Consider the following 72,089-nt stretch of genomic DNA (forward strand, 5'->3'; position numbering starts at 1 on the left):
TGTGTGTCTCACTTATGAGGTAGAAAATACCTTGCAGATAACCAATTGATAAAAATAAATAAGAAAAATGTATATACAACATGTTTATAAAACAAATTTTCTCCATTGATGTCTTTTGTTGTCTCTAACAGATTCCCTCCCAAAATCAACTTTTGAATACAGGAGACAAACTTAACTTTGTAAAATTGGATCATATTTCGACCAGTCTCTTTTTATATAAATACCCTAAGTTGTTGAATCTGTTCTATCTTTATTATCTATATCTTGCATACAAATTGAATATCTAGAGCCTGCTTGATGGAGAAAAACCAAAGTGATAATGGTGGGCAACTAAGAATAACAAGAGAAAGATAAATATAGGATTGGGAGGAGTGGTGCAGCCATGCTCATCACCAGCCTCAAGCAAAGAAATCAGCTTTAGTATATAGGGAAAGTTAAAATTGTTTGTGCAGAGACAGTGTAACCAAGGAAAAATATCTTCAACTTTATGGGCTTCTGTAGGTGCTAAGGAAAAGGTTACAAAGAAGGTAATGAAAAACAATCTAGTCCACTACAATTGTTTCATCACAAGACTTCCGTAGAGTGAAGTAAAAGGTAAAAGTTTCCTGGGAGAGGATGAAAAACAAGGTGAAGAAAAACATGTTGTTCTTGAAGGATGAGGGCAGCTGGGTGTCATTCTTAGAATGTTTCCAAGTCGTGGGGGCATCCACCACCTCATGACTGTTCTCCACCACAGACCAGTAAATACACCATTGAAATGAGATCTTCCAGGTCTTTGAAAAACACCAGGCATACTTTCACATTGAGAAGAAATAATAAATATCATGTAATAAAATTCATTGTACAATAAAACTGGAGTTCTCTTTTCTATAGTAGATAAATACAGAGAGCATTCTCATTACTGAGGTTCCTTCATGATCACTAATATCATCTTTTTCAGTGCCTAAACATTTACTCATTTTTAGTACTTAAGTTTATAAATGGAAGCTTCTAAAGTGACAATATTGCCACTGTCAAGAGCAATATTTTCCTAAGAAAGTTATCACTTATTTGAATATCTCTTCTATGCGTACATGAAGCACCACTTATAAAGTAGTATGTAATGTATGTATGCATGTATAACATATTTCTAGAAAAAAATGTTCCTGGCCAGTCTCTGCAAACATAGCTCAGTGTTTAGGGTACTGGCCACATGCACCTGGGCAAGTGGGTTTAAACATGGCCCGAGCCTACTAAAACAAAAATGGCAACAGCAGCGGGAAAAAAAAGAAAAGAAAAAGGCAGGTACCTGTAGTCCCAGCTACTTGGGAGGCTGAAGCAAGAGAATTGCTTAAGCCCAAGAGTTTGAGGTTGCTGTGAGCTGCAAACACCACAGAACTCTACCAAGGGTGACATAGTGAGAGTCTATCTCAAAAACAAAAAAAGAAAGAAAAATAAAAAAGGAAAAAATATTCCTAGCCAATTTGTAGAATCTACAAAAAGCACAAAATTATAAGTCATCTGGCAACCTATCTTTGAATATTACCAGGTAAACAATGAAGACATACCTAAAATAATACAGAAAAATCATCATATGAATTAAAAATTAGTAAGATGACTTTATAAAATAGTTTATCTTTCAACTAGAGTATAGGAGTCATTTTTACTAACTGAGCACAATCACTCCATAAAAACAATTTCAATTGACTGATCTGCAAATTAAAATTACACTATTTATTTCAGTGATAGAAAGTAGTAGGGACTCATGCAGATCAGGTACTCACCTAATGACTCTATCTGTGACCTCACCAGTGCTTGCTGGAGCAGTATGAAATCAGGTTAGGATCAGGACCTCACAGGGTAGGGGTAGTAGCTTTCAGAAGTGTGCGAGGCCAAGTGAGCTCCCAACTCAACTCTGCCTGTTATGGAGAAGAATGAGCTTGACTCCTTGACAGTCTCTAATTTATAGGACCTCTGAGGACCACACCCATAATGTCAAAGTGATTATCAAAGTGATTACTATTCATCAGATAGGTGGGTGTTAGTATGGGCGATTAGGTTTCCCGGAGACAAAAGGAAAGATTGATTTATCACCTTGGATATCTCCGGAAACAAATTTCTACCAACGTCATCTCATCAAGAATCACATATTTTTGCAACAAATAAACTCCCTACTGGTGATTTAGTATCTAAAAAATGATTTCTGGATTGGTAGCTTTAATTATTAACTTATAACAAAAAACGGAAAGAAAAAAAAATTTTTCAACAGTTAGTAATTTTGTCAAATGTCTAAGAAACATTGATGATGATGTGCCTGAGGGTGACTTTACATGTATTTGTCACTGTAGGAAGTGTTTTATTTTTTATATTGATTTATTTTTGTATTGTAATGTAAAATTGTAATGTGAGAACAATTTTGGCCCTTACTTCAGAACACAGATTTCTCCTGCTCCTGAAACTCCAGATAATGTTGCCTAAGGGTTTCTCCCAGAGCGTAATACAGAATTCTTTGCCAGGCACCCCCCCAACCCCATGTCAGAGGGAAGGAATGCCAGGAAATTGCTGGGAAGCCAGAAGCAGGGTGCCCCTGGGTCTGAGCAGGGAAGAGAAGTTATGTGGAGGTTAATCAGAATTTATTTCTACCCCAGAATATAATATGATGGGAGCCTTTTCCCCAACTCATTTAGTTCACTGTTTATGGGGTGGGAAGAGATGACACATTGGAGCCTTAAGGAAAACCCTTCTCCTGACAATTCCCTCCAAACATCTTCCATGTTGTCTGAGAGAGCCAAACTGAATTCTGAAGCAGCATCTCAGATCTGTGCACAAGAGTTTTTAGGCAACTGCCTTGGCTTCACAGAGAAAATTGGGACAGTGGGATGATACACCAAGGCTCTGAGGACCTAGAGGAAGGAAGGCCTGGCTCTGCCTCGCTGACCAGAGGCCTCGCTGTGGAGCTCCGCCGGGCGCCTGGGCCTCCACCTCCCACACGCACCCGTGCCAAGCCGCGGCGGGCCCTCACAACGGCCAATATCTGCGGCAGCGGTGGCGCTCTCGGGCGTGGGTCCCCCACTGGCGGGCAGCCCGGCCGGGGCAGCAGGTCCCCACAGGCGGCTGGGTCGTGGCACGACTGGAGGGCCGCGAGTTCGAGTATCTGATGAAGGAGCGCTCCGTGACCCTCCGGTGCAACTCGTGGCAGGGCTCGGTGGACGTGAGTATGGGGCGCTGGAGCTTCATCTCCCTGTGCCACGTAGAGATCTTCACGCCCAGAGTTGCTGGCCGCACAGCCCAGGCTGGACACTGGCGGCTACTTCTACCTGCACTGCCTCTGCAAGAACAGCGTGTGTGTGGACTGCTGTTCCAGAGGCACATGGTGCCTGGCAGCTGCTGCCTCCCATGTGCAGGTTCAGGTTGCCGAGCACTAATGTCAAGATCACATTCACCGCCCTGTGCAGCGACAAGAGGGAGAAGCAGGAAGTGCTGAGACCCCAGTGAAGGCTGGTCAGCCGCCCATCTTGCCCTGACCATCAACATTCCAGACACCGTGGCCCCTCCCCTCCCCCAAGGGGGCCATCGTTGCTGCCAACTCCTGCCCATCCAGCCCACGGAGCAGGGTGTTCAGGGTACAAAGTGGGCCGAGTGATCCTACCTGACCTCAATTTAATGGCCGAAAACTCGCAGCCAGAACATGAGAAGGCAGCTTCCGGAGGAGAAAGCCCAAAGGGTGGCTCAAAGCCACCTTATTCCTGTGCACAGTTGATAGTACAAGCAATTAGGATGGCTCCTGATAAACAACTTACCCTAAATGGAATTACACGCACATCACAAAAATTTAGTACAGGACTGCGGACAAGGGCTGCCAGAATTCAATTCGCTACAATCTCTCTCTGAATCGTTACTTCATCAAAGTAGCACGTTCCCAGGAAGAACCAGGCAAAAGCTGGTTCTGGAGGATAGATCCTGTCTCTGAAAGCAAATCAATAGAGCAGGCTTTTAGGAAAAGACGTCCTAGGGGCGTGCCTTGCTTTAGAACCCCCCTGGCACCTCTTTCTTCTAGGAGCGCCCGGCTTGTCCCCACTGGGGCCCCTGTGCTCACTCCAGCAGCACCCAGACCCCTGCAGCCTGTCCAGGGAAGGTTCACCCACACCATGGAGCCTGAGCCTGGTGCCTCACAGCCCAAACTCGCTGACATCCAGGAAGCTCGGTGTGCCCAGAGCCACCAGGGTAACCTCTGTCCAGCCAGCCAGTCCTCATTGCTGTTCAGCGACAGCTGCCACAGACCATTTAAGGCCGTCCCTTACACGGTTGCAGCCCCAGTGACCACTCCGACCTCCCAGCCGTCCGTTGTGTGGACAGTTCACGTGGTCCACCAGTTACCAGCAGTGTTGGTCACCAGTGTGGCTGGACTGGCCCCAGCAAACACTTACACTGTTGCGGGACAAGCTGTGGTCACTCAGGTGGCTGTGCTGCCCCCCACAACATCGGAGCCGGGGGGAGAACGGCCATGACAGGGAAGTGAAAGTAGAAACTATTCCTGCAACTAGCCATGCCACACTAGGCGCTGCCAGCCAGATCATCCAGCCCTCACAGACCACCCGTGTCCAGCCAGATCATTCAGCCCTCACAGACCACCCGTGTCCAGCCAGATCATTCAGCCCTCACAGACCACCCGTGTCCAGCCAGATCATTCAGCCCTCACAGACCACCCGTGTCCAGCCAGATCATTCAGCCCTCACAGACCACCCATGTCCAGACGGTCAACATAGTACAACAGGAGCCTCTAGGTCAACACCAGCAACCAATAAAATCTGTAACACAAAATGGTACTCACGTGGTACCAATCCCCAGTGCAGTCCACGGTCAGGTGGACCATGGGGCAGCGAGGCTTCCGCATGCTGGCAGCCCATGCTCAGCATCAGCCTCCCCGCCCCGTCCACAAAGCGCCAGAATGGCAACCAGCCAGAGCAGCCAGAGCAGCAGCGGCTGAAAATGGAGGACAGCGAGAGTATGGTCATGGCCCTGAGCATGGCCACGCCACCGGCAGCTGTGAGGGAGAAGGGCATCCAAAACTAGCGTCTGGGAGAGTTTTCTGACTTCAAAGATACCAACGTTGTGGTGCCAAAAGGAGACATTGCCTCTCACCTACGCTCAGAGCACATCCCCTAGCCTAGCCCAGCCCATGGAATGATTTACTTTTGCCTGTCTTGTTAAAGTTCAGAGGGAGCTACTCTGTGACAGCTGCAGATGTCCCCTGGTGGAGCGGTTGCCTGAAGGATTCCAGCACCTCGGTCTCCGTGGGTGGGACAGACCAGTGGTGCCATAGCCATACACGCAGGCCCAAGTGCGTGAGGCACATGTGAGGGCCCAGGGATGAACCTGTTGTGCAAAAGAGCTGCCGGGACTCGTGAGCTGCACTTAACTGTTCTCTTTCTTGGTATTTTTTATTGTTTGTTTCTTTGTGTTAACTTTGTCCCTGGCAAAATATTTTCACTCTAAGTAAAACCAGTCTCCTAAAAAAAGAAAATAATAATGATAGCAAGGAAGGAAAATGAAGTTGAGGAAGCCCCTGTCTTCCAGGATGCCTCATTTTGAGCATGGGCAACATGGATGATTTCACCTTGAGGTCTTTCCTGGTCTCCTCTGAGATCTGGGTTTTCTTCTGGATGAGGCCATCCAGGGTTGTGACAAGAGGTTTGATTCTAGGGGCCTAAAGCAGGGACTTGGGATGGAGAACCCCTAAGGGAAGGGGACCCTGCTGAGCAGATTCCTGGATGCTTGGGGTACAGTGGAGGTAGAGTAGGGATAATTTTGCAGAACCTGGAAGTTCCAGAACCCCCCACCCGACCCTATCACCAGTGGATGGATCCCGTGATAGTGGAAGCCTGGGGAAACACGGGAGAATGTGTGATAAAGAGCAGCCCCCTAAAAGACCCAGGTTTGTCTCAGCCTGTTTCAGCCTTAGTCCCCAGCATGTTCCCCCGTTTAATCTGAAAGGCAAGTTTCAGAATAAAACTGAATTTCTCCCAGTTCCTCCAACCCCCTAGCAACAGCTAAACAATGGTGGAAAAATCACCTACACGAAGTTCCCGAGCTACTGTCTCTCCCACGCTGTCTCCGTGCCAGCCATCACGATGTAGGCCATGCATCACCAGGCTATAGCCCCCTGACTGTAACTCTGCCTCTAGCTAACTGCCACGTTCTGCTTTTGTTTCTGCTTGCTTCTATGGCGCAAATGGTATAAAAGTCCACCTGCCCCTCACTTCGGGCCTTTGCTATCCCAGCAACAGCCCCCTGCACAGGTGTAATAAATCACCATCTGATTTATACCTGAAGTGGGGTCCAAGTCTTTCTAACAGGTGGCTGTGGGTCCTACACTGCTTACAACAAAGGGAAGTGAAATACTACTGTAGTTTTTACTGTTCACTGGACTGAGCATCCTCTTAGTTTCAGAAACAAGGACTGCAGGTGCTCTGGGGCCTACAGAGCAGAGCACTTTTCTCTGGTTCCTCCAAGACCACCCAGCGTCACCCAACTGACAGAGACGTCTGTGAGGACTTCTGGTTCCTAGAGTCTCTCTAGGATTTCTAAATCCAAAACTGACTGTGTGAACCAGGAGCTGCTCTGATCGTTCTCCTGGTTTGTTTTTCCAGAGCAGACAGCACAACATTGGCTCCATACATAGGTCTGACCATTCTAAATTCCAATCCAGCCTTCTATGTTATGAAAGTATAAAATATTTCTCAGAAGGATAGAAGATGTGTATTGACAGTTTGATAGCTATAGTTACACATTTTGAACATTTGGGCATTTGGTACGTGTGCCTCAATTTGTTTTCTTGCTCCAGTTTCACAAATATGAGAAGATATCTGTGAAAAAGTCTCACTGAGAGGTTCTTTCAACACCCACCTCTTCCCAGCCTGGGGCTTGTTCCGAAGACAGTTTCCTTGAAAATTGCTTTCTATGTCTTCTTTTACTACTTAGTTCATAAATCATTGTAACAGAAAATCTACTATAGTGGAAAAGTGATAGAGCTCATTTTTTTATTAATATTAAATCATAGCTGTATACTTCAGTGTGATCATGGGGTACCATAAACTGGTTTTTTAGACCGTTTGACACATTTTCATCACACTGGTTAACATAGCCTTCCTGGCATTGTCTTAGTTATTGTGTTAAGACAATTATATTCTACATTTACTAAGTTTCACATGTACCCTTGTAAGATGCACCGCAGGTGTAATCCCACCAATCACCCTCCCTCTGCCCATCCTCCCTCCTCCCTCCCCTCCCTCTCCCTCTTTCCCATATTCTTAGGTTATAACTGGGTTATAGCTTTCATATGAAAGCCATACATTAGTTTCATAGTAGGGCTGAGTACATTGGATACTTTTTATTCCTTTCTTGAGATACTTTACTAAGAACAAGGATAGACCTTATTTTTAATGAATTATTTCTGTCCAAACTCCAGTAAAAGTTAATAATTGAATCTGCATGTCTCCCTTTCCTGAAGCATTCCCCACCTAAGGATTCAGGTGATCATAAAGAGTTGATGATAGGTTTGGGATGTTTTGCTTAAAGAAAAAAATTGTCTTTAAAGGAACAAGAATTATTACCTGGTCTTAGACCTCCCATAGCACACTCATATAGGTAGGTTGAAACTTTTGAGAGACACAAAAATCACAACACATACAATCCATGCAGACAAAAACAGATGAAGCCCTCCCCGCAACACCAATGAAACCTAGCAAGTTGAAACTGGCAGGGTGAATGTGAAAAGACACTGTTGACTGTGTTACGTAGACATGAAATAATGGACCACAACACAGTCTGTCTCAAAACTTCTATAGTGATCCATGTATAGTTTATGTTCAGAAGGTGATTAAGCTTCAGCCATCGTGTTCTGAGAAATGATCTTGAATTTAAAAGCGTGACTATTCTCTCCTGAGACCAATGATTTTACAAAGACTCCCAAAGCCTTTTGTTCATTCCTTGGTTTACAATAATTTTAGGAGCATCTCTTCCTAAATGAGGTACAGAAATATATACTTGTGAATAAAGCAATATGTATTATTCAGAACTAATCAGAAGTATCCTCCAGGAGGATGGGTAGAATACACAGAAAAGATTTGCATCAGCAGTGGGGAATAATTATCTTCACATTGAATCTTTCTCCAGTTTAGGCTATTCTATCTTAAAAGGAAGATCTTAAAACATTCAACTATTTCTAAACTATTTAACAGTGATTCCAAATAGCACTGAAAAATATGACTAAGAATATAAAACTATGCAACACCCCCCACAGGTTCACAATATCTGGAATACAATAAAAAGTATCAATAATGCAAGGGGGCAGAAAAAGAAGGCCAGTCAAAAGGAGGAAAAGTGGTCATTCAAAACCAGAACTGACACAGGTATTAGAACTAGCAGATAAGGACATTAGAGCATTTAAACTAACAATACTTCATCTGTTCAGATAAAGTAAGTAGGGATATAGAAAGCATAAAAAACCAATTTAAATTACAGAGATAAAATCTACAACTTCTGAAAGGAAAAATGCATTGACTGGGATTAATGAGAGATTAGACACTCCAGAATTTAGATCAGTAAATGTTAACACTATAAAATGAAACAGAACGAAGAGTATTGTTAATAATAATCCTATTCCTATACTCTCATTGTCTGTCTGCTCTGTTGTGATGTTAAATTTTATGTTTTAATTTGGCTAGGTCACATGTTTTAGTCTGTTTAATGATGCCATAACAGAACACAAGAGTCTCCACAATTTATAAGGAAATTAATTTGCTCCCAATTCTAATGGCTAGAAAGTCCAGGATTGGGCTGCGGCATCTAGTGAGGCCACCAGGCTGCTTCTACTAACGCAGGCAGTGAGCATGTCCTAAGACATCACGTGGCCACAGAGGAAGCAAGAGAGGGAAACCTAGGGAACTAGCCTCTTCTTAACAACCCACTTTCTCTGGAGGGAGTCCATTTTTAAAAGAGCTACACCTCACTCACCCCTGATGGAGGTACTAATCTATTGATGTGGGTTTCACTCGAGGATCAGAGCACCCAGCACTAGCTTCACCTTCCAACTTTGCCTCCTATTTCGACATAGTGTTGCCAGGGATGAGCCACACCAGAGCTCCAGGGCACCCAGGTTTTCATCGAAAGCCAGTCTAAATGTCCCTGTGCAGACAGTTTTTAAGATGTGATTAACATTTCAATAGACTTGAGCTAATCAGATTCTTTTCCATGAGGTGGTTGGGCTTTGTCCAATCAACTAAATGTTTTAGAGTGCAGACTACCCTACCTTGAGGAGGAATTATTTCTGCCTCCAGTCAGCCTTCACACTGGAGACCGCAACATCAGCTCATCCCTGAATCAACAGCCTACTAGTCTACCTTTCAGATTTTAGAATTGTCAGTCTCTAAAATCATGTAAGTCAATTCCTAATACTCCAGTTTGATAGATCAAGATATATATGTGTGTTTGGATGTAGATTTATGCCTATAGGGTCATGCCTTGCTCAATGATGAAACTACATTCTGAGAAAAGCATTCCTAAGTAATGGTATCATTGTGAGACTGCTACTGAGTATGCTTACACAAACCTAGTGTAAAAGCCTGTTAGCTTCCAAAACCTCAGCGCGTCCCCCCAACCCCCGTAGATTCCGAGAAAGGGCTTCAGAACGAGAAAGCACAAAGTCCCCAAGTTCCCAAACCTCCCCTAGTTCCCAGTGAACAAACAATAGTGAAAACTTACTCAAGCTGTGTTTCTCAAGCTATAGGTTCTCGTGAACAAACAATAGTAGAAACTTACTCAAGCTGTGTTTCTCAAGCTGTAACCCTGCCCTGAGCTAGCCGCAATATTCTGCTTCTGTACTAACTTGCTTGCCACGTGGCACAAAAAAGGTATAAAAGTCAACCTGCCTTCCACTTCAGGGCCGACTGCCTTTCAGAGCAGCAGTCCCCTGCACAGGTGTAATAAAATCACCATCTGATTTTACCAAAGTGGGGTCCAAGTCTATCTTTACAGGCTGTGACGGATACAACACTGGACACGTTAGCCTATTATATACCTAGGCTATGTGGTATAGCCTATTGCTTCTAGGCTACAAATTTGTACAGTATGTTACTGTACTGAACACTCTAGGAAATCATAGCACAGAGGTAAGTATTTGTATATCTAGATATAGAAAAAATGCCATGAAATTACAGTAGACAAGATTTTAAAAATTGGCTGGACATAGAGTTTCATGCCTATAATCCCAGCATTTTGGGAGTCCAAGACAGGAGAATTGCTTTGAGTCTAAGAGTTTGAGAACAACCTGGGAAACATAGGGAGGACCTGTCTCTACAAAAACAAAAACAAACAAAAAATTATCTACACATGGTGGTGGGTATCTGTAGTCCCAGTTTCTTGGGAAGCTAACCAGGAAGATTATTTGAACTCAGGAGTTCAAGGTTACAATGATCTGTGATCATGCCACCGAACTCCTGCCTGTACAACATAATGAGAACTTGCCTTAAAAAAAAAAAAGAATAAAAGAATTGCATCGCTATCCTGGGCAGCTCCAGTACAGTCTTTTGAGACCATCCTTGTATATTTGGTCCATTGTTAACTGAAACACCATTATTCAGCACATAGATGGCCCCAAAGATTACAGTGGAACTATGTATACAGGTAAACTGTTTTTCCCACCTCTAGACAACCTGACTAGCACACCCATTTCACAGTCAGAGCATTCAGGAAAAGTTGGCCAGTTTTCCCTGTTCGTTTGTTCATTATTGATTTCCTTTGATTCACTAATGCACAAAACAGTTCCTGAGACATAGAGTGCTACCTTTCCTGAGAAATTTAAACCATATAATTTCCCAGGTGTCTCTGGAAGGAAAATATCAATGTAATGAAAGTGACTTTCTCTTGAATTTGGCTTTCTTTTGACATGTTTTTCCAAATATCAATAGTACTATTTGGCAGACAACAACGTGGCCTACCCCTCATCTCTGCATCATTCATAATAAACCTCTGAATTTTTTTGGTGTTTTTTGTTTGTTTGTTTTTTGCAGTTTTGGGCTGGGGCTGGGTTTGAACCCTCCACCTCTGGCATATGGGGCTGGTGCCCTACCCCTTTGAGACCCAGGCAGCACCCTCTGAACTGTTATTTTTAAACCAGATTGTACTCAAGTACATTTGTGTCTTGAAAATTGTTGAAGATATCTGTTCCTGCATTATGTTTGCAAGAGTGCTCAAAGTAAGTAACTCTTGGTAGCAAAGAAAATCTTCCCTTTTGATCACAATGAATTGTAAGCCTATGCTGAGTTGGCAGTATCAGTTAATTCATCCAAATAGTTGATTAACATATATATTTGCTTTTGCCTTATGCTTTGATTTCTGCAATACAACCTTTCATGTCTCTCCCTCTAATTTAAGATACTTGTGGTCCTTATGAGTGATATGATGCTGACAAACAATGAATTTCTTTGAAAGTTGCCATCATCACGTAAACGAGTAACTGTGAACAGTTTGCAGCATCCGTAGATTCATCAAGCTGGATACTAAATATTGGAAGTGGAGCAGATTTAATTTCCTGGATTACCTGATCAAGAACATCAGCAGACCTGTCGTCTATTCTTCTGCCGACAGTGTCGTTAGATAAGGAAGTTGCACTCGATTTCATAGCAAATTCTCCTCTGATCATAACTTGAACAACGCCTTTGGCTACTGGCAACAATAAATCCTCAGCAGTGGTGTGAGGTTTCATAGCTCTCGTGATTCTGAGTGCCACCCAATGTGAAGCTTCAATGGCTGCTATGTTTTGTTTGTGGTACTTGCCACCAGTGTCAAGCCTGGCTTGAATCCATCAGGTTTGCTTCTAAAATACTTGGTATCCTTGCTGGCAAAGCTAGGATGCTTGCTATCAAAATGGCATTTGAGTTTGTTCGGTTTCATAGATTCAGCTGATACAACTTCACAACAAATAACACATTGTGGTTTCTCAATTCCTGCTATAATTATTGAGGTAAAACCATATTGTAAAACATCCTCACTATATTTTCTTCTCTTAATTCAATAACCAATCCATTGTCATGGGATGGTTTGCTAATGAAAGTAATATATGACAATAGCTTTAATAATACAAAAGATGATACATGGCATAGTTCCGTCAATACAGTTCATTAAAGTTTCCTATGATTTACATTCTCTGTGTTGTTGGTTTTTTTTTTTTTTTTGAACATACATGTTATTATCACAAAGGGGCAGTCTTCACATCAACCACAGCGGAATATAAAAAGATCGATCAGCATCTAGATTTAAGTTCCCATGGTACAGATACATATATTTTTTGCAGTAGTTGATGATTTTACAGTACATGATTTTACATTTACCCAATGATCATAATTCATGAAGTGTCATTTTACCTCCAATACTGCTGCTTTCTTTCTTTTTTTTTTTTAGAGACAGAGTCTTACTTTATTGCCCTCGGTAGGGTGCTGTGGTGTCACAGCTCACAGCAACCTCCAACTCATGGGCTTAGGCGATTCTCTTGCCTCAGCCTCCCATGTAGCTGGGACTACAGGCGCCTGCAACAATGCCTGGCTATTTTTTTGTTGCATTTAGTATTTGATAGAGTTTCTCAGTGAATTAACTTGCATCTGGGGTCTGTATATGGAAAAGTTTCAAATGAATTTAATATTTTAATTTTTGCCTGAGTTTATTATATTAATTTGTAGAGAGTGTATAGGGATTTATTTCTAATTTATCGTATTGCACATTTCTAGATTTTAAGGCAGTTGAGATCAAAATTTTAAAAAGTAATATGCAAAAATAAAGGTTTTTAGCAAAGTTTCCTCAATGTGTCAAGGTCTCCTGTGGGCAGGAGGAGGCCATTATTGTACTTCTTGTATTTAATTCCTATATTTACTACATGGAATAAATGGCGGTATATAATCTATAGAAAGTTGAAGAATGTTCTAATTGTACTCAAAATAAAAATCCGAGCCATAGGCGGTGCCTGTGTCTCAAGAGAGTAGGGCACCAGCCCCATATAACGAAGGTGGTGGGTTTAAACGCGACCGCGGCCAAAAAATAAAAAATATATATATACATATACATATATATATATATATATATCCGAGCCTATCTCTCCTCATCAATATTTAAATATTTAGGTGGACAAATATAAATTTGAATAAAAATAGAAAATGACACAGTAAATAAAGAACGGTACAAAGAGATAAAACTCTGACAAAGCAGATTTGTTAATACCTAGATTATACCTGTTTTTTGACACAACTCCTATGTGTTTATGTATATATATTTAATGATAATAAGTTTGGCATATAGCTCAGAGTGAGGACATATTTACAATCATTTGGGTGATTTAAAAGCATCATAGAAATCAACTGTTCTGGTACAAAACAAATTAATGAACACAAAAAGTGTTAAGTAATTTTGTTAAAAAGTTTGATTTGGTAATTAGGTACACACATAAACATCATTTTTGATACTAAACAGAAGATAAAATACTTTTTAAACCCTATGAAAAGATTTTTATAAGTACCATGAAATGACAGTAGAAACCATCAATTACAGCATAACCCATAAGTAATATGTAAATAACCTCATGCACATTTCCTCTAAGATAATTTTAAATAACTACTGGAGAAAATTTAAACCAACATCACTTTAGGAGACTTCAAGTATTATTTTTTCTTATTTTGAGACAGCCTCACTTTGTCACTCTTGGTAGAGTGCCGTGGCGTGACAGCAACCTCAAACTCTTGGGCTCCAACGATTCTGTTGCCTCAGCTGCCCTAGTAGCTGGGACGATAGGTGCCCATCACAATGCTTGGCTATATTATTTTGGTTTAGCAGGCCACCCACCCCGGAGCATGTGGCTGGTGCCCTAACCACTGAGCTACGGGCAACCCCAGAGTTCAAGTATTGATAAGAACAAAGCATTTTCACTGGAGCCAAAGGGCCTACATTTACATAATTAATTCTATCAATACTGAATTTATGGGACTGAAAAACATAAGTCTGGCTGTAATCAGGTCTCATACATTAAAGTGGAAGATTGCCACTTTATAGTTCATGTTTTGGGCAAAGGGATAATCATAAATACTATTTGGTGAAGACGTCTAAAAATACTCAAATGTTATTATTCATAAATTACTTAACAAATTGAATTGGAAAATATGGGCACTTTTGAAGAGCATAAGTACATTAGAAGAAGAATTCCTGGAGTAATGAAACCAACAAGTCAGTTTTCCTTCAGAAACTTTATAACCATGTGGACCTCAAGGCTTTGGGGACTTCTCGACTTATCCTTTTTGACTAAACGAGGAAAATTGCTAAATGAACTTATCCCAAATGTAAATTTTTTCAAATGTGCAAACCAAATTATTTTCAAATTGTAATTTCTTATGGAGTATGAAGCAAGGTGAGAAGGTCATCTCTAGAGCCTGCATAGTACAGAAAACAGGGAAATAAAGAGTGCTGAGAGAAATAGTGTCCATGCTATAATTGGATACCTAACTAAAATGTCTTTACAAAATAAGGGTAACATTTTTTTTTTTTTGGAAATAAAAAATAAATGAATAATGTAAAACTTTGATAAATTTAATTACTAGTAGGAGCTTCTTTAGATAGAGAAGTTTCCTGATATGAAGTTTAGGGAAGCAAATTAAAAGATAACAAATGTCTTGGGTTTTTTTTTTATGATGAAAAGTTATATATTTAGAATGAGCCACCTCGACTTGGTTTAAATGATCTCAATTTTGTTGGCAACATACAGAGCATCATAATCAGAAGCCAGTGGAACATATGCCTTCTACTCACCATCATTTCATTTTTTTATAAATGAAATCAGATTTATTCATCTTTTTATATATTGGCCTTGATGCAAAAGAAGACTAAAAGTGACTTAAAAGGTGAGTAGAGTAACTTTAAAAAAATATCAAAAATATATATTATTCTCCCCAAAAGCTAGCTGCTTCCAACTTGATTTAATACTTTGCATGTTTTCCCTTCATTGCTCTGTAAACACATTTGCTTCTGTTTTTTGTAATCACCGACTGCTGAGTTTTGCTGTTTTGTCAATTCACATTTCACCTTCTGTTTCACGAGTTCGGGAAGAATTGTTGAACAGCTGACAACACTGCCCGTAGAAGAAGTAATACTCAGAGTTCTTGTTCTACACCAATTAATGTCTCCCATATGTTTTTCATTTATGAGAGGCCTGGATTCTTTACTCAGTGACACAAGGCAGTTAGATGAGAGCATTCATCCACACACTCCTCAGAGCCAGCAGAAGCTTCTCCTTGATGTGTCTGACCACTTTGTCTCAGGTAATTTTCATTTCTGTTTTTCTCCTCAGAAAATTCAGGTATGGAATTTTTGTCAACAACCTGCCCTTTCATTTCTTCTAAACCTGGCTGAAGTCAGTCATTTCAAAGTGGTGTGCGCCAGCACTCTGCTCTGATGAACTGTCCTCCCTGATGTGTTCCAGGTCTTCGAATGATCTGTAGCCACCCGACTGGTCCACACAGTTCTGTTCTCTTTCATCTTTGGAACTACAAACCTCTGATTTTTCTGACACTTCTCCATCAGAAAATGAAAACTGAGGACCCTCTTCTGTCTCAGTGGCCCTCTCATCTGGGCCCACTGGCTGCAGCAGGTGGTCGGTCACCAGCCTGTAGCTCCTTTGTGTAGCTGCTGGAAGAAACCTCCACATCAAGAGAGCCTTCCATCCTGACATCACTAAAGGTTGGATAAAGTTCACTTTCATAGCCAAAACACTTCATGAAGAAATCTCTGATGCACTTGACATCTCTGTCGAAATACACTTCAGCACTGGGATGAGAAGTTGAGATCATCTGTAGGAAATCGATCCATGGTGATACGATCATTTCCATCCAAAATGCGATTGAATTCATTGAAATCTCCATGAATCAGCCCATGATTCCCAAGTCTTACAATTAGTTCCATAGCTTCATCATAGACTGAGGCAGGATTTTCACCATGGTGTATCTGACATAGAGGATAACCATTTATGATCTCCATGACCACTGCATGGCGATTATAAACAACTAGCTTTGAAACTGGAAATTTCCTCCCATATAACACCTTCATATAAGCAAATTCCTTCACCGCAGAGAGAGGAGATAAATAAAGCTAAGACACATCATGCCTGTGTTTATGGTAATCAGGCTTGTTTTTTAGATTTCAAAAGGAGGTACTTCCTAGTCTGTGAAGTGTTAATGCAAATTGCTGTCCTTCTTCATTTGCAACAATGTAAATATCTGATTCTTTGCCAACACCCATCTGGTTTCCAACAGACTCAACTACTTGTCTGGAACAAAGTGTTTTCAAAGCCATAATCATACCTACATTTGTCAATAAATAGCCCCGGACAGTCTTGGAATGCTCCCAAGCTATGAGTTTATGTTTCACTAATTCTCTTAAAACTTTCTTACAGCCAGCTATAGAGGTGATCAAACTGCAGGGAACTATCTCATGGTTCTTCATGGTCATTTCAACACCGGTCAAAACCCTGAAGCCATCCCGGCTCAGGTAGCGCAACTTGGCCACATTCACCTTCCCCATGGAGACAGCGGATGAAAGTCCAATCATGAAGCTTTTAAGTAGATCAGTTCTTAAATAACTGATATATAATAAGAGTATAATTTTTATACATGGTAATTAAATCAAACAAATTATCTTCTACGTGAAAAGGTAACTGAGGAGAGAAAAACCTACTCTTCAGAGAATTAATTTTATTTTATGCCACTCATTTTGTATATTTTGGAGAACATTATTCTTTTGTTTGAACTGAGTAGCACCAAAGGATCAAATGTGGCATCTTCTGGACATTCCGATGACTAAGCCATATGCCCAAAACAAGGTTGAGGAGAATGAAACAATAAAATCCACCCACTACATGACCACAAAGCAACTCACTAGCAGCAGGATGGTCTGGGTGGCCATCTTCTCCGGGGAGGCGTTAGAAGAGAGTCTGGTGCTGTGAAGGTGCTGGGATCGTCTCTGCTCCCTGAGCAGGAGGATCACCACGTAAGCACTTGAGAGCAGCATGATTCCTACAGAGGAGACACGCCTGGATAATGACAGAGCAAAAAGAAGTCCCCTGATGATGGGATTCATGGGGGAAAGTGAGAAGTGTTTATCTTCAGTAGATTTGTCTGATCAAATGATAAGTAGCTACGGTGTAGAAGATCATGCTATGATTAAAAGACAAGGTGCAGGACCACAAAAAGAATAAAACATGGATGATGTAATCTGTGGACTTACGTTTAAATCTGGCCAACCAGGAGGTGCTGGGGCTGACAGTGATGGCCTGGAGCATGCTCAGGAGTCTGGTGGTGCATATGGAGAGATCCTTGATCCCTCTGCTCAAGTAGAAAAATGCCTCGCATGTAAGGTCATTCTGAAAGTTCAATGACCCAAAGAGTTCTGGAGACCCCAATAATAGTACGGTGAAGAACTTCACACATGAACGAAGGCCAAGTGTCAGATGGTCAGGTCCGTGGGTTTCACCCTGTGATCAGAGGAAGTATGAAAATGCAGAAGAGGAGGAGAAAGGTGTTGGCTGAGATTCCAATACCAGTTTGTAAAATTATGCAGTTTTAGACAGTAGCATAAATGAAAAATAAGTTCATTGTTGTACTAAAAGTGAAATAGTTGTATATCTGAAAACATCAACAGACATTATCAGTGTTTTTTTATAGTCAAAATTATCACCACCATAAGGCTTTTTTCTCCCCACGATTAACTCTTCCTATGTGATAGAAAAGATTAAAAATACAGCTGCACAGGGAAGGCTGGATGTGGTATGTGCATGTTTATCTCACTTGCACAATGTATTTGATTTCATTAATGGAATTTTCAGTTCCAACAAAATAAGTTTATATTTCTATAAATATCCAGTGTGTGATTGCATGAAATAGAAAAATTATTTTTTAAGTATTATTTGGGGTTAGGGACTTATGAAATTTAAAACCAGCTATTTTCAATTATGAAATAAAAAAGAATATAAAAAAATGGCCTTTAATTAAGGGATTCAAGTTTGAACACTTTTCCATACATTACGATGGAAATTAGGACCATAAATGGTATGTATATTTTCACACAAAATGTGTCATTTTAAAATTATTACCCACACATGAAAATAGTCATCAAATAGAATTTTCCTAATGTATTAATTTTTATTTTTCTATTTCAAATTTAAAATCCTTATTATCACAGATGTTTATTTCACTTGTTTAAATAAATATTCAATAACATTGTTTTAAAAATATACAGTTTTAGCATTCTATAGGTATTTATTCATATGATGCCTCAGTATACAGGGTGTCTATAAATGTTGTATGCAATTACAGCCAAACTTTATGGACACCCCATACAATGCATCAGTGTATATACTCAGTGTATGCAGGCATGCGCACACACACATATACACTGCATCAGCATTATTTAAGCCAAATAACGAATATAATGTGTATGCATATATATTAAATTCTTCTATGCATATATACACACATGTAGTAAGTCCTCAGTTAATGTCATTGATACATTCAAAGCAACTGTGACTTCAAGCAAAATGATGTACTTATTAAGGAAAGCAATTTTACCGTAAGTGAATTGAAAAAAAGTGTTAAATTTCTATGGAATAAAGAATGTCATTTTGCTTAAAGCTGCAGTTTCCAAGGACCTGTCAATGGTAAGTGAGAACTGATGTGCATAAAACACCAGCACCTCCACTGTCACGTTGGTAAGGCGCCCCCACCGCGTCTGCTCCTAGAGTTCCTGTCCTTACTCTTTCAACAGCGCTGCTTTACTGCTCTGCGTTCCCTCTTCCATATGCAGCACAGAAAATGCTAATGAGAATGGAAATGACTCCATAGCATTTGTAGGGCTGAGCAAAAGTCAATTTCACACTAATGGTGAGAGAAACACCAAAACAAATTCCTGGAGAACCAATAATGTGAAGGTGTGTCTTTCTACCATTACATCTCCTATAGTCACACTGTTTCTGTCCCCTCAAAATTTATATTATAACTTTATCAATGGCTGGGTGTGGTGGCCATTGATAAGGTTATAACATAAACAACGTAGTGATGCTAGCCTGCAGTCCACCTTCCAAGGAGAAAGAATACCTCAGAGGAGGAGGCACAAGTTCATGGGGAAGTCGACCTGGGCTAGGGACAGGCCTCTTGTCTCAGCCGCATCAGAGGCCACAGAAACCCATGATGCTGGGTCCCAGGGAAAAAGACCCATTTTGTTGAGGGGTATCTTTCACTTCAACTGAGAAAAAGGCATGCTGCAGAGTAAAGTGCTTGCCTGTGCTTCCAGTCCATGGCCAGTCCATTCCAGGCAATGACTGGTGGCCCCACATCTGGTTCTTCCTGGATCTTGTAACGGGGCTACCGCCACCAACGCAGCCTGCGAAGTGGGCAGTGTGCAGGTGGCGAGGGTTGCCTGGCTGGTCGCTCTGGGGCAATTCTGTTGGATCTCCAGCAGAAGAGGGACCGAAGACAATTGCAGGTGGACAGGGGCTCGGGACTTGGAGAGGGCTGTGGTGGGGCATGGCCCTCCAAGAACAGGGGGCTGGGAGGAGGCTGTGGAGGGGGGTGACCAGGCAGGAACAGGGGGCTGGGAGGGGGCTGTGGATGGGGGTTACCAGGCAGGAACAGGGGGTTGGGAGCGGAGTGGGGAGGGGGGTTACCAGGAAGGAACAGGGGGCTGGGAGGGGGCTGTGGAGGGAGGTGACCAGGCAGGAACAGGGGGCTGGGAGGGGGCTGTGGAGGGGGGTGACCAGGCAGGAACAGGGGGCTGGGAGGGGGCTGTGGAGGGGGGTGACCAGGCAGGAACAGGGGGTTGGGAGCGGAGTGGGGAGGGGGGTTACCAGGAAGGAACAGGGGGCTGGGAGGGGGCTGTGGAGGGAGGTGACCAGGCAGGAACAGGGGGCTGGGAGGGGGCTGTGGAGGGGGGTGACCAGGAAGGAACAGGGGGCTGGGAGGGGGCTGTGGAGGGGGGTGACCAGGCAGGAACAGGGGGCTGGGAGGGGGCTGTGGAGGGAGGTGACCAGGCAGGAACAGGGGGCTGGGAGGGGGTTGAGGATGGAGGTGACCAGGCAGGAACAGGGGGCTGGGAGGGGGTTGTGGACGGAGGTGACCAGGTATGAACAGGGGGCTGGGAGGGGGTTGTGGACGGAGGTGACCAGGCAAAAACAGGGGGCTGGGAGGGGACTGTGGACGCAGGTGACCAGGCAAAAACAGGGGGCTGGGGTGGGACCGTGCAACAGTGAGTGTGGGCAGGGACCGGGGGCGAGAAAGGGGACATGAAGTGGCAGGGGCAGGCAGGGACCGTGTTCGAGAAGGAGTTGATGACCTAAATAGGTCCAGGGGGCACCAGAGGCGAGGGGGTGGCATGAGTGGGGTCAGGGGAACAGGCTGGGGATAGAGAGGGATGGGTGGGAGACGTGGGACGACTGAAGGGCAGCAGGAGCGGGAGAAACATTGCTTTGCTGAAACAAAGGAGATAAAAAGCCAGATGAAATGTTAGATCTACACAAGCCATGACAGAGAGATGAAGAAACATTCAATATATATGGATGAGTGAAATGTTAGTCTAAAACAACTCCATTTTCAAGTCCTCGTGCACAATCTCTGGTGAGAGCTGAGTGGGCCGCATATAGATGGAGGTTCCCCAAGGGCACTACCACCACCACAGCCACTCTCATCCAGGCCTATCTGCTCAGAGGCACCTTTGGTGTCATCTATGCCTCGGCCACTTCCGAGTGTCATGGACACCTGCCGTTTGCTCTTCTTCATTCGATCCATGGCCACCGGCGGGGCTGCCAGCAGCCTCAGAGCCACGGAGGTGGCGCGGTGGCGCCTGGGGCAACGGCCCGGGCTCAGGCCGCGCGACCTCCTTCTCCTCCTGTTGGCCGTAGGCGCTGGTCCCAGCAGTCCTTGAAGATTGGGTCTGATGGGGAGAGTGACCAGGCTTCAGCCACATCCTAGGATGAGGTGCAGGCTCCAGTGAGGGTGCGTATGCGCAACCATCCCCCACTCCAGATCTCCACTGAGGACATTAACAAGCGCCTGTCACTACCAGCTGACATCCGGCTGCCTGAGGGTTACCTTGAGAAGCTGACTCTAAATAGTCCCATTTTTCACAAGCCCCTCAGCCGCTGCGTCCGTCATGTCAGCCTCTCGGAGATTGGCTTTGGAAAACTAGAGACCTACATCCAGCTGGACAAACTGGGCGACAATACCTATGCCACAGTATACAAAGGCAAAAGCAAGTTTAAAGACAACTTTGTAGCACTCAAGGAGATCAGACTGGAACACGAAGAGGGGGCACCCTGCACTGCCATCCGGGAAGTGTCTCTGCTCAAGGACTTCAAACATGCCAACATTGTTAGGCTACATGACATTATCCACACGGAGAAATCCCTCACCCTTGTCTTTGAGTACCTGGACAAGGACCTGAAGCAGTACCTGGATGACTGTGGGAACGTAATCAACATGCACAAGGTGAAACTGTTCCTGTTCCAGCTGCTCCATGGCCTGGCCTACTGCCACGGCAGAAGGTGCTGCACCGAGAGCTCAAGCCCCAGAACCTGCTTATCAACGAGAGGGGACAGCTCAAGCTAGCTGACTTTGGTCTGGCCCGGGCCACGTCAATCCCAACAAAGACATACTCTAATGAGGTGGTGACACTGTGGTACTGGCCACCTGACATTCTGCTTGGGTCCACAGACTACTCCACTCAGATTGACATGTGGGGTGTGGGCTGCATCTTCTATGAGATGGCCGACCCCTCTTCACGGGCTCGCAGTGGAAGAACAGCTGCACTTCATCTTCGGTATCTTAGGAACCCCAACTGAGGACACGTGGCCAGGCATCCCGTCCAATGAGGAGTTTAAGACATACAACTATCCCAAGTACCCAGCCGAGGCCCTTTTAAGCCATGCACCCGGACTTAATAGCGACGGGGCTGACCTCCTCTCTAAGCTGCTACAGTTTGAGGGTCAAAATCGCATCTCTGCAGAGGATGCCATGAAACATCGATTCTTCTTCAGTCTGGGGGAGCGGATCCACACACTTCCTGACACTACTTCCATATTTGCACTAAAGGAGATTCAGCTACAAAAGGAGGCCAGTCTTCAGTCTTTATCAATGCCTGACTCAGGCAGGCCAGCTTTCCACGTTGTAGACACCGAGTTCTGCGTTCTAAGCCACAGACCGAGGCCCCAGCAGGCAGCAGCTGGAGGGATGCCACACCCCTCACAGTGGAGCCCCCAACTGCATCCTCCCTGCTTGCTACCTGCCTACCTGCCTGAGCCATGTTCACCTGCCCACTGGTCCCCTGCTGCCCACCTGAACACCCCGCCATTGGCCTGTCAACCCACCCATTGACCTGTCTACTGGGTGCTAACAAAGCTCTCATCACTCCTTCAAAAAAAAAATAATAATAAAACAACTCCATTATTTATCATTCCAATTACATGACATTCTGGAAACGCAAAAATATAAAAACAGTGCAAATCTCAATAGTTGCCAGGGTTTGTGGACCAACAAAGGGTTATGGGCCTTTGAGGGCAGGGAGAGGGCACCGCATGAGGACACAATGGGCAACGGGGCTTTGAAGGTGTCACAACTGACAGAAATGCCCAGTGGAAAGAGTGAACCTGAATGGAAATGATTAACTTTAGAGAATCAGATGTCAAGTTTTAGATTAATTGTAACAAATGTATCCCAGTAAGTGAAGATGTCATTGATCATTGCCAATAGGACATGGGGGAGAGAGGAAAGATTGATAGGGGAACATGGATCCATTTTTATGTCAACCCCAAACTCTTCTAGATGAGGTGATGCCTTTATTAGAAATCATCATTTAGCACCATTCTTTCAGGCAGACATTTTCAGGGGTCGGGGCAGGACAGGGTCTCACTCTGCCTCCCTGGATTGAAAGCTAGAGTGTGGGTGGTGTCATCATAGCTCACTGCAACCTCAAAGTCCTGGGATCCAGTGATCCTCCTGCCTCAGCCTCCCAAAGGGCAAGGATGACAGGCCTCACCCACCAAGCATGGTCCAGTGAGATGTTTTTAAGCCAATGGTCAATAACCAGGTAGTATCTAGACACGAGCTTCAATTATTATCTGCCATCGAATGTGAACCAATCTTGACTTGAAAATGTATATTGAATTCTGTGGTTGCAGCAGCACTTATGACTTGGAAAATTAAAATATTGCTGCATGAAAAACACAGCTTACACCCTTCATAGGTTTGTATTACATCTGGGACACCAAGTAATACCCAGTCACTATTCTAAATAAACTTCATGGTCACAATAAGTTTTTCAGGTGACCAAAACTGATGCAGTACAATGCTCTGCTCTTGGGGGTGGCGTGGGAGTCAGTGCTGTCAGCAAAGAACATGGTTAGTGCCTTCCCAATAGGGATGACTTTAAGCATCTTCCTGACAGAAGTCCAGAGAGAACTAGTAAAATTGGATTCTGAGTTTGAACATCTGATCCCATTGTTTACTGAGTTCCAAGCAGAGCCATCTGATGAAAGCTGGGTTTCAGGGAGATCGTGGGGTTCAGGGAGCCTGTGTGGGCCAAGCCTTCATGGAGATGAGACCACACAGAAAGGCAGCAGAGCAGAGAGACAGAGAGCAGGGCGCTGGTGGTGCAGAGTCAGGGATGGGGTCCAAGCCCACTGACAGGCACCTACACCTGAGAAGGTCATGAGGTCCCTCTGTTCTCAGTTCTCTGCACTGTCATATGACTATGGTAATAGGCTTATTTGTTGTTACGACATGAGGCAGCTGAAATGACTCAATCCAGGTGAATCGTGAGGAAGAGGACTGGTCCGTTAGTCGTCTTCTGTGTTTCCTAAATGGCAGGGGGAACAAACCGGACACCAGGTAGTGTGCTCGGACCACTGCAGGGCAGTGGGGGTGAAGGGTGATTTCTCATCCCCTCTGTGAGTATGATGCTCTGCAGCTGTCAGTGAACGTCTGGAATTATGGCCTGTGATCCCCACATCAGACCGTGGGTGGGCAGAGCAGGTGCTGTACCTCCTGTTCTCTACTGAGTGGTTGTGACATTGAGGGAAGCTAAGTGGCTTTTAGCATCACATCATGAATGAGTGATGGATCTGGCATGGGATGCATACATGGTCCCATGGGAGGCGCAGACCTCTGATGACTGGGACCTCTCCACCATATCCTGGACTCCTGATTCAAGAGCTCCCCTGACTCTTTCTCCAACATTCCTACCCATTGTTCAAGGGGAATCCAAGTCGATGCCCCGGAGGACATGCCTGGATAAGGAGGTTGCCCTGATCATGACACATCCTCTCTCCTCTACCATACACATCTTCCGTCCCTAATGTGGCCCTGTTTCCATTGAAGGAAATCCTCTTAGGGTCTTGGCATCACATCTGTGGCGTTTCTCCCCCAGTACTGTCATGCTGTGAGCTGCCCCTCATGTGACCACACTGAATGACCAGTGTCTGCTTCTCCCCCAAGTGTGCTCAGAATGTAGGACATTGTGAAAAGCTGCCTCATAGTGTTTTCACAAACAATAACCTTTCCTACCACTCATTAAACCCGAGTTAGCAGGCAGGGAGAATTCACTGGAAGAGTAGCCATCTGGGCTGGTGCTTTGGTAGTTTATTGAGATAAACTAGTAGCCTCCTTGTCTACTTATCTGACAAACCTCTATAGAATTAAAGTCAATGTGTGTTTTGTTTTATATAGTGACACCAGGGAGCACACACTGAGATTTGTTGTATTTTTAAATTTACATATGAACAGAAATGACGTGCCAAAAGTTGACTGAACTCAGCACACATTTCAGGAAAAAGAAAAGACATGTGAAACATGGAGTTTAACATGTGAAAACCCACAAAGTCATCTCCTGCTTTCTGGATTTCCTTCAAATTTTTAAAATGAATGGTTTTAGCAGGTACTCAGTTAAGTTAAAATGACATGGAAATAGATGTTCCCATATTTTCCAATTTAGGGGACATCTAATTGAGCAATGTTTGAGGATCACAGGACATAAGAAAAAAGAATATATTTTTGAAAGGAGGAGATAAACTTTAGGGCAACCTGCTTGACAGGAGTATCAACTATAAATTAGGGAATCAAACAAAACCAGAAACACATTATAACCACCCATGGGAAAATGCCGAGGATAATTTTGTAAGTAAAATATTGTGAGAAATAATCTAGTCACTGTGAAGGAGCAGAGTGTCCCACAGGTCAGTATGAACATACCTTTGAATCGGCTTTTCAGGTTTCCCATGTTGAATGGCAAGTGGCAGCAGGAGGGGCCAAGATATATACTCTCACGTCACCACGGTGATGGGCGTCACAGAACCTTCCCAGTGAAGGCACAATCCGCACTGTGAGGTCCAACTGCTGCTCTGCAGGCAAGTGGGCTTTCAGTGTGCAAAAGTGTCATCGAAGTTGAAGTAGATTATCTGAAAAACTAAACCCAATCCCCCACATTTTATTCTCTGTTTCGTAAAATAAGTCATAGCACAGACACGGTGTACCCCCAAATAGTGTCCACAGTGAGGATTTGAAATGAAAAAGATACAAAACTGACGTGTTGACAACAAGCAGAGGTTCCATTCTTGATTTGAAACACATCCCTGGACATTTCTACTGTTCCTGCAGCATCAAATAGTTCTAGAATCAAGAAGGCCATATTGTTCAGGATTAGATAAAATACAGTAGTTACAGATATTTAATTATAAAATGTCATAGTTAAGAATATACTTACCAAACCGCACTTTCATCATATTTACACGTATTACTGTGTCCTTAGTTCTAGCTCAAGCTCTGTAAATTCAAGGAGGAATTTCTCTTTCCAAGTGTATGTAAATAGCTGGGTGTTCATTGAGTAATTTAGTGGGGGTGAGAGGGGCCATATGTTCACCAGAGCATCTTCTGGAGAGTGAACATTCTCAATGGATACATGCCTGTATTGCCAGCTACTTTGTGGTTTTTCTTTTTTTCTTTTTTTTTGAGACAGTCTTCCTTTGTCACTCACAGTAGGGTGCAGTAGTGTCATAGCTCACAGCAATGTAAAACTCTTGGGCTCAAGTGATTCTCTTGCCTCAGCCTCCCAAGTAGCTGGGACTACAGGTGCCCTCCACAATGCCTGGCCATTTGTAGAGAGGGTGTCTCACTCTTTCTCTGGCTGATCTTGAACTCCTGAGGTCAGTCACTCCACTCACCTCATTCTCCCAGAGCGCTGAGATTACAGGCATGAGCCACAGCGTCCAGGCAAAACCTATTATTTGTAAAGCCTTTTAAGTGCTATGCATTAAAATATACTCACCTGAGGGCGGCGCTCGTGGCTCAAAAGGGTAGGGTGCCGGCCCCATATGCTGGAGGTGGAGGGTTCAAAACCAGCCCTGGCCAAAAACTGCAAAGAAAAAAAAATTCTTACCTGAGGTTCTTTATTATTGATTACAGTGTATTTTCTGTGAAATTGTATTTTCATACACCATGTGCCACTGATTGAAAATATCTGCTCTCTATAGATACATAGGTCATAGTTGAACCTTCTAGTTATCTAGAAAAACATTCTTTTTTAATGTCATATTAATTTCCATACAGAATTTCATAAGCTAAAGTTTCTAATATTCTTGTTTTATAACACCCTATGACTGTGTTTCTTGGTAGGCCAGTTACCTTAACATCAGTTTATTGTGTGTTTGGTTTGTCTATGTCTTATATTCTTAGATAAGAGTTTGTAGCTCTATATATACACTTTAAGTCTAGGTGAGGTTCAATCAAAATATTAGGCATATGTATATCACTAATAATATATGTATGTGTTTTTCTTAACAGACTTTCTTTATGATTATCTTATATATTTATTTTCTTGTTTAGTTTTTTTTTTTTTTCTTTTCTGAGGCAGAGTCTCACATCGTCACCTTTGGTAGAGTGTCGTGTACTTATAGCTCACAGCAACTTCAAAGTCTTGGGCTCAGGCTATTGTCTTGTCTCAGCCACCCTAGTTGCCGGGACTACAGGCACCCGTTACAATGTCCAGCTATGTTTTAGAGATGGGGTCCTGCACTTGCTCAGGCTGGTCTTGAACCTGTGAGCTCAGGCAATCCACCTGCCTAGGCCTCCCAGACTACTGGGATTACAGGCATGAGCCACTGAGCCCCAGCTCTTCCTTAGTTTTTAATGTTTGTTTCATCTTATCTAGTTGAATGATCATAAAAATAGTCTTAATTTTGCCATATGCTCAATGATGGATCTATGTTTTTATGTGTGTGAGAGAAACACTTGTTATTTGAAGGTAATTTTTGGAAAGATTTATTGACTGTCTCTTTTTGTTATCTCTTTAAAATTGTATTATTAAAAGAACACATAACAAAAGGTATTATCATGCTGGATGATTCACACCTGGAATCCTACCTAGCACTCTGGGAGGCTGAGGTGGATGGATTGCTTGAGCTCAGGAGTTCAAGACCAGCCTGAGCAAGAGGGAGAGAGAGACCCTAGCCAGCTGTGGTGGTTCACACCTAGAGTCCCAGCTACTCAGAATACAGGCAACAGGATTTCTTTCTTTCTTTTTTTTTTTTAATTTCTGATCAATGTGTGGTACAATTAGGTTACAATGTTTGCATTTGCAATAAGGACTCACAAGAGAGTCCTTATTGTGATTGTGTCCCACACTAAGGAGTCATGCCTTCTACCATTACATTGTGCCCATTTAGTGGGAGCACACTAATCCCCGCTTCCAAAGACGATCTCTTGACCCCAAGAGTTTGAGGCTGCTGTGGGCAATTATGATGCCGTGGCAGTCTACCCTACGGAGTGAATCTGTGTCTCACAACAAAACACAGCCAAAAGTATTCCTAAAAATACTTTTTTTCAATGTTGAATTTTTTCTTTATTAAAATGAACTTTTATCTTATAAAAAAATACCTTTTTTTTTTTTGAGACAGTCTCACTTTGTCCACCTTGGCTCAGTAGAGTGCTATGGTATCATAGTTCACAGCAACCTCATACTCTTGAGCTCAAACAGTTTTCTTGCCTCATCCTCCCAAGTAGCGGGGACTACAGGCAAACACCACAATGACCAGCTATTTTTAGACATGAGGTCTCGCTCTGACTCAGACTGGTCTCAAACCTGTGAGCTCAGGCTATCCACCCACCTCGGCCTCCCAGAGTGCTAGGATTACAGGAGTGAGCCACCGCACCTGACCTTAAAAATCTTTTGAAGTTTAGATTTCAGTAGTGTTAAGTATATTTGTTACTTACTGTTATACAGATCTCTAGAACTTTGAAATCATTCAGATTTACCATGCAATACCCCCTAAGTAAAAACTCCTTTTACCCTCTCTTCAACCCTTGAGTAACACCCTTGACAAACACCATTCTATTTTCTCTTTCTATGAGTTTGACTACTTAAGAGAGTTTATATAAGTGAAATTAATGTAATATGCATCATTTTGTTGCCAGCGTATTTCAGTTAACATAATATTCTGAAGGTTTGCTCTTATCATACATTATGATGAGGCCTGCTTTCATATTTAATGGAAGACAGAGCCTCAAATAAGAAAACAAAATTTTTTAAGGTGGCAAACCCAGGGAGGGGCAGGACTGGTTGGAAAACAGACACGTCTGACTCCAGTGTCAATAAGGGCCTCCTAACATTGGGAACATTCTCCACCCCTATTCTTCTCAGTGAAGTGCTGGGTGACTACCCTCCCAGGAGACACTGCACTGTGCCTAAAGTGCATTTTTGCATTGTATGTTTTTACACCACCTTCTAGGTGGGTTTTCCTTGTCCTTTTAGAAAGTATTTTTTTTTCCTTTACAAGTGTGAGGAATTCCAGAGGGCAAGACTCATTTCTGCCTTTCCTCCTCAATACTAGCATCCAAATAAGGGAGGGAATGAACATCTTAACAAGCAAAGAGGTTAGCTTTTTTAGGTGAAGGGATACCAGAGGACTACTCTCCGCCCCAGGGCACGTAGCTACTCTCAAGAGAGACTTCACCTCTACCATCTCAGGCTGTTCTCTAGCAGATGACTCAGGGACACGTCTGCTAGATGGCTGCTGTAGGCATCTTGGTTAATTCTAGACAGTTATGAAATACAGAGCCATGAAAATACAGGAAGGTGGCTGAGAACACGTCACACTGCAAAGTTTCCGAAAGGGAATTATAGACAAAAATCCTATAAGTAAACCTTTAAATGGTTCCATTTTGTGAAGGCAAGTTTGAAGTCTTTTGTGAGTGGAAGGGAAAGAACCTGGCTAGAACTACACATGTGGCTTAGGGCCTAATCACGTAGAAGTGATTTAGGGCCGAGCTTCGTGGGGGCAGGCCTGTAGGCAGATACCTGTATAGCTCAGCTGTTTCCAGAAGACTCCCTAAAGGTGATTGACTGTCTCCAGATGATCCATTAAAGGTCCAGCATTCAAACATCTTATTTCCCCAGAACCTTGCTTTGTGGTTTTGTTTTTGATTACTTAGCATAAAAATAGCTTTAGATAATGTTAGTGAAGTGTTTATCAGTTAATCCAGTTAATCTGTAGGCCACTAGGTGTCAGGCAGTAAGAGGCCTGGGGCCAAGTTTTAAGCCACATGTTTATTGATTAAGTTATGTGCCTATATAAGACTTGCTGGAAGAAATAAAATCGCTGTTTGCCTGAGCGAGCTTTCAGGCTTTCTTATTCTCCGACATTTAATTGCAAGCTTAATCTCTGTGGCATCGCCCATGCAACAATCATTCACACAACAGAATTTGAATTCAAAGACGTTCTGTACCTGGGAAAAATAAAAGTGGAAGCAGTACAAAAATATTTTTATGGCAGAGTGTCAGGGCATTATTCTCTGTTTTCCTCTTAAGGGAAATGTTCATATTAGGAAAATATCATTTGAACACACTGACTGCTACACTTGGAAAAAAAATTCCTTGGGGCCATGATGTGTTATTAGATGAAGAAATGTGTGAGTTATATATGCTTCACAAGGCCCCAGGCTCATAACTAGCATATGCTAAATGCTAGTCACACAGTAGTTAATGTGTTACAAATGCCTTTCATGGGGGGCTGTGCATGATGGCGGGTGGGAAGGACCTTTAGTGGAGCCGTCCTAGAGCAAAGGGGCAAAGGGAGAGGGTTGGATCAGTCCGAGTGTGGCATATCGAGTACAGTGGTGGCTGGGAGTGTGCAGCGTGGAAGCAGACAGCAGGATTTGGCCGAGGTGTAGAGAACTATCACATCTGGGCAAGGTTTGGCAGGTTACCCCCATGCTGCAGTGGCTCTGGGTGGGCAGACACCCGGGGTTATGATGGCGCAGGGAAGATGTGGCCTGATCCGGGGGATAATTTCTGCGTTCCTTTTGTGAGACTAAATACTACTTCTAAGAGCAGAATTTGGTGGCCAGATTAGATTGCTGGCTTGATTCGCTCTGAGGAGGGTCACAACCTGTGGATCATACACAGGGGAGGGGTTCCCAGAAAGAGGAGAGCCACAGAAGCGAGTGCGAGCTGACATGTTGCTGGGCGCCTATCTGGAGGTGAACATGTGCCCTTATCAGGCTCCGGGATTCTGAAAGGAATGAAGTAGGCACTCCCGAGTGGAATTTGGGGGCCAATTTGGGGTGCTGCCTGGTGCAGCCTCACTGGGGTTTGGCAGTGGGGGAGACATCCGTAAGGGGAGACAGTTTCCTACCAGGGTCATACCATTGTTGGAAACACTGTGCCATGGTGCTGGCGGGCTTCTTGCTGGGGACATAGGGCAAGATGGACAGCATCCTGCCTACAGGAGTGATCCTTCACTCGGGACAGGCACAGGGACCCCAGCTCCCCATGTAGAGGATTGCAGAGGCCTGTTGCTGAGGAACTGTTCAGAACTGTGGAATCCCAGATCTGTGAGAGCTAAGTGCTGAGATGGATGGGCAACCACCAGGAACAAATAAGCTGGCATACTGTTCTAAGTCTGGGAACCAGAGAGAGGTTAATACCTGTGTTGTTTGTCCCCCAAATTCAGAGAGCCACTTGTTGTTCAGGAACTGTATTACAGCATAGATATACTACCGAAATCTAATCCCTATGTCTTGAATATAATTTTTTTTTCTTTTGGTTGCTGTTGCTGTTTTCTTTTTCCTTTTTTTTTTTTCTTCTCTTTTGTCTTTAATTTAGCTTCCTCAATTGGTTGCTGAGAGTGCTTATATCAGGATATCTGAGGTTTTTTTTATTTTAGTTTTTTTTTCTTTTCTAATATTTTGTTTCAATGCATGTTGCTTTTTAAGGTTGAATTTTTCTCTTGGATCCCATTTGTTACATTCAACAAGAGCAAGGACATCTATATTCTTTTAATTTTTTCTTTTGTTTTTGGCTTTGGTTGCAGAATTTTAGCTTGAACTATTCCCTCACCCAAGTACATCCCACAGCATTCTCCCAGTTGATAGAGTCCCTTCTACTCACTCCATCTCTCCCACATAAAGTACTTCAGCATCAGCCAAGATATGAACCCCCACCCCGTTTCTAGTATTGTCTTTCTCTTTTTCTTGGATTGTTGCCTTTCTGTTTTCTTTCCTTATCCCTCCTCCCTCCTTCCCCTTAATTTGATCGAATGGCACATTTAATTTTCCTTGATCTATGCATATATATATATATCTTCTCTTTTTTCTTTCTTCTTTCTCTTTTCACCCTTTCCTTGCTGAGAGCAAGTGGGACACGGTGGTGGCCTAGGAGGTTGACCATAGCAGGAACCTGGCTCAAAGAAGCCAGAAGAACTTTCTAATCTTGGCCTAGGAATAGAGTAGTAGGAAGATCACATTACAGATCTTTTCTACTTTTTTCTTTCTTTTTTTTTCTTTACTTTCTTTTTTATCTATTACTTCTTGGGTTTTTTGTTTGCTTTTCTTCTTCTCTTTTTATTTATTTATTTGGGAAAGGAAGAGTCTGACTGTGGTCAGAAAATTAAGGTGGGCCTATCTTTGAGAAACCCACCAGCTCAGCTCGTCACAACCCTCAAGCTATAGGAGTGGCCATAGGCCAGAGCTGAACAACAACATCTCTTCCATCATTCTCATCCTCCCTTCCTGTTCTCACCTGCTCCTCAATTTTCTTCTATTAGCCCCTCTTCTCCCTTGTTTTTACCTTTCTTTTTCTTCCTTTTGCTTTTCTCCTACACTTACCCCTTTTTATTTTTTATTTCTTTTTCTCTTCTTCTTTTTCTCAGTTCTCTTTGCTTGCTGTACCCTTCTCTGCCTTCTGACCCTACACCAACAGGCCTCTTCCTCACCTAAACTCTGAGACAAGGTAACTTGAAGCAAAGGAAGAATTGTGAAGGAGAAAGGTGCACAAAGAAGTGAACAAGAAGAAAGCACACATGAGGAGGAACCAACAGAAAAACTCAGGCACCACAAATAACCAAATTAGAGCAACTCCTCCAAGGGACCATGAGGCAATTTATAAAGAAGTCTCTTCCTATAAAGAATTAATGGATTCAACAAAAAGAGAATTTAAATAAGATTGATTAAGATAATAAAGGGATTGGAAGAGAAAATGGAAGTACAGAACCAAAAGTCAGACGAGAAATATGTAGAATATAGAAAAGGGAGGGGTGGGGAAAGGAAGAGCAGAGAGAGGGAAGGAGGTGGGGTGGGGTCTTGGTGTGTGACACACCATTTGGGAGCAAGACACAATTGTAAGAGGGACTTTACATAACAAATGCAATCAATGTAGCCTGGTTTCTTATACCCTCAATGAATCCCCAACAATTAAAAAAAAAAAAGAAGAATATAGAAAAGACATGGATGAGCTTAAAGAAATGAAGGAATCTAAACTCACTCAGAAATTTTTGATCAATTTCCAACTTCCACACTGGCGAAAGGATTAAAAATGTTCACTGGACTTTTGAAAAACTCATTACCCAAATTCTGCAAGGCTTATCAATATTCTCAATTAATGTGAAGGGTTTAAATTATCCTCTAAAGAGGCACAAGTTGACTGGATACAAAAACTCAGGCCAGATATCTACTGCATACAAGAATCCCACCTTACCTTAAAAGATAAATATAGACCAGGCGTCCTCAAACTTTTTAAACAGGGGGCCAGTTTACTGTCCCTCAGACTGTTAGATTGCCGGACTATAGTTTAAAAAAAAAAAAAAAACTATGAACAAATTCCTATGCACACTGCACATATCTTATTTTGAAGTAAAAAAAAAAAAAAAACGGGAACAAATACAATCACACTGCCTCATGTGGCCCACGGGTGGCAGTTTGAGGACCCCTGAACTAGAGTTTAGGAAACACTATTCTAGAAAAAGAAAGATTTTGACATAAAAAAAAAAACTAGGAGTTAGCAAAGGCCTTTTAAAACACTTTTGTAAAATCAGGAACCCTGAAGGGTCACATTGCCCCAAGTGAGAATTTCATAGATGGTGCCCACGGCCCAGTCCTTCCCATCCCCCACTTACAAGAAAGCACATTTGAAAAAAAGTCATTACAAACAGAATCATTACAGAGATAAATTTAAATGTTCTCAAATTTATTTTTTTTAATTCTGCTTTTCTTAATGATACATAATAGATGGGCATTTTCCAGGGCACATGTAGCTTTACACATTCATATAATTTGTAAAGATAAAATGAAGATAACTGAGACACCCATCACCTTAAATATTTGTACTTTTCCTGGTTTACTATTTGATTCCAAATGTCTATGTCTCTATTTTTGTGCCAGTACCACGTTGTCTTGACCACTATAGCCTTGTAATACAGCCTAAAATCCAGTACGGTGATACCCCCGGCTGTTTTTATTACTAAGAACTGCCTTAGCTATATGAGGTTTTTTTCTGGTTCCATACAAAATGCAGAATCATTTTTTGCAAGTCTTGAAAATAAGATGTTGGTATTTTAATAGGGATGGCGTTGCACTGGTAAATTGCTCTGGGAAGTATAGACATTTTAACAATGTTGATTATTTTTCCCAGCCATGAACATGGTATGTTCTTCCATTTGTTAAGGTCCTCTGCTATTTCCTTTCTTAAGTTTACATAATTTTCTTTATAGAGGTCCTTCACCTCTTTTGTTAGGCATATTCCTAAGTATTTCATTTTCTTTGGGGCTATGGTGAAGGGAGTTGTGTCTTTAATTAACATTGAAATCAACAACTTACAGCCACCTAATCTTTAGTAAACCAAAGAAGAGTGTCCACGGGGGGGAAAGATTCCCTATTCAATAATTGGTGCTGGGAGAATCAAATATATCCACATGTAAAAGATTGAAACTGGACCCACACTTTCTCCACTCACAGAAATTGACTCAAGATGGAGAAAGGACTTAAATTTAAGGCAGGAAACAATAAAAATCTTCAAAGAAAGAATAGGAAAAACACCGGAAGATATTGGCCTGGGGAAAGATTTTATGAGGAAGACTGCCATGGCAATAGCAACAACTGCAATAATAAACAAATGGAATTTAATTAAATTGTAAAGTTTCTGTACAGCCAAGGAGAGTTTCTGTACAACCAAGCAAATAGACAACCTACCCAATGGGAAAGAATATTTGCATATTTTGAATCAGGCAAATACTTAATAACCTGGAGCTATACAGAACTTCAGTTAATTCACAAGAAAAAAACCAACAATCCCATACATCAATGGGGAAGAGAGATGAATAGAATCTTCTCCAAAGATGACAGATGAATGGCCAGCAATCATATGAAAAAATGCTCACCATCTCTAATTATTAGAGAAATGCAGATTAAAACCACCCTGAGATATCATCTAACCCCAGCGAGAATGGCCTATATCACAAAATCTCAAAACTGCAGATGCTGGTGCAGTCGCGGAGAGAAAGGAACACTTTTACACTGCTGGTGGGACTGCAAACTAATACAACCTTTTTGGAAGGAAGTATGGAGAAACCTCAAAGAACTCAACCTAGACCTCTCGTTTGATCTTGCAATCCCATTCCTGGGCATCTATCCAGACGGAAAAAAAACCTTTATTATAAAGACACTTGTACTAGGCTGTTTACCGCAGCCCAATTCACAATCGCCAAAATGTGGAAACAACCTAAATGTCCTTCAACCCAGGAATGGATTGGCAAGCTGTGGTATATGTATACAATTGAATATTATTCAGCCATAAAAAATGGAGATTTTTCAGCATTTGTACTAACCTGGTTGGAGGTGGAACACATTATTCTTAGTGAAGCATCACAGGAGTGGAGAAGTATGAATCCTATGTACTCAATTTTGATTTGAAGACAATTAATGACAATGGTGGGACATGAGGGAAGGGGAGAGCAGACAGAGAAGGAGGAAAGGGCTGAGGGAGAGGAAAAGAAAAAAAAAGAATAAAAGAAAAGTAAATAGTGACTAATTTTCACATAAATTGGTTTTAATTTTGATCCAAGTATATTACTTAAACATTAATTCTTAACTCAACATGTTAATATGTTTAGGATATTGTATCCTCATTTATAAGTGACACATGTTTGTAATTTTTCCTTATAATTATATATTTTCTCCAACTTTAATATCCAGTGTACCTATATCAAGTAGAATGATTTTGATGTATTTCTTCTTTTTTCTATTGTCTGTAAGATTTAGCATGATCTGTTTTTTGAAGTTATTTTTTACTTTTATTTAGAAATATTAGTTGTCTAATTTTTGATACAAAAAATAAGAAGTTAACTGATGACTCCATACTGAATCTCAGAGTCGAAGCATTCTATAATAGACATACTCTTATTTGACAATGTGAATGTTACTTTCCTTGCATTATTATTATTATTCCTCAATATTTCAATGAAGCAATTGTCTGATTCGTTTTCTGAATGTATTTATGTTCCTTCGTTGTTTACAAGGTTTTTGTTTCTAATCCTTATCTTAAACATTGTTATTTTTATTAAATTTTAAGTCTTTTTAATTTTGTGAAGGCAAAAGAAAAATGGAAACTGAATTAACACAAGTATATGTAAAAATAAAAATTTTTAAAAAGCCTAAAAAAATTGTATTTTTTTATGCTATAAACATTTGAATCATTCTTGTCTAGCAATTTTGTAATGTACAATAGATTATCATAACCTATAATCATGTTACTGATCTACCAAATACTAGGTTTATTTCTTCTATCAAACTATATATTTGTACCCATTAATCAACTTCTCTTAAAAACCCCCCTTCCCTCTACCCTCTGGTAGCCACCAATCTACCCACTATTTTCATGAGATCCACTTTTATATCTTCTGCCTATAAGCAAAACATGTGATATTTGTCTTTCTGTGATTGGACTATTTCAGTGAACATCATTATGTTCAGTTCCATGCTTGTTGCTGCAAATAACAAGATTTCGTTGTTTTTTATGGCTGGATAGTATTCCATTGTGTTTATATGCCACATTTCCTTTATCAATCCATCTATTCATCAATCAATTCCATATTTTGGGTATTGGGAATAGTGCTGCAAAGAACATGGAAGTGAAAGTATCTCTTCCATATATTGATTTTTCTTTTGAATAGATACCCAGTAGTGGGATTGCTGGATAATATGGTAGTTTGATTTTTATTTTCTTGAGGAACCTCCATACCATTTTCCATGGTGGCTGTGCTAATTTAAAATCCCACCAACTACTTTTGAGGGTTTCCCTTCCTCCACATCCTCACCAGCATCCATTACTCTCTTTTTAATAAAAGCCATTTTTAACTGGAGTGAGATGATACATCATTATTGTTTTTACTGGCATTTCTCTAATGATTAGTGATGTTAAGCATGTTTTCCTGTACCTGTTGCCCATCAGTATGTCTTCTTTTGAGAAACATCTATTCAGATCTTTTGACCACTTTGTAATCACATTATTTGTTTTTTTGCTGTTGAGTTGTTTGGGCTCCTTAAATACTCTGGTTATTAATTCCTTGTCAGATGAATAATTTTCTAAAAAGCTCTACACAGCAAAGTAAATAATCAATGAAGTGACAAAGACACCCCACAAAACATTTGCAAATTATTCATCTGACAAGAGATTAATAACCAGAATATATAAGTTTCCAATTTGTTGGCATATAGTTGTACATAATAGTTTCTAATTATTCTTCATGTTTGTAGCCTCAATTATTATCTTTCCTTTTTCATTTTATTTTAGTCTTCTCTCTTTTTACTTAGAGTAGACTTGTTGATTTTCTTTATCTTTTTTAGAAACCAACATTTTCTTTTGTTGATCTTTTGTATTCTTTCTTAGTCTTGATCTGAGCTTCTTTCCTTCTACTAATTATGAATTTAGTTAATTCTTCCTTTTCTAATTTCTTGAGGTGCCTCATTAGATGGTTTATTTGAAGTATTTGTACTTTTTTGATATAAGCATTTACTGCTATGAACTTCCTTCCCTCTTAATACTGCTTTTTCTATAGTCCACGTTTGGTATGTTATACAGTATTTCCATTTTTGCTTATTTTGATAAATTTTCTTTTTAATTTCTTCATTGACCCATTGGTCACTCAGGAGGATTTTGCTTAATTTCCATGTGTTGGTCTAGTTTCCAAGATTCTTCTTGTTACTGATTTCCAGTTTTATTATATTGTGGTCAGAAAAGATACTTGATATGATTGATGATTTTTTTAATTTGTTGAAACTTGTTTTGTGACCTAAGATGTGTCTATTCTGGATAAGGTCCCATGTGGTGATGGAAAAAATGTATATTCTGCAACAGTTGGACAAAATATCCTGTGAATGTCAGTTAGGGCTATTTAACACCAATGTCTTTGTGTTGATTTCATGTCTGGATAATCTGTTCATTACAGACAGTGGAACACTGAAGTTCCTTACTAGTATTGTATTGCAATCTGTCTATCCCTTTACATCTATTAATGTTTGCTTTATATGCTTGCAAGCTCCATAGATATTTAAATGATATACATGTATGTATCCTCTTGCTGAATTAATCCCCTTATCATTACATAGTAACCTTTATTGCCTCTTTTTGTAGTCTTTAATTTTCAGTCTATTTTATCTGACATAAATACAGGTACTCCTGCTATTTTTTGGTCATCAGTTGCATAGAATATATTTTTCAACACATTCACTTTAAGTCAATGTGTGTTTTTATAGGTGAAGTGTATTTCTTGTAGGCAGTATATAGTTGGATCTAGGATCTGCTACTGCCATTTTGTTGTTGGGTTTCTACTTGTTTTGTAGTTCCTCCCTTCCTTTCTTACTGTCTCCCTTTCTGGTTAGCGGTTTTCTCTTAGTGTGTTTTAATTCATTGCTTTTTATTTTTAGTGAATCTTTTATAAGTTCTTGCATGTGGTTACTAGGATACTTACAAAATAATCTTATAGATATAAATATATTTTAAAGATATATATAACAACTTATATATCACAAACATTATATCATAAAGATAGAAACAATGAAAAATGGAAACAAACTCTACACTTTAACTTCATCCATTCACTTTTTTATTTTTTCCCCAATTTGCATATTTTTATATTGCCTATCTCTTAACAGCTTGCTATAGCTATTATTGTTTTTGATACATTTGTCTTTTGGGCTTCACATAAAAAATTATGAGTAAACTGTACACCACAATTACAATATTAGAATGTTCTGGGTTTGTCCATATAGTTAATTTTAACAATGGGTTATATATCTTAAAATGTTTTTGTTTTCATACATTATGTTTTATTTTTTTCTTTCAGATTGAAAAGCTCCACTTAGCATTTCTTGTAAGACAGGCAGGTCTGGTGGTGATGAGTTCTCTCAGCTTTTGTTTGTCTCAGGAAGACTTTATTTTTCCTTTATATTTGAAGAATAGCTTTGCTGAACGCAGTATTCTCATATGGCAGTTTTCTTCTTTCAACACTTTGAAAATGTCATTTCACTTCTTTCTGGCCTAAATGGTTTCTGTTGAAAAGTCTGTTGCCAGATGAATTAGCATTTATTTATATGTTATTTGCTTTTTGTTTCTCTCACTCCTTTTAAAATCCTCTTTTTGTCCTTGATTTTTGATATCGTGATTTTATGCACCTTGGGGTAGTCTTCTTTGGCTTGAATCTCTCTGTTATTCTCTGACCTTCCTGTACCTGAATATTTGTCTCTTTTTCAAGTTTTGGAAAGTTTTCTGTTGTTTCCATCCTTTGCTCTTCACTCCCTTCTGAACACCAATAATTCTTAGATTTTATCTTTTGATGTAATTTTCTATACTTTATAGGCAATATTATTTGATTTTCATTCTTTATTATTTTTTCTTTTTTTCCTGGTTTGCTTAGCCAAAGGTTTATCTATTTTATTGACCTTTTCAAAAAACCAACTTTTTTTTTTCTTTTTTTTTATTAAATCATAACTGTATACATTGATATGATCATGGGGCATCATACACTCGCTTCACAGTAACTGAGATAATGCCAAAAAAACAACTTTTTTATTTATTGATCTGTTGTATAATTCTTTTGTTTTCAATTTCATTTAATTCTGCTCTAATTTTGGTTATTTCTTTTCTTCTACTGAGTTTGGAGTTGGAATTTTCTTCCTTTTCCAGTTGCTTGAGATGTCCCATTAAGTTGTTAACTTCCTCTCTTTCCATTCTCTTGAGGAAGGCTTGCAGTGCTATAAATTTCCCTCTTAGGACTGCCTTCATGGTATCCCAGAGGTTCTAATAATTCGTGTCTTCATTGTTGTTTTGTTCCAAAAATTTGGCAATTTCCTTCTTGATATCATCTCTGACCCAGCTACCATTCAGCATAAGGTTGTTTAACTTCCATGTTTTTGTATGAGTATGCAGATTCCTGTTGTTACTGAGCTCAAATTTTATTCCATAGTGATCTGAGAAGATGCAAGGAATAATTTCTATTCCTTTAAATTTACTGAGGTTAGATTTGTGATCTAAGATGTGATTGATTTTGGAGTATGTTCCGTGGGCTGATGAGAAGTACCCTGTTTCCACAAAAATAAGACAGTGTCTTATTTTAAGGTGTGTTCCCAAAGATGCGCTAGGTCTTATTTTCAGGGGATGTCTTATCTTTCCTGTAAGTAGGTCATATTTTCAGAGGATGTTTTATTTTCGGGGAAACAGGGTATGTGTATTCAGTTTTGTTGGGGATGAAATGTTCTGTAGATGTCTGCTAAATCCAAATGTTGAATGGTTAGGTTTAAATCTAAAATTTCTTTGCTCAGCTGCTTATTGGAGGATCTATCCAACACTGCCAAAGGAGTGTTGAAATCTCCATCTATTATGGAGCTGGAGGAAATCAAGTTGCTCATGTCTGTTAGAGTTTCTCTTGTAAATTGAGGTGCATTCTGGTTGGGTGCATAGATATTAATAATTGAGATCTCATCATATTGAGTATTACCCGTAACAAATATGAAGTGACCATTCTTATCCTTCCTTACTTTTGTTGGTTTCAAGCCTACTGTGTCTGCAAATAGAATTGCAACCCCTTTTTTGCTTTTTTCTGATTACCATTTGCCTGAAATATGAATGGCCATCCTTTCACCCTGAGTCTATATTTATCTTTTAAGGTAAGATATGACTCTTGTATGCAGCAAATATCTGGCCTGAGTTTTTGTATCCAATCAGCTAACCTGTGCCTCTTTAGAGGACAGTTTAAGCCATTCACATTAATGGAGAATATTGCTAAATCTGGTAAAATTTTGGGGTATTGAGTTTTTTGATAGTCCAGTGGACATTTTTAATCCTTTTGCCACTGTGGAAGTTGGAGTTTGATCAAAAGTTTCTGAGTGAGTTTACTTTTGTGGTAGAGGATTGGGCTGGTCATTATGGAGGATAGGTCTGAAACTATCCTGAAGAGCTGGTTTGGTTATTGCAAATTTGTTCAACATATGAATGTCATAAAAGTATTTAATTTCTCCATCATAAATGAAACTCTGTTTAGCTGGATAAAGGATCTAGGGTTGAAAGTTATTTTGCTTTAGGAGATTAAACATCGATGACCACCCTCTTCTGGCTTGAAAAGTTTCAGCAGAGAGATCTGTAGTCATTCAATATTCCTCCCTTTGTAGGTAATGTATTTGTTATGTCTGGATGCTCTCAGAATTTTCTCCTTCATTTAACTTTAGTGAAGTTAATTATGATATGCCTGGGGGATGTCTTATTGGGATTGAGTCATGCTGGGGTTCTGAAACTGTCTGCTTTCTGAATTTCAGAATCTCTTGGCATGTCTGGAAAATTCTCTTTCATAATTTCATGGAGAAGGGCCTCTGTGCCTTGCGAGACCACTTCATCACTTTCAGGGATTCCAATGAGGTGGCTATTAGCCTTCTTAGAATTGTCCCAGAGCTTGCTTAGAGAATGATTTGTTTTTGCTCTCCATTTCTCTTCCTCTTTGAGAGTTTGGGAGTGTTCAAAAGCTTTGTCTTCAATGTCAGAAATCCTTTCTACTGCTTGCTCCACTCTGTTACTGAGGGATTCTACTGTATTTTTCAAATCTTTGAGGGCTGCAAATTCTTGCTTCAGTGCATCAAAATCTTTGGTGGTTTTGTCTTTAAATTCGTTAAATTCTTGAGACAACTTTTGAATTTCTCCTCAAATTTCTAATTCTGACTTTTGAATTGCTCCTCAAATTTCTAATTTCAAATTTTCCACCATTCTATTAATCTTGTTTGCAATCCAAATTCTGAATTCGATGTCTGTCATCTCGGCCAGCTGTTTATGAATGGGATCTTCATTTACATCTGCCATATCTTTCCGTGGGGGTAGTTGATCTATTCTGGTTATTCATGTTACCAGAGTTTTGCCACTGATTCCGCCCCATGATTATTTTATACCGTTTGCTTTTTTCCCCTGGAGCTTTGTCAAGGACCAGTACAGTGCTACAGCCTGAGAAACTCGGGACCTGTTTGGCGTGGTGGGGCTAAGTGGTTCTGTCTTGTTTTCAGCTGGTCTCTCCCCGACCCTAGTGAAACAGTTACCTTGCTTTTCATTCTTATTTTTCTCTTTTGACTGTGTATTTTCAAATAGGCTATGTTCAAATTTACTTATTTTATCCTCTTCTTGGTACCTAAGCCCGGGTTTACCTTGGTTTTATAAATAATCTAAATGTGCCTGTTCCAAAGGAGATATCCTGGTAATGTAGCAAGGCTGGCTAGGGGTTCATGCCCAGGAGATCTGTGGAACAAACTTCCTACAGTATGTTGCTGCTAATAAGCCACTCTGATTTTGCACCTTCTTTAGCCAAATTAAAGAGCAGAGTGTCCAGATCTAGGTAAGATACTTCTGCCCCCTGTTGATGTAAATGCTAATGCTGCAGTTATCCTACACCCCCCACCTACTCTTTTGTCTTGCTTGTACTTAGGAATATTTCTTCCTTTAAGCATTCCTGAGGCTTCCAGTGGGTTGAGACAGAGACAGATCTCCTACCAGGAACTCAAATTGGTGGGGAAGCTGGTTGTCCAACTCGATTCACCTTTTCCTGTGAGTCATTGGGTGGAGGAATTTTACATGCACTTGGTACAGATTAGGGGAGGTATGTCATGGATATGGAAGTATCATCTGATTGGAGTTTTTCATTTCTTTGTGGCCCCGGGAACAGTCTCGCCCTCACATTTCAGTTCTGGGATATTGCTGGTGATAATCTTGGCACTATATATTAGTTTTGGGTTTAGTGGTGAGGAACAAAGCCACTTGCTTCTACACTACAACTTACTTTCTACTTTGGAATAGAAAGTCTCCTTTAATTCATTTTTAAATCAAATAATTTTCCAACTCTGTAATTTAACCAATAGTTCCAATTATATTCCAATATCCTGATAACTAAGGGTCACCCAGCAAGGACACAATGCAGTGGCTGAGAGCTGATGGTCTCCATAACCATGCCATGTGGGTGAATTAAAACACCCCTGGATATCAAGAATCTGAACCCATATTTTAAAAAAAGAGTTGGCTCCAGCTTTTTAGTTACAATGCCAACAGCTAGAAAGTTGCTAAGTCCTTCATCATCTGCTACTCTAATTACAGAGTTCTCTGCTCCCTGGAAGATAAAGCCATTTTAAGCAGGAAACTGTGCAGACAGACAATCTTCTGAAGCAGCAAGCTTGGGGTTTGGTTGGTTGAGGGTGCATCTATTTTTACACAAATTTCTAACGTTCTCTTATGCACATAGAAAAAAGAAAAGCTATTATGTTTTGGCAAGTGCCAAGGAGCTGAAGGCTTTTCAGATTGCCAATGGCAGGAGTTCTCACATAGAACAACTGTGAGACCCTACAGAGAGATTCAAGCCATAGAACTGTGGGAATCTCTCTAAGATTCAAGAGATCTTTAGACTCCTAGAAGTTATAAGCAAACCAGTGAAGTGTGTGTGTGTGTGTGTGTGTGTGTCTGCATGCAAAAGTCCATAGCTTTCATCAGATTATCAAAAGTCTAGTTCGTGTTTTGCCAAGTCTTTGGACCTTTCATCATGTAGAATCTTAAGAGAAATAGGCAAGGAGAAAGTAAAAAGGTGTATGAATTAAGAACATAGGAAAAGGTTTGGCACAAGCCTGGGACCAAGGGATTTTGGAAAAGCTGTGGTATGTGAGGGAAGATGTGGCAAAGGAAAAAGGAGATTTAAGAAATATTTCTATGGACTATTAGTCCCCTTCATAGTGTGAAATAATTACAAGTGAATGTGAGTTACTCTGAAATTATTGCCAGGATTATTAGGCTGTGTTCTTATGATCTTCACAGCTCTCTAGACTGGGCAAAATGGTTCCCCCTACTATAAGCATTATGTAGACACATTTTATCAGGTGTCATCTCTCCTACCTGATGCTAACCTCCCAGAGGGTAGGAAATTCAACATCATATCCTCCTCCACCACTAATGCTGACACTCAATAAATACTTGCTGAAGGAATGATTGTGCCTGCCTTCAGCAGGGGCTTTGCATCCACGTGAGCATGGATTCAAACTATTATCTCCATCACACAGTCAGAATGTTATCTTCATCACATAGTCAGAATGTTTTGGGGACAAGTTACTTATAATGTTCATCCTCAGTTTCCCATCTGATAAGTGGGTGTGAAGATTCATTCCGATTTTATATGGTTATTGAGATGATTAAATGAGTTATTGGGTTTCATTTGCTTAATCCTATTCCCAACACATATAAGACGTGCAGAAAATCACAGAAATGCAATTTCTTTATTGCTTTTAAAGAAATTTGTTTGCAAAACTAATCCTACTTAATTGTTTCAAAATAATTTAGGGTCAGCAACATAAATCTCAAGCTGCCACTAACTTCAACAAAACACCATTTAGTAAAATATTTTCTGAGAGTGTTGTATGTGATTTCTGATGATATTCTTGCCTTCCTTGGGCTCAAGAAGTGGCAAGCTCAATGCCTGCTACTAAGAGGAAGACCTAGATGCCATGGGAGAGAATAACAAGGAAAATGACCTAGATGTGGGGTCATAGAAGGCTTCCAAGATGAAAAGGCATTGAATAGGGAGCTTTAAAAAAATAATTGGAGTTAGCTAAATAAAGTAGATGAAAGAGTATTGCAGGTGGGAGGACACCATATCAGAAGCCCTGGGGAAAGAAAGTGCTTGGTGAGTTCGAAGAATAGGTAAGGATCCCAGTGTTGTAGGACTGGACTTCTTCAGTAGTCTGCTACGTGGTCTCCTTATTACTGCTCATGGACCTCTCTTCTCATTTTCCTGTGGCATTCAGACAGATCACTGAAAAATACTTGGATGCTGTGACTCCATTTTATGGTTCTCTGCTGCCATTAGGATAAAGTTCAAGTTCCTATTCTTGCCCTAACAATACTCTCTACTAAGCCCTGTCCAACCTCTCTGCCCTACCAGCCCCCCCAAACCCCTGCCCTGTGTTCAAAAGCACTTTACTTCTGCCTCAACTGCATTGTTTCTGTTCTTCATCTATGCTTTGCACATTCCCACCCCAGCACTGTCAGCACCTGGAATGCTCTTCTTCCGAGTGCTGTGCTTGCTACATCCTCCTAACTACAAGCAACTCAGCTCTGTGGTCATCCCCTCAGACAGGTATTCCCTAACTATTTTCTCTACACAGATCCCACTGCTGCCCTCTGACATACCACCCATGATTCCTTTATGTTACTTACGATTTTCTAAAAATAATTTCTCTTATTGGTCTCCTTACTTCTTTTATTTCCCTATTAGAATGCAAACCACAGAGGAAGAACATTGGCTAATTCACCATCTTGGGCTTACAACATTGGTTTTCATTGTGGGTTCTCAATAAATCCCAAATGAATGAATGAAAAAATGAATGAATGGTTGCTATGAAAACAAATGAATATTGACCAAATCTGAGGGGTGCCACTGGTGAGGATCTTCAGCTGCACAGTGAGTCTATTACCTTTGACAAGGGCTCAGCTGAATGTGCCCCACCCCACACCTTTCCCCTGCTCTGCTTCCCTCAACAAAGCAGCTCACTTCTCCATTCACATGGGCTATACCGGGGCTAGACCTTGATAAGTTCACCTCTCAATAAAAAGAAATGGGTCTATTGAAATGGGAATGTGGGACCTGTTAACTTAGGTTTACACCCTCATAACCAGCAAAATGCAAGTCAGAGCCCTCACTCTGGAGCAGATAGCACACACAAGTGAAAAATCTTAAAACTCTGGTCATTGGCACATACTCTGGCCTGTTGAGAATTTTGCACTGCACTCATGCATAACACAGAGCTGTTTACTGAAAAGGACATTTATTGTTGATCTAATAATGTTGATCTAAATGTTGATCTAAATGTTGATCCCCTTGATATCTCTCCCAAGCAGCTAGAAAAGAAAACCAAAGTCAGAAAGAGGAAGAGAGAAAAGGGAGAAATATTTTGCCAATGTTTTGAGGTCATCGATTCCATGCTGGCTCAGGAGTGTGAATGAGCAGTTCACTCCTACTGTGTTTGAGTGAAGTACCTGATTCACATTCACAATTTTTAAAAAGCATGCTATCATTATCCTATTAATAGAAACTTTGCTTTTCTGACTCCTAATAAATAGATGATAGGTAAATACTTAAGAATAATTACATGAAGGATGCCAAAGTATGAGCCTACCCAGGTAACACACAGGTCTCAGTGGGCTCACTAGGATTACCTGTGACAAGGTCTGAATAACTGTGAGCAGCTATTGTTACTTCAGTAGTAGTGATGGTGGCTGTCTGCCCACCCCCACGAGTCTTTCTCTGTATTTAAAAGGAATAAGTCCTGTGTCCACAGATCCAATTTCTTCAGCCCATGTGAGCCAATGGAGAAAGTGCAGCAGGGGCACAAATACAGAGGCTGCTTCTCACTAAGCAACTCTTGTCCCGTTTTTAAATTGAAAATACTTAAGTGTTCTGAACCAGACCTTGGTTTAACAACACAGCACAACTTTCTTCTGTAAATTATGGTTGCTTCACTTCTTCAGCAGCATCAGGGAAGCCATGGCGCTTGCCCCAGTTGCCATGGAAAACTTGACCTTTCTAATCCAAAAAATCCTTGACTAATCAATCTTAAGGTCAAGGAATTGGAGATTTTGAAGAATTGAATTTTCCAGTCAATTACACTCTAATCAGAAAGTCTTTGGTTTCTTAATCCCTTTGGTTGGTTATCTTTCAGGGAGTGTAATGGTTCCCTCCTGTTATGAATCCAGCTCTATCACTGAGGACTTATACAGCCTTGGGCTAACTACTTAATGTCATAGTTATCTATTGCCACACAACAAGTTACCTCAAACTTAATAGCTTAAAATAATACATAATAATGACCTCATGGTTTCCCTGAGTCAGAAGTCTAAGCATGGCTCTGCTGTGTCTTCTCAGTGTCACATAACACCATAACCAAGATGTCAGTGGGCTGCTTCCTGACCTCAGGATCCCCTTTCATGCTCACATGGCTATTAACACTGCACTTCCTTACAGTTGTAGGAACGAGGCTCCCATTGTCTTGTTGGTTGTCAGCTGGGATTGCTCTAGGATGCTAGCAAACATCCACAGTTATTTATTTTTTGTTTTTTTGTTTTTTGTTTTCTGTTTTCAGTCTTTCCCCTAACCTCATTTGGGAAATGTAAAATAATGAGTTTATTGAAAATTAACAAAGAACCATGCTAAGGGCATTAAAGCATACCCCACTTAATTCTCAAAAGTGGCCCCAGGATCTGGTTCTAAGATTATGTGCACTGGTTAAAGAATTACATAAGGTCATCTGCCCGAGGTCATTCAGCTGCTAAGAGAAAAAGTTGGGCTTTACAACTCACTTCAGTCTTGCTTCAAAACTCTTGCTCTATACCATTGTGCTGAACTGGTCCTTTCCAGATCCCTTGACTAATTATATACAGGTGAGCAAAGAATGGAGCTGGGGTTCTTGTGAACAATACCCTAGAAAATATGGCTTTGCTAAAGACACTGGGAAACAACAGGAGGAGAAAGTAAAGGGAACAGATTGAAGAGAGTATTCCCTAAATCTCCCTCTCAGCCATGATTATTTTGAGAAGATCTCCTGTTTGGCTGATGGATGGGGGCCAGGGGACAAAACTCTGAAATAATTATAGGGTGACTCAAGGAGGTCCTGCTGGATAACTCCACTGAGATTCAGACCTGAAAGAATGTTCCCAATGACCAGTGAGAACTAAAGAGAACCAGGAGTTCAAGGCAAGAGTCAGGCAAAAAATGCTGGAGGGCTATTGATGGTGCCCCTCTGCAAAGCTCTTAGTGCAGCGAATTGTTAATACAAAGGTCCCACGTACCCTCCTTCCTTCTTAACTGAACTGGTTGATTCCCATTTACCCTTCTGCAACCACTCTCCATCCTTCTCCACCATGTGCTGAGACCCAAGGGGCTGTGTTCATTTTGATCTTAGGGACACTATCAGGCTCTCCCTCCTTCAGCTAGTGAAAAGCAGCAACAGCACAGAGAAGGGAGGGAATGAAATATGGGGGAGCTATTTACTCCCCTCTATGGAAGGCCACACCTCCTTTCAAATAGCCCAATGCAGTAACTGCATAGCCCTCCACCTCTTCCCATCTGCCTCTTTTAATTCTCAAAAGTGGCCCTAGGATCTAGCAGGTGTTAGTTGTCACCATGTTACAACCTCAAAATCTCAGTGCCTACAGGAGCAAACATTTGGTATTTTGCTCAAGGATCACTAGCTGGGTTTGGTGTTGTTGGTCTCAGGTGATCTTGTTCAGGGCTGCCAGCTGAGTTCAGATCTACCCTGTAGGTTTCCTCATTCTGGGGCCATCAGATACTAGGAATGTTTTTTGCATGGAAAAAATGACAGAAGTACAAAAGGGTGCGCCAAGCCATGCAAACATATTTCTAAACCCTGCTGGGATCATTTCCTAATTCATATCCTATTGACCTAAGGAAGTCACATGGTCAAGCCCCAGACAAATGAGATGGGAATGGGAGATGTTCACTTTTCCTGTTCTACTGGGAGGCATTGCAAGGTCATGTAGTTCAGAAAGAAAGTGCTGAAACAAATATCTACTCCACGTGGTAATGGCTCCCTTCTGACATAGCTCTGACATTCAGCACCATCCATGTTGGTTATACAATGTCCCATCCACACATTTGTAAGCAATTTATGTAACTTCAATTTTCTTGGCTATTTTACTATTTAAATATGTCTTGGCATCATTAATTTTTTATTAAACTCTTCTCAAATTACCCAATTGGGATAGTCATCTGTTTTCTGAAGAACACATTAACCCTGCAGGCATGTGAGTCAATGTTCACCAACAGCCTTCTCTGTGCCCAGCTTGGGACGGGTGAGAATAAGATTGATAAAATAATGCCCTCTTCTTGCTGACACTGTGTTCTGTGCACTATGCTAATTTATTTTTATGTGCATTATCTAATTTAATTATAACAACCACCCTGGACAGCAGCTTCTATTATTATCCTACTGTAAGGAAAGTGAGGCTCAAAGTGTTGAACCTTACCCAAGGTTACTCAGCTAGCAGGAAGAGGCAGCATTTGACCCCAGGTCCACCTGACTCCACCACCCTTTTGGATTAAATGGACTTGTCAGCCTCACACTGCAATGAAACAAGAACTTTGCGGATACTGCAGTATCTTCCTCTTTTGCCCATTTTACAGATGAGAAAATAGAATCTCAAGAAATTGAGCTCAATTCCCTGTGGTAGAGGTTACTGGAGGCATCAGTGAACAGCATAACCAGCAGATTTCACGGCCTGCCTCTGACGAAAAAGAAGATGAGGAAGAGAAAGATGAAAGTGACTCCACACGTCAAGATGCCCACTATGAAACAACTGCAGAATCTGGGAAGGATGGCAGTTAAAAACATACAAAAAAAGAAACATAAGGTTACACCTGTCTCAGTGTTTTTAGCAATGTTTGCACTTCTGGTTACCACAGCCAGAGGGAAGGAGTATCATTACTGGACCTGTGTCCCTAATCCACTGTTACTGCCAAGGGTTAGTTCAGGGGTCCTCAAACTACGGCCTGCGGGCCACATGCGGCCTGCCGAGGACATTTATCCAGCCCGCTGGATGTTTTTACCACAGCTGCCTGTCCTGCTTAGCAGCCAACTTGTCCGGGCCCACTGGGTATTTTTGCCGCCCTGCCTGTCCCACTCATCAGGGCAGCAGTGCGCATGTGTGGAATGTGTGCCAACTCTCCACCTCTGCTCCTTCTCTCCGTCTCTCCCTGCCCCTCCTTCTCTCTGTCTCTCCCCACTGGGTGTTTTTGCTGCCCTGCTTAGCAGCCCATTCATCCTGGGCTGCAGTGCGTATGTGTGGAATATGCCCCAAACTCTCCCACTCCCCTCCTTCGGTATGTCTCTCAAATCCTCCTCTCAGTTTCTGATGTAATCGGAGGAGTCACCATGTTGCCTTGCAAAGCTTGCTGCTGCCTAAGGACCGAGGTAAGAACAAGTTAGGATTTCTTTTTTTTTTTTTTTAATTTTCTATTTGTGTGTGTGTGGTTAAGAGGGGCCTTTTTTTCCTGAAGTTAGGAGGTCCCCTTTTTTTGTGGATAGGGGGCACCTTTTTTTTTGAAGTTAGGAGAGCCTTCTTTTTTTTAAGTTGGTTAGTTGGTTGGGGATGGTTTCTAGGGGAGTTGCATCACAGTGATAATGCAAATAGCGCTCAGTGCTAATGCAAATTGTCAGTGCTCAGAGGTAATGCAAATGGTCAGAGCTCAGAGGTAATGATAATTCTAAGCACTCAGTGTTAAAGCAAATTGTCAGCAGTCAGTGTTATCGCAAATGGTCAGCAGTCAGTGTTAATGCAAATGGTCAGTGCTCAGTGTTATCACAAATGGTGAGTGGTCAGTGTTATCGCATGGGGGCCCCATGGGAACTTAATCAGGCTCTACAGACAGCTGAGGAGTAGGAAACCCAATTTAATTGACAGTAAGTGCATTTATATTCTGATTGCTATTCAGTTGTGTATGATGTTGTATGTTGTGTGCTGTGTAAGCCCCAGTTCACACTGTTATGATCTCTGAGCAGTGCGAGTTCAGCTATGGCCATACTCGTACTGCTCAGAGATGGGTGAGAAGACCCATGCAGATTCCACTGCAGGAAAAGGGAAGGCACATATGCCTTTTTTCTTCTGAAAAAAAGGAAGTCTTCTCACTCATACGATCAGATTCCTGTGAGAGTTCACAGATTGCAGTGCAGTTCGCACAGAGTAGTGTGAACTGGAAAAGTGGTGGAGGAACAGGCTCTGTAATCATGCCTGTTCCCACACTGCACCAGTGTGAGCCTGAGTTAAAAGTGGAGTTCCACCATATGGGCACTGGCAAGGCTGATATGATGTGGACTGGCAAGACTGCATTGATGGACACTGATCAGACTTGCATTGATGGGCAGTGCAGTTTATATGTCTCTGTGTGGGCAAAGTTATTGGTGGTATATTGTTTTTGCAGGGCTGTATATATATATTGGTATTTTACTAATAGCAATTTGGAATCCCTAGGAAACAATGATATCAAGAAAGAGAAAAATTGACTCGGAGTATAGGATATTCAAAGAACAGTGGACTTATGATTACTTTTTCATGCAGTACAAGGAAAGAGCTGTGTGTTTGATATGCCAGAAGATAGTGTCTGTGTTCAAAGAATACAATTTGCGTCCACACTATCAAACTCAACATAAAGATAAATATGATTGTTTGGTCAGAGAAGTGAGAAAAGATAAAATATTAAAACTGAAATATACATTGACAACTCAGCAAAATACTTTTGTGAAGCAGAAATGGCTAAATACTTCATCACTGAGAGCAAGTTTTCAAGTTGCCAAGCTAATAGCATGCACTGGCAGAACATTCGTGGAGGGAGAATTTGTTAAAGAATGACTTCTTTCTGTTGCCAAAGAGATGTGTCCAGAGAAGCAAATTTATTAAGTACAGTGAGTCTTTCAGGACCCTCAATTACAGGAAGGATTGAAGAAATGGGAGACAATTTGCATCAGCATTTGCAAAACTCCACAAAAAAACTTTCCTATTTTTCCTTGGCATGCAATGAAAGTAATGATGTTTGTGATTCTGCATAACTTCTAATTTTTATTCATGGGACGAATGACTATTTCGAAGTCACAGAAGAGCTTGCTGCACTGCAAAGCATCAAAGGAACAACTACAAGAGAGGATATCTATGAAAAGGTTTGCCAAACTATGAATAGTTTGGAGCTGAACTGGGCAAAACTAGCCAGTGTGACAACTGATGGTGCTCTGAGCATGGTGGGGTCTAAGAAAGGAGTAGTTGCTTGCATTAACCAAGAGATGGACAAACATAACCATTCTCATCCAATAGCCATACACTGCCTTATCCACCAACAAGCGCTGTGTAGTAAATCACTGAAGTGGGACTCTGTTATGAAAACTGTGGTATCTTGTGTTAATTTCATTAGAGGTAATGCACTAAACCACAGACAATTTCAGGAATTTCTGTCTGAGCTAAATGTTACCTGTGAAGATGTCCCATACCACACAGAAGTCTGTTGCCTGAGTCAAGGGAGAGTTTTGAAACATTTCTATGACTTACTTCCACAGATTACAGTTTTTCTGCTTTCAAAAAACAAAGAAGTACCAGAGCTCAATGATGCAGAATGGAAATGGCACCTTGCCTTTCTGACAGAGGTAACAGAGCTACTCAACAGTTTCAATGTGCAAATTCAAGGAATGGGGAAGCTTATGTGTGATATGCAATCACATATGAAAGCATTTGAAGTAAAATTAGGCCTCCCCATGAAACAAGTGAAGGAGGAAAATTTCTGACAGCTCCCCACAGCTCAAAATCTGTTAGCGGGAAATCCATTGGTTGCATTCCCAAATAAAACGTGTGGATTCACTGGAAAAGTTGCAAAAGGAGTTACAATTTAGATTTAAAGAGCTTCATCTCCATGAGCAGGACATACAGCTTTTCCATAACCCATTTTCTATTGACATTGAAAATGTGGATATGATTTACCAAGTGAAACTGGCTGAACTGCAGAATTGTGACTCTGAAAGATGCATTCAAGTCAAGCAGCCTTCCTAATTTCTATGCATCTCTCCTCTCTGAGACATATCCTAATTTCAGGAACCATGCTTTCAAAATGGCAACCATCTTTGGCAGCATTTATGTCTGTGAACAGACTTTTTCCAGAATGAAACATCTGAAATCTCCAACCAAATCTAGACTAACTGACGCACATTTGCATCACTTGTTATAACTAGCAGTGACAAATACAGAACCAGACGTTGACCATCTCATTAGCCAAAAGCAGGCCCATAGTTCCCATTGAAATACTTGTAAGTTTGTCAATTTAACTTTATTTATTCTTCATTTTAAATATTGTATTTATTCCCCCTTTTTTTTACTTCAAAATAAGATATGTGCAGTGTGCATAGGAATTTGTTCATAGTTTTTTTTTTTTTTTTTAACTATAGTCCGGCCTCCAACGGTCTGAGGGACAGTGAACTGGCCCCCTTTTTAAAAAGTTTGAGGACCCCTGATCTAGAAACGACAGTTTTAGTACCATCCTTCCAGCCTTTCATTCCCCCTGGTCTAGGTCCCTGGTTTAAGTCGCTCTGGTTTGAATCCCTGGTCTGGGTACCTCTGGTTTAAGTTTCTGGTTTGAGTCCCTCTGGTTAATCTGGTTAATTTCTCTGATTATCAGTTTAGCTTTTATTGGTCCATTGTGATGTTGTAATTGTGCCTTTTTGTGCTTCTCTGTGCTTCACAGATGATTTTTGTCCTTTTAAAAATAAGTTCCTCCTCTTCTAAAGCAAATACCCCACTGGGTTATTTATTAAGAAATTTTAAAGATATTTTCTCTAATAAAAAAGAAGTTCAGACTGACAATTGAGCAGCATAAGAAATATCCCAAACCAATAGAAAAATCTGTGTCAAAGAATAAGCTTACTTTCCCTTTAAAACCTCCCAGTAATTGATTAATAAAAGAGAGAGAAGGTTGAAATTGTGTACATGTGATTACTTAAACACTGACTGAAACAATAATAATAGGTGGGCTTTTGCTCCCTCACCCTTCACAGAGGGTGAAACGATTGTGTTGAGTGGTGCCTGTCTGTATCTCAGTTTTTATCCCAGCTAGAACTTATCTGTGATTTATCTGAGGAAAGAGAATAGAAGACACAGGGAAACCGTACTAAAACATTTTAGAGAAGAGCTTATAGGAAACTGCTGTAACTGTGTCTCCAGAAAAATAGAAAACTTTGAACAGAAATAACTCAAAAAACTTATTGTTCAAGCAACTATAGTTTCCTTTAAAATAAAATTAGTTTTGAGCCTGTTATTAAAATCCAAATGTTTAAAGATTATAAAACTTTCACCTCTGTAATATTTCTAAGGTTACTAGATTCAACTGTGAACTTATCTAAAGAATATGGTCTTCAGGGTACAGCCCACTTGTGACTAAAAATAAATTCTTAAAAAGAAACAAAGAGTCAAATGTCTGAGTTCACCTGAGCCTAAAAATGAGAAAGATCTCTGTCTAGCCCTAAACAAGAAAATCCTGATGCCATAAACTGTCCCTCATTTGTAAAATGTAGTAGTTTAATTGTTTAACTTGTTTGAGAAACTCAATCTTTACCTCACCACCCCCCAACCCAAAAGAAAATCATGCCTTTTAAACTTTTAAAATGTTGGTCTGGTCAAGTAAATAAGTAACTTCATAATACATTGTAATCCCCTGTTTTGTAAAAAATGAGTTTTTGAGAATGAAAGAAACTTTGATATTTAACAAACCTTCCATGATCAAAATTCTAAATTCAGTCTTTTTAAAGACATATTAGGCTTATTTAGTATATTTAAAGGTATAGGAAACATTATCAAATATAAAAAAATAATTAACTTTATAAAATATTAGTCTGTCTTAGTGTATATTAGAAAAACTGAAGCAAACATCTAGAACTTTAATTTAAAAATTAACATGTGTATGAGTATTGCTAACCTAATTTCAAGCAAAATAGAAGTAAATGACATGAAAATGAGTTAATTTGTTATGGCTTTTTGTTTGAAATATTGCCAATTCTTCTTATGGTCTGTTTTCTAGAAATTAAGAAAACTATTTTCTATCTTTTAAACTATTTGTAGCTTTTCAAGCAATGTATATACTTATGAGCAGAATTTGAAATATGTATTTTTTTCTCCTTGATCTCTCCAGAATTTGAAAGGCATTTGTAAGTATTCTTAATTTCTAACAATACAGGTATTTGCATAAGTTCAATAAGAATCTGTTTTGTCTATTGGACATGATAAAATCACTGGTTATGTTACCAAGGCTTTAGCTGGAATAGCATTTCCAGAAGTGTCCAGACTGTGTTAAGGAATTCAGGTTGACTTTATAAAGCCAATAAAAAATCCCTTTGGAAAAACTGGCCAGGTACCCATCAATAATATTTCTTGATCTGTTGTAAGTGACAAAAGTTGCTTTCTGACAGGTCTAGGAATTGAAATGTGCTTGGGGACCTCAGGAAGAGAGAAATTTGTCCAATGCATACAGGTACCTAATGGCACAGATGAAACTTGGGCTCATGAAAGACTTAGTCTTAAGTCTTAGACTTAAACTTAAGTCTAACCTGAAAATTCCTTATAGAAAGTTCCAGCAAGCCAATTTTTTTTTAAAAAAGAGCCTAAATAACTAATAATTAATCATTCTTACTACACTTTATGCAAATAATTAGGCCCAGTATACTGGCAGTACAGTTTATTTTGGTAACTAAGTTAGTTCTGCTATAATTTATCTTTAGTAACAAGAAAAATTGGAGACAGAAATGATTTAAAAAAAAAAAAGGCTGTGGCTCACCTGTATTAAATTCCAGCCTTGTTTGTAATGTCAACTCATAAAACATAACTATTTTACTAAACTAATCTATTAAATGGAATTAGGAAACTGGCCAAGAAGTATAGAATTATAGACAATAATCATATTAGCTCTGAAACCCTGAAACTCAACAAAAATTACCTACAGGCCACACTAGAAAATTTCTGCAGTATTAAATATTATCAATTATGTAAAAACTCTTAAAACTATATATTATCTTAAAAACTGTGCTAAGTTTATAAGAATACTAATATTCTCATTATGAAAACCTTAGCCTCGAAATCCAGAACTTGGAAATATTTGTAAATAACTACTAAATAGTTTCATAATCTTAAAACAATCAACATGCCCTGCTCCCGCCACATACTGGAAGCTGGCTGGTCCATGCACAGCTGAACCCTGAGTAAATTCCTCATGGGAGTTATCTTAATTAAATTTTAAACTTTAAGAAAAGAGAAAAAATGTAATCTATGAGTCCACACCACTCCACTGCCTCCTCCTCCTCCTGGCAGTAGGCCCCTGCATTTTACATCAACTTACTGCTTATGTTGAAAAGCAAATAAGCATTGTCAAACTTATGATAATTAAGAAATCAATATGACCTTTTGCCCAACCTTATACCCACCCATAAGTCAATGATTTGACTAATTAAGAAGAAAAGGGGGGACTTGTTAGTTCTAGGCTAAAGTAGAAATATACCAGTTAACTCCTGACAAATTCTGAGGCTGCAAGCCCTCAACAAAATGGAGTAAGTGTGGTTCACCAGGTAGATGAGAAAGTACTCACTAACTTCTTGCTTGACTAACTCCTGGGCCTGGGAAATGAACTGACTATCCCCAGACTGACCTTTAAACAATGCCAGGTGGAGAGACTACTGAGACAAAGATGTATGGAGAAAAGTACTGGAACTAAAATGTATGGGAAAATATTAAAACAAAAAATGTATGACGTATGGCTAACTAACTGCAAAATTCTGCTTCTGTACAATGCTTACTTGCTGTCCCCCCACCCCACCCCCAAAATGCAACTGGACAGCCTGCATGCCAACCAAGATGCAGACCAAGCCTTAAAAACCTGACTCCTTAAGCACTCGGGGCTGGTCTCAGAAACCCCACGTTGGGACACTAAGCCAGTTGCCAGCTGGCTTTTCAATAAAAGGACTCTCCTATAAATTTAGCTTGTTTAGCAGTGTGGTCTTTGTGGAACTCCTGGGCACTACACCCAGACTTATCTCTAAAAATCCAAAACTTATAAATGTTTGTAAATAACCTAAATTCCTCACAACTGAGTAAAGAGAACTTCACTACCCCGTAGAAAGCAAAATGGTCAACATGCCCTGCTCCAGACACACACTGGAAGCTGGCTGGTCCACGCACGACTGAAGCCTGAGGAAACTCCTTGCAGGACTTGTCTTAATTACTTAAAAAAAAAATGTAATCTATGTACCCACACCACTAAAATAGACAGATAACAAGCAACCCACATTCAAGTTAAAATTAATGATTTAATTTATATCCTAGACAAGGGGGTAGTTGTTAGGCCCAGTGGGCCCAAGGGAAAGTAGAAAAATACCTGTTAACTCCTGCCAAATGTCTGGCCCTTAACAAAATGGAGTAAGTCTGGTTCACTCCCAAGATGGATGGGAAAGCACTCACTAACTGCTTGCTTGACTAACTCCCCTGAGAAATGAACCAGGAATGCCTTTATCCCCAGACTGACCTTTAAACAATACCAAGCAGGGAAGGTACTGGAACTAAGATGTATGAGAGAAAGTACTGAAAACAACAATGTATGACATATAGCTAACTATCCACAAAAGTCTGCTTTTGTACAATGTTTGCTTGCTACGGCCTGCAACCAGGATGTAAACCAATCCTTAAAAACCCAACCCCTTAAAAGCACTCAGGCTGCTCTCAGAAACCCCATGTTGGGACACTGAAGCAGTTGCCAGCTGGCACTTCAATAAAAGGACTCTGCTGTAAATGTGGCTTGTTTGGCAGTGTGGTCTTTGTGGAACTGCCAGGCCCAATACCTGGCTACTTCCATTAATCTTATAAACAAAATGACAATAATTTTTACATTTTCCTGCATATAGAGAAGTTATTTCTTTAAAGATTCCAGCAGATAACCTTCAATTTGTTCATACAAAAGGACATATGCCCATCCTGCTAGGAACACATTACAGGAAAACCCCCACTAGTAGCAAAATCCTACTTGGCACATTTGCTGAAATCATTCAGAAGCATCAATTACTCCAGGGCTCAGTAGGCCAAAAATGTTCCCTCAGCCTGCAGCCACCACAGGAAGACTCCAAAATGTCCCACCAGATAAAGGACATGTTCCATTTAAGTTGCTGCTCTATGGCAGGAGATCAAATGGGTTATTTAATAGAAAAGGCAAGTAAGATAGATGAGACAAAAATCCTACAATCAACTATAAATGGCAATTTTAACAACAAAAAAGTTTTCAGTTGGAAATGTAACATAAACCTACATAGAATACAATTTTTTTTTTTTTGATACAGTGTCTTGTTCTATGGCACTGGCTACAGTGCAATGGTGTCATCATAGCTCACTGCAACCTCAGAATACTGGGCTCAAGGGATCCTCCTGCCTCAGCCTCCCAATTATCTGAGACTATAGACAGCATTCACCAATTTTTCTGGTTTTTTCTCTTGCTCAGGTTGGTTTCAAACTCCTGGCCTCAATCAATCCTCCCACCTCAGCCTCCCAAAGTGTTTGGATTACAGCATGAGGCACCACACCCAGCTGAGAATGCAGTTTCATAACAAAGTAGATCCCAAAGCAAATATGGAAACTACTCAGATTAAATACAGAAATTAAGTATTTATCATTTCAAGGTAGGATATGGTTGAATTTTTTCTAATTTTCTTAAATGAAAAATCCACCAGTAATACCCTTATATTTCATTTTTTTTAAATCACACATTTCTTACCACATCCTCTTCCTCAACTAACAGATTTACAAATGTGACATTTCAACAAAGGGGACTACCTGATTTACTTACTTGAATAGAAGCTATTTAAAAGGAAGAAAATAATACCATATTCAGAAAGTCATATACACAACAAACATCCTCACACACAGCAGCTGTGGATACACTGAAATTAGAGTGCTGTTAAAAAATTTTTTTTCTAGAAAACTTGCTGACTAATTGAAATAACAGACTGCAATTATGGCATCACTAGATATTAGTTAAATTTATCTGAACACCAAAGATGGTAAGAGTAAGAAAAAGAATTCATATGCATTATATTCTTTGAAGTAGTTTCACCCCATTATTCATCCAGGTAATAAGTAAAATGCCAAAAATGAGGCACACCAATAAAAAAATGCAATTTGTTTCCTTTCAATAAGCCAGTATCATTTAGTTTCAAAATATCTCTAGAATAGGGCAGCACCTGTCGCTCAGTCGGTAGGGCGCCAGCCCCATATACGGAAGGTGGCGGGTTCATACCTGGCCCTGGCCAAACTGCAACCAAAAAATAGCCGGGTGTTGTGGCAGGCACCTGTAGTCCCAACTACTTGGGAGGCTGAGGCAAGAGAATGGCTTGAGCCCAGGAGTTGGAGGTTGCTGTGAGCTGTGTGAGGCCACGGCACTCTACCGAGTGCCATAAAGTGAGACTCTGTCTCTACAAAATATATATATATATATATATATATATATATCTATATATATATATCTAGAATAAAGAGGAAATGCAAATGAGATCTACCAGGAAGCATCCAGGCTTGGGCCTTATGGAAGCCTAGAGTGGAAAGGGTTCCCAAGCTCATCAATTCTAGGCCAGGTTTTTCAGCCTGGAGACATCATCTGACTCACACAAAGATAAACAACTGACAGAAATGCACTAACCTCCAACCTCAATGTGCAGGGCAGTGCAACAGTCTGCTTCCTGAACGTTCATACTTTTCAAATGACAAATTCCACATCATACATACAATTCAGCTTCCCTGTATCAACCAACGGTACTCAGAGCTCTGCCATGGGGGTGCTGACTCAACAGCACACGAGTCCACTTGGCCAGTTTGCATAATTATTAAATACATAATTGAATTTGCCTATACTTTATAAATGTAAGTTAATAATGAAAGCAAAACATTTTTTAAAGCAGGAACTAGTTGTGAATATTCAAAAATGCTGAGACAAACATTGGAGAGAATTAGTTATTCCAGAGAAAGCAAATCTTTACTTGTTTGAAAACTCTCAGGCTTAAGCCAGAGGGCTAAGTGCTCAATTGTCCCTAAAGAGAACAATATTAAAGAACATGCATAAACACTATACTCAGAGGGTGTAAAATATATGTATACACAAATTAGGAGCTGTTATCTATGTATTACTTTTTTTTTATTTTTGAGACAGAGTCTCAAGCTGTTGCCCTGGGTAGAGTGCGTGGTGTCACAGCTCACAGAAACCTCACACTCTTGGACTTAAGCAATTCTCTTGCCTCAGCCTCCCAAAGTAGCTGGGACTATAGGCGCTCACCACAATGCCCGGCTATTTTTCGTTTGTAGTTGTCATTGTTGTTTGGTGGGCCTGGGCTGGATTCGAACCCACCAGCTTTGGTGTATGTGTCTGGCGCCCCAGCCACTTGAGCTACAGGCGCAGAGCCTACCTATTACTTCTTGAAGTTGAATTCAATTACCACAGCAAGGCATAATATGAGGTTTGCAGCGCCTCTAGTAACTGCAGAAGTCAAATGTGACTTGTATTCACTTGTGTTATTACACAAGCATTACAATCTTAATACAGTTTAATCTGTATTAAGCATTACAATCTTAATACATCTTGTGTTATTACACAAGCATTACAATCTTAATACAGTTTTTCTTTCTTAAAATGTGCATACATTTTTGGGCACCCTCTGTATATATACAAATACATTACTATATACCTTGCTATATATCACAATCTATGCCATTAGATATTACTAGATATCACAATATATATCACCATCTCTATAAATCACAAATATATATCACAATGTGCAATAGAACCTCCGTAGTTGACCACCTCAAGTTGACTTAATTTTCACAGACCAGACATGCACCCCATGTATGTATCAGTACAGAGAGCCTCGTTCCTTCTGTTGACCACCTCTTTATTCTGAGCAGTTTGTTACAGTCCGTTGGGGGGGTCAGCTTACAGAGGTTCTACTATATATCAGTCTCTACATAGCGGAGGTCTCTCCCTCTCTGTCTCTCTCTCACATGGACATGTCCTCCTCCAGGAAAGAGGCAAGCAGTGACACTGTCCAGTCAGTGCATCAAAGGATGAGGAACAAGAAGCGTCTGGTTCACTCCTTGGCACACCTTACCTCTGGCCAACATCCCTAGGAACCACCTCCTCACTATGTGAAGGTGTCTGAGGAGGCAACCTAAGGCCATGGAAAATCATGCCAAGAATACTGCAGGCGCGTCCAAACTGCCGCCACAGGAAAGAATGCTTTGGAAGCCATCACCCCGTCCCCAACAGGGCCAGACGGTGAGAGGTGAACACACCCACTCTCCAGAGGCTGGCGGCACCCCGCCTACCTCCCAGCCCTGCCCACAGCGCACCCCTTGGCAGCTCCCTGCCTACCCCCAGCACCGCCCACAGTGGCGCCCTCTGGCAGTGCTGAGCTATGCAGGTGAGGGGGGGAAGTAGACGGTGCTCAAGTACGTGCTGCACTCTCAGGTTGTGGGTCTGGTTGAAGGGGCACTCTGGGGGCCGGGGAGGGATAGAGCCACACCAACTAAAATAATTTGGCAAAGTTCTTAGAGCACTGCCCACTGAACCACTAGGCTCTGCAGGAGCAAGCTCTCCAGCTTCACAAGGATTCCTCCAGAATTTGTTAGAACCCCTCAAAACTCCAACCCCAGCTCCTCTGAGCCCCGCCCACTGTCCATCCAAGCCCTTAAATCAGGCTCTGGGTCTGCACCCGCTCCTCAGAAAGTACCCACTGGTCCTGCAAAACCCCGCCCCATTCCAGACGTCCCACACAGGGACCTGTAGTCCTGTTCTCAGCGTCTCAGGGCCAGCTATTGCCCATATAAAATCTGTAATTCCACTATTATTGACTCCTCACCTGTGACTCCCAAAAGTTTGTCTTTTCTCCCTTTACACCCTCCTGCCACTTCATCTCCAGGCTGTTCTCTCAAACGTTCATAACCCCAGTCTACTTACAAGAAAAACCCACACGGAGGCACATTTTACAGCTTACCTGATCAGTAAGTACCCTTCAAAACTGCTAAGGTCTGAAAAAACAAGGAATAGGGAAAACTGTCTCAGATCAGAGGAGACCTTGCAGGCCTGACAATTTATGCAATCTGGTGCACTGGGTTGGACCTAGCCAAAGGAAATCAATTAACATTAATAGAATATATGGTAAAATCTGAATCAAGCCTGGAGTTTAGTTAATTATAAACGTACCCAGTGATGTTTCTTAGTTGTGACAAATATACAATAGTAAAGTGAGATGATGGTAGTAGGGGAAACCAGGTGAGGGGTTCAGGGAAGCTCTCTGTATTATCACTGTGATAATACAGAGAGCTTCCCTGTAATTCTAAAATCATTTGAAAACAAAAAGTTTATTAAAAAGAAAAAAGTAATTATATGCCTTATATTACAAAGATTTTTAATATACTTAAGTCTCTAAAAACACAGAAGAAAGAAACTACCAATAAGCCCGTGGAAGCTTGTTAGAGACATAAACCAACAGTTAAAAGAGAAAAAAAAAAAAAAAGACAAACAGCTCTTCATCTCATTCAAAAAAGAAAAATTTAAATTAACTCTACTGAGATACCATATCAGTGACAAAATATCAGAAGTTTCACATCTAACTGCTTGTGTTTGTGCTCAGTGTTGCTAACAAAGTGTGACTCAAACGTTATGAGGACAAACTGGGCAATACTTAAAATACTGAAGAGGCACTTTGACTCGCAACCCAATAGGTCCAAATCCATCCCAAAGGTAGACTGCAAACTATGGAAAGGCTCCCCCACAAGGCCATTTGGTACAACATCAGAGATTTAAAGTATACTTCTAAAGTTAAATGTCTATAAAAATGGTAATGAAAAGTAGTCAATACTTACTGATAAGGAACATTGTGCAAATTGACATTTGGGAGATGCAGCAAAGAGCATTATATGAGAACAATCTATGGTAATTGTTGCATGACCAGAGACGCGAACAAATAGCAGCTTTGCCGTGGGTATAAACTCGCTCCTGTAATTATTAAGTCAAGAAACAGACTACACAGTATGGGATGGCATGTAGCAAAGTTCTTTCTTCAGGGTTTTGATTTTATACCTTTTTAGTCATGTACACACTTAATCTATCATCTGTTAGTTTCAACATTACCTCATTTTACCTATCTGCAATTAACTTGTAAGGAAATATCCTATTACCATATCAACACAATCACTTCTGCAGTAAACATTCTCTTCTAGACACTGACTAATCTCTGGGCAGGTATCTAAATAAAGATCACAAAGAAGAAAGTAGTCACAGGAGAACAGAGTTAATGGAAGAGTATCTTCAAGCAACAAGCATTCACTCAGTTTACTCAGTATGAAGTAATGACTGTATCTTTCCTCAGGACAGAGCAGATATAGACCTCTCACAATATGTTGTTAACATACGTCAACCCTCTGGCCCATGCCTCTGAGGAAGGGCGGCATGTCCTTTGATCTCAGGCTTCATGGGATGCACAGCTTCAGAGAAGTGGCTTGTGGAATTTTTAACTCCAGGCAACCTCACTCTGCATGTGTCCCAGGGGGGCCCAGGTCCCTTAAGCCTCTGGAAGAATAGAAAGTCATTTTAAACTCACACTGAGTTCACTTGGTGTGCTTGATGTAGGATATGTTTATTTCTAAATATTATCCTACATTTCCCCTTTCTGTTTTTTGACATATATTATTCATATCCGTCATCATTAAAGCAAACACTTGCGTGTAACGTTCATTTTCTCTTTGGGCATGCTTCATTTTCTTACAAATTAAATACAAAATGAATCCAATAATTAAAAATAATGCTAATGATCCTACTGAACTTCCTACAAGTCCCTGTATTTTTGGAATAGGATTCATTTGTTCAATTCCATCAGCTATGCCTTGTAAAATCTGATCTCCATCTATTTTTTGTAACTTATTTTCAAAAGTAGAATATACCTCATGTTGTAAATTTGCAATTTCCTTAGTCTAATTATCATGGTTTAACAAATGCTTTTTAACATTCTCCCAAGGAAATTTACTCTCATTATATTTAACAGGGGTTATACAAAAAGTAGTTACATTCCAATCACATTTTAACTTCATTTATTTCTTTAAACTAACTAACTCATCCCCCAACGTAACAACAGATTGTTCTAAATTATCAATTTCATTATATAATTCAGTGTCAGTCTGTTTTTGAGTAGTCCATAATTGTTCAGAGTCCTTATGCCAGTCAGCCACAATATTATGTGTTCTGATTCCTTGAGTTAAAGTCACCCCAGAAGTGGCAGCAGAAGCTGTCACTGCAATAATTCCTAGAATGGCAGCATCAAAAGTCCAATAAATCTCTTGGTTCTTTTCAAGACTCAATCAGCCAGAAGTTGAAGGACTGTCAGGGCAGGAGATTCTTGCCACGGCTTGGTTAAATTCACTGGCATTCACACACCTGTCCTGGCTCTCAACAAATATAGCTGTTTCTTTTGAAGATCAAAACTTAGAGAACTATTAATACAAGTAAACAGTTGACACACAGGACAAAACAAGTCTCCTGTTTTTTCATTCCACTTTATGATGCCCTTAAGCCACACAAAGGGTAATTGAACACAAGTTTGAATGTATCTTTCATCATGGAATGTAAATTCCATACTATAAGTATGGGGTGTGGTGGTTTGATGATAAAACAATACACCAGTCCAACCTTTCATAGGTTTTAGGGCTGCTGCTACTTTCCACAAATGATTTTGTTTAGGAAAGCTATAAATTCCAGGTGCAGGAACTGTAAACCCAACATCTGTCCAACTCATAGGTGTTATCATATTAATATTAATTTTATTTTTATTTATAGGATAGATAGTCTCATCTCTTGGCAACTAAATGTTAATAGGTCTTTTATTACTGTCAAGTAAAGTTGCCTTTGGATTCCAGTCCACTATAGGACCTTTAGAAGTATAAGTGAAGAAAAAAGTTTGATCTCCTTTACATTGAGTTCAATGCACCCATTCTTTTTGTAATGTAAAACTGTGCTCCTTACAAGAAGGAGCGTCTACATCTATATGAGTTAAACCCAGGATAAAACGAGAGATGGAATTAGCACTTAGCATAAACATCTCACGTTTGAAGTCATTCCAGATACCGGCCGGTCATAATGACTTAGCCAGTACTGTACAGTCATATTTAAACACTGATATTGTTGCCCAAAACAAATAGGAGGGCTGGTGACCCCAGAAGTATAATTAGAAAGCTTCATTCCCTCTTCAGATTTAAATGGTCCTCGGGTATCATAGGGTCCAGGGAGCCATACAGATTCATTTGTAAATATGGGGACTGTGGGTACCATCCAACTAACCCCTTGCAGCAGTGGTGAATTAGGGACATAAGTCCAATAATGAAATTCCTTTCCTTCTACAATTGACATAAGGAAAGCAAACATTGCTAAAAAAATATTCATAAGTGTTACCTTACGCTTTTGTCTGCGTAGGCTTGTCACAGTGGCTTTCCCCAGTTTCTGTATTTGTTGCATGGTCACCATTTCTGGGTGCACTGCCGTCATCTTCTTGCACTTCCTGTTTTTGTGGGTCAAGGTTAGGCGCTGGAATCTCGTGGCTAATTTGTTCACTCGAAATTCCATCAGGGTTCTCTGCTGTTGTTTCTTTATGGTAACACTTCTGAGTTTAATATTTTTATCTGGAACCTAAGAGTTACGGTCTCCTGTAGAAATATAAGCAAATTCCCTTCCTCATTTTACCACAGTGGCAGGGATCCACTGATTATTTAGGTTGTCCTTGTAATATACTTGTTGGTCAGTAGATGTTGATGTGACCACAATCCAGTGCTTAGATGCTGGAGTTTCATTTTCATCATTCAAATTTAAAAAATTTAAAGTAAATAGAGCTGAAGATAATCTGTTTCTTGGGGAGGTATACTGTCCCTCCCCTTTCTGTTTTGGCATATCTTTTAATGTTCTATTTCGTCTTTCAATTATAGCCTGACCCTGGCTGTTCTGAAGAATACCTGTTAGATGATTTATTTGATGAAGATTTAAAAATTCTTTGCATTTATTTGAAATATTTGCTGATCCATTATCTGTTTTTATAGTTTCAGGTTTACTCATAATAGCAAAGCATTCCAAAAGATATGTGATAACAGCATCTGCCTTTTCAGATGATAATGCTATTGCCCATGAAAAATGAGAATAAGTATCCACAGTATGATGTATATATTTTGTTTTTCCAAACTCTGGAAATTGAGTCACATCCATTTGCCATAGTTGATTAGATTTCAATCCTCTAGGATTAACTCCCTTGGGCAAAGGATGTGCTACTAAAGGTTGGCAAGTGGGGCAAGATCAGACTATGGCTCTGGCAGAGTGCCAACTGATGCCATGTCTCTGTTTTAATGATCTTTGATTAGAAGGATGAATATTATGTTCCTGTCGGGCAGTAAGTACTGACCCTATTAATTGATCTATCATATGATATCTATCCTTCTGATAAAGGTCCGGGTAATCCTATATGGGCTCTAATATGTGTGATATAAATACCTTTAACTCAGGCTCTTAAATTTTGTATTTTTTGAAACAACAAATTTAATTCTGAATTATTTTCAGTTAAAGTAACAATCTTGATAATTTGTACTACAATTGTGCTAAAAATTGAATCACTAATTATGTTTAGCTCTCTATCTGGATAATCACTTAATAGCATTAGTATAGCAAATAACTCAACTTTCTGGACAGATTGATAAGGAGACTGTTTGACCTTTTGTATTTCTTCTCCTACATATCCTGATATTCCTTTTTTGTTAGCATCAGTATAAAAAGTGACAGCATTATCTAAAGGATGTTCTTTAGTAATTTTTGGTAATATCCAATTAGTTCTTTTAAGAAATTGAATTCTTTTATCTTTAGTATAATGGTTGCCTATAAGTCCTAGGTAATCAGAAAGAGTGATTTGCCATTCAATGTTGAAGATAAATAAATTATTAAATTGAGAATTAGTAAGAGGCACAAATATTTTTTCAGGGTCTTTACCAATTAATTGTCTAAATCCTTGATGTCCTTTTAAAATTATTGTGGCCATTACATCTATATCTATATCTATATCTATATCTATATATGTGTTTCCCTTTTCTTAACTGTCTTATTAGGTAGAAAACACCATTCTATGAAATTATTTTCCTGTGTTAACAGTCCAGTAGGGGAATGACTGGAAGGAAACACATATAAATAAAAATGACCAATTTCGTCAATTCTATCTATTTGAGATTGCTGGATATGCTGTTCTATCCATTGTAATTCTTTTTATGCCCCAGCAGTTAATACTCTAGGGCTTTTTAAATCAGCTGGCCCTTCTAAAGTTGCAAAGAAATTTTTTAGAGCATACGTGAGAATTCCCAAACTAGGTCTAATCCAATTTATATCTCCTAATAGTTTTTGAAAATCATTCAGAGTTTTTAAAGTATCCCTTCTAATAGTTACTTTTTGTGGAATTATTTTTTGTCTCGTTATTTTGTATCCTAAATACGCCCAAGGATCTGTATACTGTGTTTTGTCCTCAGAAATTACGAGTCCAAACTGCTGGCAATTTTCTTTTACAGCTTTAAACATCTGTTGTAACTTTTCCTGATCAGGGTGTGCTATTAAAATGTCATCCATATAATGTAAGCACATACCGTCTGCGAAAAGTGTTCATACTATTTCTAAAGGCTGATTTACAAAAAGGTGACACAAGGTGGGGCTATTCAACATTCCTTGAGGAAGGAACCTCCAATGGAAACGTTTTGCAGGTTTTTCTGAGTTCAAAGCAGGAATAGTAAAAGCAAATTTTTCAGCATCCTCAGGATGAAGAGGAATGGTAAAGAAACAATCCTTTAAATCAATTATGATAATAGAATAAGTTTTAGGAATTAGAGATGGGTTAGGTATACCTGATTGTAAGGTTCCTGTCGGAGAAATAACTGTATTAATTCGTCTTAAATCAGTTATCATTCTCCATTTTCCATATTTCTTTTTTATTAAATGTACTGGAGTTTTCCAGAAGATGTTACTGTGTACAATATGGCCTGCTTTTGACTGTTCATGAACTATATTATCAAGCGCTTCTAATTTTTCATAAGGGAGCTGCCAATGTTCAACCCATATCAGTTTATCTGTTAACCATTTCAACGACAGGGCAAAGCGCTGAACAGGAGCCTCTATATAAAACCCTCGTGAAGAGCAGGCAAGCCTAGTCCAGTTTTGTCATTCCCTATTCTTACAATTTCAGGTTTTAAAGTAAGAGTGGGGTCAATGGGATTATAACCCATATTCATCATTATAGTCTTGGCTGGTTTGGAAATAGTTGAAAGAGTAATCATGGCTCCCCACTATTGTAAAAGATCTCTGCCCCATATAGATAACGCAATAGGAGCCACATGGGGCGCAGTTGAGCTTTCTGACCCTCAGGGCCAGAACAGTCTAAAGTATTAACACTTTGTTCAGAATCAGTTAAGGTTCCCACCAACAAATGTGGCCTCAATTTTCTTTTTTGGCCAGCCCCTAGGCCACATGAAAGAAGCAATTATCGAAACATCGGCTCCTGAATCTACTAGTCCAGTAATTGCCATTTTATCAGCAAAAGTTACTGTATACTGAGGTCTAGAGTCATTAAGGAAAGTATGCCAAAAAACCTGTTTTCCAGTGCTGCCAAAGCCACCCTCCTGCTTTATGGGAGCAGCCTGTCCTTTATGATAAGGCAGTATTAAAATTTGTGCAATTCTTTGACCAGCTTTTAATTTTATATTCTGGGTAGGAGAAGCCATAAGCATAATTTTCCCCTTGAAAATCAGAATCAATAACTTCAGGATGTATGTTTAAACCTTCCATTTTTAAACTGCTTCTACCTAAAATAAGCCCCACAGAGTCTGGTGGAATAGGGCCATAAATTCTAGTCTGAAGTTTTCTAGGCTTTTGTCCAGCTAAGATTTCTTCCTCAGATAGTATTGGTATGTCTAAAGCTGCACTTCCTTGAGTTGCATGAAAGAGATCCTGAACATGTAATTTCACAGGCTCTATTTCATTAGTTGTTCTGATTCACCTGTGCATGTGTTACCCATTGTCCACTGGAAATTGACCTTGAGTGCTTTCATTGTTCATTATCAGGCCCCGAGCTGGGCCCTGTACCCCGTTTTTTGGGAACAAAATTCTACTTTGGGGGGCAGGAGTTTGCCATCTTTATCTTTAACAGATCTACATTCATTAGCCCAATGTTGCTTTTTCCGCAGTGGCGGCAGAGGCCAGGTGCTTGTGCCTTGGTATCCTGAGCTGCAGCAGCTGGAGCACTTTAAGTTTTAGCCTTGCAACATTTAGAATGCAGATGCCCCATTTTTCCACAATTAAAACATTTTGCTTTCTTTTTAATCCCATTAAGTACCTCTGCCAAGGCTAAAGCCTTAAGCTTTGCCGGAAATGTTCCAGAGCCAATATCCCGACAAGTGCACAGATATTGTTCAATGGAAACATTGTCCTGATTTTTGACAGGTGTCAGGGCCAACTTACAATCTGAATTGGCATTCTCGAATGCTAATTGTAATAAAAGCATCTGTCTGGCCTGTTCTCCAGGAACAGACCTTTCAATAGCTGTCTGAAGTCTAGCCACAAATTCAGAATATGGTTCATTGTTTGCTTGCATGATTCTTGTGAAAAACTGTTTAACCCCATCTTTTTCCTCTAGTCTTTGCCAAGCTCTAATACAAACATCTTTAACCTGCATTAATAAGTCTTGCGTTAATTGCAGCTGCTGTTGAATGTCAGCTGCAGGGCCAGTACCCATTAAAGAGTTAACTGGAGTTCCCCGAGCTCAGTTTTGCAAAGTTGCCTCTTCCAGCCACCAAGCCTTAAATTGTAAAAATTGACCAGGGCTCAAGGTAGAATGAGTTAAAGTTTCACAGTCAGCAGGAATAAAAATATGAATTGTGCAATATGAATTTAAAATGCCAATCACAAAAGGAAAAGTAGGTCCACAAGCATAAATGGCATCTTTCATTGTTCTTAAAATTTTTTCTTCTGTAGGAGCATGTTGAGCAGCTCCTAATTGACCATTCTCTTGAATTTCCTAGAAAACAGAATATGCTTGTATAACAGGTTCTTTATTATTACCCAGTTCTGAAATTTGAACTGAGTTCTCATTAGATATACCCAATTCAGAAACATCTAAAGGAAAGTGATACCGTGCAGTGAAGTGAGTATCTGGGGGATTAGACCACATAGGATAGATTCCTGGTGGAGCATTATGATGTAAGGGACCTTCCCTCCAGACCATAGGACCTGCTGGTGCAGAAGGAGTTAAAGGCTTGTAAGGTGGAAGTACATCTTTCAAGAACCTGCTTTAGAGCTTGCTCTAGAGGAGAGTATTTCAGCTCCCTTCTTTTCTTTCTTTCTTTTTTTTTTTGTGTGATTTTTGGCCGGGGCTGGGTTTGAACCCACCACCTCCAGCATATGGGACCGGCGCCCTACTCCTTGAGCAACAGGTGTCGCCCTCAGCTCCCTTCTTTTCTAAGAAGGCAATTCTTTGATTCATTGTTTGAAAATATTCAGCCATAACATTTTTAAGATGTTCAAACTCAGACTCTTCTTGAGCTGATTCATCAGCCATTTCTACTAATTCCGGACAGCTCTCTGCATCACTCTCTAGACTAATTAAGTCACCCACATATTTCTTTGTAGGCTTATTAGGCTTGGGTTCAGAATAGGACTGTGGCATATCATATTCATGCTCTGATTCTCTGGGACTTTCTGCAGCCTGCTTTGGCTGGTCTAACTGACCCAGCTTGGGAAAAGGAGGCAGCGGTGGCAATAGTTAGCGCCAATATCCTTGGTCTCAGAGGTTTGCTCAGAACATGTTTGAAATGGTTCCAATGCAATATGAACCAGCTGATATGTTGCCCATATTTCTCTGCATATAAAATTGCCTTTTTGGTGGGTACAATGTAGAGCCTGACCCACTTTATTCCAGACTTTCATATTAACCTGGAGTTTCTGGTCAGGCATGAACCAGTGGCAATGCTTAACAACCACATGGAAAAGTTCCCACGGATTACTGGTTTTTACTGGAATTTTAGTGGTAGAAATCAGAGTTTTTAAAATGGCAATATACTGGTCCTCCAAAGAGGAAGAGAGCTGAAGACTCATATTATTTCTTCCCATGTTTCTTGCTATGCTGGAGATGTCCTACATACTCTGCATAGCAATTGCACCATCCCAGTTACAGGGTTCTCAAGCTTACCTCAAGAGGCTTCAGCAAATATCTCTCCGAGGTGTCCTGGTGAAGATGGCCATCCTCCAGCCCAGTGTCCAGAAAGGCTTTCTGCTCCTTTGCAATACCCTTATCCTGCCAAGTACACCAATATGTTGCATGACGAAGACTTGAACAAACAGCAGCTTTGCTGTGGGTATAAACTCGCTCCTGTAATTATTAAGTCAAGAAAAAGACTGCATAGTATGGGACGGCGTGTAGCAAAGTTCTTTCTTCAGGGTTTTGATTTTATACCTTTCTAGTCATGTACACACTTAATCTATCATCTGTTAGTTTTACCATTACCTCATTTTACCTATCTGAAATTAACTTGTAAGGAAATATCCAGTTACCATATCAACACAATCACTTCTGAAGAATTAAATGAAATGGAAAGCAAAAGACTTATTCAGAAGATCAGTGAAACAAAAAGTTGGTTCTTTGAAAAGATAAATAAAATTGATAAAGCCTTGGCTAGACTAACCAGTAATAGAAAAACAAGATCTTTAATAACTACAATCAGAAATGATGAAGGGGAAATAACAACAGATGCCACAGAAATATAAATAATTCTCAACAATTATTATTAAAAACAAACCCTATTTCCAGCAATATGAAAATGTGGAGGAGATGGAACAAATCTGGAAGCACCATACCTTCCAAAACTCAGCCAGAAAGATTTAGAAATCTTGAATAGACCAATATCAAGGACTGAAATAGCATCAGTTGTACAAAGCCTTCCAAAAAACAAAAACCCCTAGACCAGATGCTTTCACACAAGAATTCTATTAAACCTTCAAAAAGGAACTAATTCCTATAATGCATAAACTTTTCCAAAATATAGAGAAAGAAGGAATCCTCCACCAACACATTCTATGAAGCAAATATCACCCTGATCCCAAAAGCAGAAAAGGACCCCCCAAAAATTAAAGGTATAGACCAATATCATTAATAAATATCAATGCAAAAATATCCAACAAGACATTAGCAAACAGAATACAATACATTAAAAAGGTTATTTGGGCAGCACCTGTGGCTGAGTGAGTAGGGCGCCGGCCCCATATGCTGAGGGTGGCGGGTTCAAACCCAGCCCTGGCCAAACTGCAACAAAAAAATAGCCAGGCGCTGTGGCGGGTGCCTGTAGTCCCAGCTGCTCGGGAGGCTGAAGCAAGAGAATTGCATAAGCCCAGAGTTAGAGGTTGCTGTGAGCCGTGTGACGCCATGGCACTCTACCCAAGTGTGGTACAGTGAGACTCTGTCTCTACAAAAAAAAAAAAAAAAGTTATACACCATGATCAACTGGGTTTTATTCCAGAGACAGAAGGTTTGTTCAACATACAC

General features: G+C 40.4%; 1 long non-coding RNA gene and 3 pseudogenes across 1 annotated transcript; 2 read left to right on the forward strand and 2 right to left on the reverse strand.

Moving 5' to 3' along the window:
• Positions 1 to 2,676: 2,676 nt before the first annotated feature.
• Positions 2,677 to 5,052, forward strand: LOC128588785 (forkhead box protein K2-like; annotated as a pseudogene).
• A 9,902-nt stretch (positions 5,053 to 14,954) lies between these two features.
• LOC128588368 (serine/threonine-protein kinase RIO2-like) lies at positions 14,955 to 16,590 on the reverse strand (annotated as a pseudogene).
• Positions 16,591 to 17,266: 676 nt separating this feature from the next.
• Positions 17,267 to 22,427, forward strand: LOC128588786 (cyclin-dependent kinase 16-like; annotated as a pseudogene).
• Positions 22,428 to 62,682: 40,255 nt separating this feature from the next.
• On the reverse strand, positions 62,683 to 70,986 carry LOC128588372 (uncharacterized). The gene is made up of 3 exons (XR_008380764.1): positions 70,740 to 70,986; positions 64,937 to 65,187; positions 62,683 to 63,064 (listed from the first exon to the last, which is right to left on the reverse strand). It is a non-coding gene; the product is annotated as an uncharacterized LOC128588372 (long non-coding RNA).
• Between the last annotated feature and the right edge of the window lie 1,103 nt (positions 70,987 to 72,089).

This window comes from Nycticebus coucang, chromosome 6 (assembly GCF_027406575.1).
Source record: "Nycticebus coucang isolate mNycCou1 chromosome 6, mNycCou1.pri, whole genome shotgun sequence".
In the NCBI taxonomy this organism is placed as follows: Eukaryota; Metazoa; Chordata; class Mammalia; order Primates; family Lorisidae; genus Nycticebus; species Nycticebus coucang.